This window comes from Phyllostomus discolor, chromosome 1 (assembly GCF_004126475.2).
Source record: "Phyllostomus discolor isolate MPI-MPIP mPhyDis1 chromosome 1, mPhyDis1.pri.v3, whole genome shotgun sequence".
Classification (NCBI taxonomy): Eukaryota; Metazoa; Chordata; class Mammalia; order Chiroptera; family Phyllostomidae; genus Phyllostomus; species Phyllostomus discolor.
The window spans coordinates 78100507-78172595 of record NC_040903.2 but is presented as its reverse complement, the minus strand read 5'-3'; the positions used below and the strand labels follow the sequence as shown (position 1 = coordinate 78172595).

The window sequence follows — 72089 nt, the reverse complement described above, 5'->3', positions numbered from 1 at the left end:
AATTGTCTCCCATAAAAACTGGTAATTTGCTTAGTTCCATTGTGGGGCCAGGCAAGGAATGGGGAAGTACTCATAAAGTAATATTTATAGGGTTTTATTAAGAAGATGTTTCATAATCCACAGAAACATTCTGGGGGAGTGGTGCAGTGCTTTGTCAGCTCCCTGGTTTCTGACCACCCAGGAGCCCCTGCTCATCTAACCAGCAGCTCCAGCATGGCCAGGTGTCCCCTCCTTACTCATGTCTCACCTTCCCCAAGCCCTGCCCATGACTTCTCTCACATCACATAACATGTAGTCACACAGCCTAACACAAAACTCCTGGGAGACCAAGTGCCTGAGGAAGGCTATGGGTCTGCACTGGGCTCCTGTGCAGCCATTACACAGGAGTGAAGAATGGGGTATTATGGCCTTTGACAGCTGCCTCTATCTTTGATCTTGACATCAATCTGGAGAAGACAAAATCTGTCTCACCTGAAGTGCCCCCGTTTATTATTTCCAAGAATAGTTTGCCCTGTATACTATTGTCAATAACTCATGTTCCCACACTTGCCTCCAACTCAGCTCTCACTCATTGCTTCCTTTTGGCCAATATCCTTTCATTCCTTACCTTTCATACATGGATCCTGTGCCCCACCCTTGTCATCAATATTATCCAGCTCTCTTCCTTCACTATGTTTATGCATGCTCAGTTTATCCCAAAGTAAAAAATTTAAAAAGTTACATTCCATTGATCCTTTCCCAAACTTCTGTGACCTCTATTCCTTCTCATTTATTGCCTTCTGTGACCCTCTACACTAGCAGTTCAAACTGCTCTATGAAGGAGTCTTAGAGGAGAAATCAGATTCTTATCCAAAGGGAATTCCCAATGGAGAAATCTAATGGAGCACACATAAAAGTAGGTCCTTGTTAGCAGAAATTAAAGGCATTATATAGAAAGGGGGGACTTAGTGACCTAGCCCTGGGTGTTTTTGTGCAAAGTAGTTCCCACAAGATTGAAATGTAGCCGGTATCTCCAGGTCTAATTTCATTTCTATTAGGCACTCAGAGGCTAAATTAAGAACTTTACGGATCCCTAATTTAGATAAACCCTTAACTATTAACCTCCAATAATGTCATCATTTCACTGAGTAGAAGAGAAAACATGTGGGTGAGTTCAATTAGCCAAGGGCGTGGATGAGGAGGCCTCTGCATTCTAATTGTGTCTCACTGACCTTGATGGATGATGTCCGCTGGGAAGAGGGCTCATGGCTCTGATGACTGTTCTGGAAGTGGATGGGGCTTTGCCATTCTGCAAAGAGCTTTCAGTGGAGAACCTGTACTGAGTACACAAGTGAGGAGGGCAAGGGACAAAAGGTTTGTCTCTTCATGGTGAGGAGGGAATTCTTTATGCAAAGGCTTGACTCTCAGTTATAAGCCCATTTTTTTCCCCTGCCCTTAAATGTTGGTGATGAGCCAATACCTGGATGTGGCCCCTAGGGCTCAACATACCGAGGACCCTGGGTGATAGCACAGAACTTGCCTCAGTTGTTCTGCCTGAAAGACCAGGATGTGTGATGGTCGTCTGCCACCCCATCGCTGGTCAAGCACCCCATGGCTGCTGAGTGGGTGGGTTAGGGGTGTTATCCCCCTGTAGTCTCTAGCTGGTCTGTCCTATATGGCCAGATAAAGTTCATGCAGGGTCAAAGACTGTTATAGAAGAGGTTACTGATTGTGTCTCCTATGTGTTCTCACAACACTGTTTGATAAAAATTTGGAAAATGACTATGTTTCCACCTCTTGGAGAATCTTAACATTTTATTATTAAAGGATCTGAGAAGTACTACAGTGAAGAAATAAAGCTAACCTGGTTAACTTTATTTAACTAGTATTTTCTGAAAAGAGTTCATGACAGAACCCTTTAGTTTTTCAGGGAATACCTAGTAATTACATACAGTGCTTCATGAAATGATAAATTAGTGATCCAGGTAAAAATGACCCTATGCTATTTGTGTGAAAGACACAGATGTCATGTCAACTGGACCTAGTAGGAATTTTTGTCCTCAGGAAAGGAGAAAACACCAAGTGTGGCCCTTACTCATCAGGGACACTGCAATCCTGACCATCAGCGCTCACAAGGCCACATGAGGTTCACAATCTGAGCTGAAGTGAAGTGGACTCCTGGGTTCACAGGTAGCTGGAGCCATGATTGCCCCAGGAGCAGGTGTGCCTGATAAGAAGGGCACATGTTTGCACGTGGAAGGGACACATCCACAGCAGGAGGGGACATGCCTGATGAGGAGGGGAGCAGCAGACATGAGTGAAGAGCCCAGTGGGACGTGTGATCATTACAGGGAGACATGCTCTAGAATCAGCACTATTTTTTCTTTCATAGGTGAGAAGGATGGGGAATTTGGGCATTTTGCTTATAGACTTATGGACTGAAATGACTATGGATTTTTTATTTTTCAGCAAGGGTCACAGATGATCTCAGCTGTTTGTTACAAAACAGGTGCATGAAAAAACAGGATGAGATAATAGACCCGGACTCACAGGCAGTGGCAGAGCTGAGGTCCAGGCCCCCTTGCTGAGGGCTGTCCCTGGCTGTTAGAGGCAGGAGCCTGGCCTGCGCCTTCTTCAAAGTCAGAGTCTCTGCCTCTGTCATACAACAAAGTTTGCTTTAATCTGTGATGATAACTTTCCAGCAGCAGAAACTGGGTGGCATGATGACTTAGCAAATCCAGGCAGATAATGGATGTGAAAGTGCCGGCCCGTTGTGACACATCCAATGAACCTGAGTCCATGTCCAGAGAAATCACATTTGTGTCCCATGTTTGAATAAGGGAGGGGAAATAGTCTGGCTTTTTTGCTCTTGCCAGGCTTTCCTAGTTTTCTTTTTCAGCCTAAAGAATTTCCAGGGATTGAAAGTTGATGACAGTGGTTCTCAGAAATAAGCCTGCTTCTGAGTCACCTGGAAGGCTTGCATGTCACCCCCCACCCCTGCCCCAGAGTGTCTGATGCAATAGGTCTGGGATGGACCTTAGAATTGGCATTGCTACAAGTCAGGTGATGCTGGCACTGCTGCTGAGGACCACACTTTGAGAATCACTGGTCTGTACTGTCTTGGCTGTTACCTTGGAGGGTGGATCATGAAGCTGTAGCCCTGTTTTTCCCACAGAAACACCAGGCAAACAGCACTAACTAAAATAGCTGCAGAACCAGTCCAGGCCTATGGCAAATCTCCATTCCAGGAAAGCCACATTTATGGCTATAGGTACAGAATGGTCAAAAAATGGGCAAAGAACTTCAATAGACATTTCTGCTAATAACATAAATAAATGGTCATTAACCCCATAGAAAAATGCTCAGTGTCACTAATCATTTGGAATATGGGGATCAAAACTATGATGTGATACCGCCTACCACCCATTAGGATGGATACTGTCATGAAAGGAAAATAAGAAGTTTTGGAGAGGATGTGGAGAAATTGGAAGGCTTGTGCACTGTTGGTGGGAATGTAAATTGGTACAGCTGAAATAGAAAACAGCATGGAGGTCCCTCAAAAAATGAAACAGAATTACCATATGGTTTAGCAATTCCATTTCTGGTTATATACTCAATAGAACTGAAAGCAAGGACTCTAAGAGATATTTGCATACTCATGTTCATAGCAACATTAAATACAATAGCCAAAAGTTGCAAGCAACTCTCATGTTATATTTATGGATGAATGGATGAACAAAATGTGGCCTATACACAATGAAATCCACTTTATAAAGAAGGAATTTCTGACACATGCTACAATATAGATGAAACTAGAGGACATTATGCTAAGTGAAGTTAGCCAGACACAAAAGAGAAAATACTGCAAGATTCCACTGATATGAGGTGCTTAAGCTAGTCAAAATCATAGGGGCAGAAGACACGACGGTGTCATGAGATGAGGGGAGGAGGAGTGGGGAGTTAATGTTTAATGGGGACAGAGTGTCAGCTTTGTAAGATGCAAGGAGCTCTGTGGATGGATATGGTGATGGTTGTACAACAGTGATTGTACTCAATGCCACTGAACTGTACCTTTAAAGATGGTCAAAATGTAAATTCTATGTTATGTGTATTTTAGCACAATTAAAAAAATAAAGAAAAGAGAGATGACCCTGGTAAGGCCAAGCTTTAAGAGGGATTCCTTCTTGTCTTTTAATATTTACAGGAACTCAGACTGTTCCATGTGGATTTTTTAATAATGGCCAGCTACTGAGGAAGTTCTAAATGAAATCAATCACATTGTAGAAATTTGCTTACAAAATTCAGTACTGGCATCAGATTCCTCAAGGACTTGTTTTTTCCTCCCCGGAAAGAGTGAATACCTTGTTACTGAATGGTGTGATATTCACAGGTACAATTTATTTACTAGCAAACTCCAAGTCCTGCTACATGTACAAGGAGCCCACAGATGTTTGTAGTCAGGGCTGCAGGTGAGAAGAAGACAATTTATTAGGGAGCAGATGCTCCCCTGTTCTTCTGCCAGATGCAAATCAAACACCACCTGGGAGAAGTTTAATCATTTGATATGTATTTAAAATAGTCACTCTCTGAATTTAAAATGTTAATTTATAATGACTATGATGAGCAAAATAATTAGGAAATATAGATTTACTAATGTAGGGTGCCAGGTAATTCAGACTAGGATAATATCGAATTACTTGTGTATCTGTGCATTAAGCAGCTAGATATAAGTAGACAAAAATGAAAAATAAACTTAACAAAAAAGGAAACAGAGCAATGATTGAATCATAATTCACAGATAAAAGCAATTTGACAATTTTTGAAACTTTGGTCAGGACTAACTTTGGGTATTGCCATCTTAAAAGAAGATTTAATGTAATGGGGCCATTTTTAATAGCATCAGAAAAGCTTTCTTATTGGGATTAACATTTAAAAAAATTAATATTCTTAGCACTATTTTTTTAGGGAATTGGGTCATTTATGATGGTCAGTTTTTAAATTTCTTAATGAAAACAAATGTAATTCATCCAATTATAGATTTATTTTCAGGGTGTTAATTTACTAAAAGAAAGCAATATTCACATATGAAAACTAACCACCTTCTCAACCATAATCACACAGACATATTGTATATAAATGAAAATAAAATAACACATGCTTTTAAGCTAAAACAGTTTTTTTTGATATGTGTCATTTAAAGGGATTATGCCAGTTCATATGCTGATCAACTTATTCACGAATGAATAGTGGCAAAGTTTCATTTATAATAGAATACTCAGCATAAATAGTTTGACTAAATACATAATTCCGTGTAAAACTAAATATTTCAAATCAAGGAAACGTACCCTTTATCTAATTTGCCTAGGTAGATAAACAGAGATAGGATCTTAGAGAAGCTGTAACTTATTGACTGGTGTGGACAGAAGCCAATCCACTCCCCAGTCAACAGCACTGGAACCAAGTAAAACCAACGTTGGTCCTTTTTCCAAAAAATACCTGAGCCTGGGAACCAACTAAATAGCCAACTTACCACATCAGAAGCTTGCTCACTGAGACTCAATCCCTGACCATTGCCCAGTGGTACCCATCAATCTACAGTGATATCGTGAGCCCTACCTCCTCCCAACGGTTCCCTGCTTGCAAGGTCTGCATTACAGTCTCCCCTCCCAAGTCCAAACCCTCTCAATAGCCTCCCCCAATTTCCCACTGTGAGACACGACTGAGGCCCTATCAGGGTGGCGCTCTCCCTACTACTAATAAAGTTAGCTTGCCTTTGTCAACAGATCAGCCTGGAGGGTTTTTTGGGGAGCTAATACTTGGCACTATTAATCAGCAAGGTGAACTCAAGACATTTGGGGGTTGGTAAGAAAAGTCACTAGTTGCCCTTTTTCTTTGTCTCTCCCTCCCCGCAACATTACCTATTTAACCTTTTACTTTTTGGGGGGTGAAAAGAGAGACTGAGATTTCTTTAGAAAAAAAATAGGATATTTTGATTGCCTGAGAAGGATCAATTCCTTTTCTTAAAAAAAGATTGCATCTCATGATCTCCTAGGACAGATTTTAACTCTAAATAATACACTTTGCCTGAAAAAAAATAAAACTATTAAAAAACTACAAAAAGATTTTATGAGAATAATTTTCTGGCTACTGAAATAAAAACTAAATTTAGAAAGATGTAAGACCCAGCTTTGCTGTAGAAGATTAATAACCATGAGGGCTGATTAGAGTTGTGGAAATAAACGATTATTAGGAGCACTGCACCCATAAACCCAATTCTGGAGAGATTTGGAGTTAGTTAGGATGAGCAATCATGGCTGACTTCCCATGTCAGGTTCTCTTTATGGTGCTGAGGCCTCTTCCAGCTGGGGACGGAAGACACACTTCATTAACCCACACATATAAAAGCATCTCGTTGCCTCTGTGGGTCTCTGCTATGCCTCTAATATATATACTAATACCTACATATCTGAATCTCACAAGGCTCCATGAAGAACAGTATATGTATATTATGAAATTTCTTGCAAATACTTCTCATCTACAAAGCATGCACTTTGTCTCTAGCCCACAGTTGTCATAAATCTTCTGGCAGCAGTTAAGTTGCTAAGTAAATGGGGAAAAGTCCCCCTGGACAGTAAGCCTTTGGGTCTCACACAGACCTATCTCTTCCCTGATGGAATGATGAATCTAGGAAATTAACTCCTCTATTTTTGTTATTAATTAAGCATATATTTTTAGGACTAATGAAAACAGTGAAGAAAAGAAAGTCAAGAACTCAGTCCCCACACAAAAAGTGATAGTGGCCTTTTGTTATCCAGTGTCCCCAAGAGAAGCTGTTCATCTCAGGGTTGGAGGCCCCCCAAGATGGAGCCCCTCCTTTCTCTGCTCTAAGGCCCATCATTTGTAACCATGGCACCCTCAGCTCTGTGATGCCAACTCCCTCAGCTGTGCTCTGTGTCACCATGTGTGCTGCATTTGTCTTCTGCAGGCTCAGTCATGCCTCTGCTTATGCTCCCTGTACAGCCTGATTTTATTCCGTATTAAAGGATGAATTGTGTCCGCCCAGATTCCTGTGTTGAAGCATAACCCTGGGGCCTCAGAATGTAATTGGAGATGGGGTCTTTAAAGAAGTAATTAAGGTAAAATGAGGTCATTGGGGTGGGCCCTAATCCAATCTGATTGATGTCCTTAAAAGAAGAGGAAATTAAGACACAGGCACACACAGAAGGACAGCCATTCGAGGACACAGTAAGAAGAGGGCTGTTCACAGACCAAGGAGAGAGGCCTTGGAGAAACTAACCTGGCCTGCACCTTGATCTGAGACTTTCAGCCTCCACACTGTGAGACAATAAGTTTCTGTTGTCTAAGATGTCCCATCCGATGGTACTTGTTATAGCAGCTTGAGCCAGCTCAGACACTCCAGGGAGATTTTCTGAATGCATGGTTCTGACCACTCACCACTGTCCTTTACAAACAGCTTTCCATGAGTGATTTTTTTCTGAATGATTCTTCCCCATTCTCCACCCACAGAGGAACTTTCTCTGTGCTCAGGGTATTTGATCTATCAAAAATGACAGCAGCATCTCCTTTTGTCCCTTCCTAAAAAAACCCACCATCCCCTTAGTGGCTCACATCACAGCACCAGAGACACTCTATCTCCATGCTCAGAGCTTCCACTGGCAAACACACCCTCACCACCACACTGTCTGCCTTCTCCTCACTCTTGCAGCTCATAGTCTATAAATACTTAAGTGCCCAGAGTTCCCATATAAAAGAACCTCATGGTTAAAGCTTTTGTATCTAGCAATGCATATAATCACTCTATAGTATATAGTTTTTAAAATTTAATATTAGATACACTTAAAGCGGGATAAATCCAATACTCAGTGAACCAGACATGAAGAAGAGACTCTTATTGAAAGTCTATCTGAGGTCAGGGAATTCACAAACGATCAGTATCTTTAAAGAATCCCTCTTAAAAACATACTTTTTTCTCACCAGGACAAATTTCTTTTAAAATAAGTATGGGCAGGGAAAGAAGTAGATTGATGGCCCTTAAACTTTCTCCATTCTCATTTGGTGAGAAATAAATCGTCCAATGGCATGATAAAAGGACTATGAGTTGATTCTCATTTCCTTACCCTAGGAAGAATTCAAATTACAGTGACCACATTTTTTGAACTATGCACGAGGACAGTCAGCCTGACAAGAACACGTGTACTTATAAAGACAATGGAATGACATATTGGAAATGGAGGATGGCCCATGAAACTAGAGCTCTCCAGAGCAGCTCTGATACCGAAATCACTTGGTTTTGAGGCATTTTTTTGTGATGTCATCACCAGAACATTTCTTCATCAAGGTTTGAAGCATAAAACTATTGCTGAAGTGGTTTCCTCATATTCCAACCACAACATACAGCAGATTCTGATTTCAAAGAAGGAAATTCAGTTGAGTCAAAAATAACCACATTTCTCTGTCTTGGTAAAGATAATCCAAAACAATAGAATATATTATGTTCAAATTATCATGCAAATTTGGCTGGGTGGGAAGTGGGGCCACAGGGGCAGGTGAGAGGCACTGAGTGGGGGTCTAGGTGAGGTCATGAACCTGTGGTGGGAGTCGGGGTGGGTTTGTGAGCCATTGAGAGGATCTTGGTGTTTGCGATGGGTGAGGAGTGGAATTGGGGTGCTGGAGATGACATCTGCTCCTGAGTTGAAGGAATGGGTGGTGGGGGAGCTGCTCTGGGCAGGTCAGGGTGACCATCAAGTTTTGTGTATGCTTTTGTCCAAGCTTTCATCACATGGTCACCTCGTATGTGCTCCTCATTGGAAGTGGACCTGCCTCTGGCTCAGGGCCCGGCAGAGAGGCCATGTCATAAGTATTCAGTGTGTGAATCAGCTAATGGGAAACGTTTTGAGAGGACATGGATGACAGTCCCAGCAGTTTCAATGCCATTGGTTCTCCCACTGAGGGCAGTTAGCCTGGACTTAATACATGTGTGTATTCATACCAATAATGAGTCATGTTTTGTCTAATTAGTAAAATGTCTTCATTGTTTTCTAGTGTAGACAACCAACTGACCTTCTGTTTTATTTTTTATAATAGGCCAGAATGATTGTGTCTGAACTTATGTGGCTGAAAAAAATTTTGACACAGACCCACTTTAGGTGCAACATAAATAAATGGAACTTCATTAAGATTAAGAACTTAGAATTTTTTGATATGTACTTTTAAGAGCATAAAAGACAAGTCACAGACAGGGAGAAAGTATTTGCAAATCACAGATTCAACATAGGACCAGTGCCCAGAATATACAAAAAGTTCTCAAGCTCAATAATAAGAAAATGAATAACTCCATAAAAATACAGAAAGGATGTGAACACTTTGCTAAAGAAGAGACCAGAAGACAAATAAATACAGGAGAAGATCATCAATGTCATAAACCATCAGGGAAATGCAAATTAAAATAAAATGAAAACTCTCCACATCTAGAAGAATAGCTAAGCCATGTCAAACTAACAATAGCAAGTGGCGTTGAGGATGTGGGAACTTTCCAAACCAGCACAGCCCTTTGGCAAAAAGTTCGGTAGCTTTTTGATGAAGTTAAAGCTGGCCCTTTCCATGTGACCCAGCAGTGTCAAGCCTTGGTAATTACCCAAATGGTGTGAAAATGCCCTTTCACACAAGAACCTGTGCATGACTATTTGTGGCAGCTTTGCTCATAATCGTCCCAAATTGGACACCATTCTAATGTGTTTAAATTAGTGAGAATGGATAAATAAATACCTCACATCATGCAATGAGATAAACTCAGTAGTGGAAAGGAAAGGAAAGAGCTGATATTGAGTCTCAGATGCCTTGTGCTCAGGGAAACAATCCAGGCTCTCAGGTCACCTCCAGCGTGATTCCATTTGTAACATTCCAGAAAAGACAACGTTACAGGGACAGGAGACAGGTCAATGGTTTGGGCTGGGGGCAGGATTTGCTTGCAAAGGGCCATGAGGGGATGTTTCAGGGGTGAACAAATTGTTTTATATTTTGATGGTGTTATTAAGACTGTAAGTGCTTGTCAAAACTTGTAAGACTATACACTAATAGGAGTGAATTTCACTGTGTGTTAGCTGTATCTCAATTGATCTGATTTAAAAAATTCAGCTAAGGTGAAAGAAGCAGCCATAGCTTTTCTTTTTCTTTCACTTTTTGGTTTAGAAATATCAAAAAAGGACCTGCAGCCTCCCATTTCCCTTCCTTGCATACTTGAAACAAGAGCTTTCCTGCCTTTCTTGCTAAACATTTTATTTAATGATGGCTTGGTAATCTCCATCTCTACCCTGTAAGCAATAATATGAGTGGAGGCACTTTAAAATGCAGCTGGAGCTGCCATCCCAGAGGAACTGCCTTCCGCATCCCATACCTAAAACAATGGATTATTAAAACAAATCAAAAAACCTTTGTAATGTGGCCCAAAGAACTGTTTGCAAAGTTAGCAAGAAAGCAGATATTATGACCGCTGGACTGATAACCACTGGACTGAAAATTAAAAACATCGTTTAGAATCAGCATCATTGTTATGTTACCTGCACCAATAGCAATGCCTTCCTTCTATGGACGAAGCTGTTCCCCTTCACTTTCTCATAAACACCCCCTGGCCTTCATCTCCTAATCAGACCATTACTGGGGCTTCTGCCTGAATCATAGCTATTCTCACTGCTCTCAAATAAATGCTTGTTGCCTTTCACTTTGAAAGGTCTTTTATTTTCAAGTTAACCACTTTCACAGCACCCCAAGAACTGTGCCCAGTGGTTTAACAGGAAGGCCCAGAGGGAAAAATCCACAAAAATAATGGGTTTATAGACACAGATGGAGAACAGGCAATAGGAAAACACACTCTTATTTTTTTCTGTTAATTTTTAATGATAAGAAAGGAATAACCAGGATGAGCCTTGAAGGTGTTATGCTGAGTCAAAATAAGCCAATCAAGAAGGACAAATACTGTCTAATTCCACTTATACGAGGTCCTTAGAGTAGTCAAGTTCATAGTCCGAAAGTAGGATGGTGGGTGCCAGGGGCTGGGGTAGGGGGCTGGGGGGTTTGTGTTTAATGGGGACAGAGTTTCATTTTGGGAAGATTAAAAGAGTTGTGGATGTAAAGGTGGTGGTAGCTGTTCAACAATGTGAAGGCACTGAATGCCACTGAGCTGTGCACTTAAAAATGGTTAAAGTAGTAAAACTTATGTGTACATGTGTTTAAAATAGATAGAAAGGAGGAATGAAAAAGGAATAAACTGTCACCTCTGATGCAGTACCAGGGGATGGGCTCTCTCATGCATGTTTACTTTCCAGAATGGCCTTTTCAGTGCTGCCTGTGGACCCCAAATAGATGTACGATAACAAACAAGTGTTCTCTGCCTTCTCGAGCGCGCTGAGCTTTTGTCCAGTGTTCGCTCTCTTTGAGCCCATGACAACTGCTCTTCGAGCCCTGGTGCCAGCAGTGGCCCTTCATCAGGAGGCAGCCTGTGCAGTGTTGGAAAGCCAGGCTTGGCCCCCCACGGGGGCCCGGGAAGTGTGGGAACATAGGTAAGCGGTGCACCTGCTTGGTCTGTGTCCCGTCTGTGAAGTGTGAGAGCCACCTGTTAGGAACAAGGCAGGGAGGAAGTGGTGTTGTCCCTGTAAATCACTTCGCAGGACTCCTAGCCCACAGTGAACAGCTAGCAAAGGTGAACACATCTGTGTGTCAGCTAGATGTTCGGTGCCCGGGTGCGTGTAAGTGGTCCTGGCCAGGTGCTACACCAACCTCCATGGCTCTTAGCCAGTAGTGAGAGAGGTGGCTGGATACCCTCCAGGATTCCCTACCTGGGGGGCTCACCCACAAGATAGCTAGTCTACGTGCCCAGCTGCATCCAGTCCTGGTGGAGAACATGCTCTCCCATGGGAGCTTTGGTTTGACCCTAGCTTGAAGGTCACAGGCCTGCATACAACTCATTTTCTGGTTAAAGCATGACTAACTTTGTCTTTTATAATTTTTTAGCTATCCTTTGTGCTGAGGAAGATGTTAAGATCGCAGGCCTGGGACTCAGACCTTGTGCTCCTTAGTGTTGGGATCAGGCTGAATACTGAGAAAGCATGTGGATTAAGTTGAATGCAAATCCCCAGCTCTGTGGGCCCAGGGACAGCAGATGAATAGACAGCATTGAGGAGGGGCTGCTGACCAGACCCAAACCCCTCCCCTCGAGTAAGCAGGGGAGCCACCTGCAACTTCCTGGCTATGGCTGTCCATGCACCTGGTGGGGGTTCCTTACAGTCTGTCTGCTCACTGCACTCCTGGCCCTTCTGTTAGGTTTTATCACCCATGTTGTTTTGTGGATTTCAGAGAGAGCTCAAGTTCATATTCCTTACCGGTAACTGCTGACGATAGCTTTAGATGAAGGAGAAAATAAATTTAAGATGGTTTCCTCCTCTCCCCTCCCTCTGAGGTCTATGTAGGTCAGGAAATTCTGGGTGGCCCAAAGAAACCATGGTCCCAAGCACTTTCATGCTGTTTCATCCAAATGTTTACCAGTGTGTAAGCTCTCTCTATATAGGTCAAAATGTTTTGACAATGCCACATATGCAGGTACATAAGACAACACTCATTTACTTCTCTCAGAATCCCTGGGGTGGCAGCTCTGCCTCAGTGGTTAAGGTGATTTATCCAATGTCATGCTCAGCAGATAGAGTCAGGCCACCCCACTCTTAGCAGAGTCACTGCTCCCAGATAACACAGGGCCTGTGACGGGGAGATTAATCTGCAGGAAAATATTTTCCTCAAGGCTATGCCCCAGTGATAACAGTTCCCATAGTTTGAATTTATTAGGCATTCCTGCTGTCCTGTCCCTGGAGTGTCCAACATAAAATTCAAATCTGTCTCTGAAGGACCAGGACCTCCGACCATGATGGGTCCATTAGCCCAGGTGTCTGAGGCCCCAGGTCTTTGGCACTGGCTAGCTTTTTATATCCTCGCCTGAGGACATTCCTTCATTGCTTTTTGGTAAGAGAGAGGAAGGAAGAGAGAGAAACATTGATGTGAGAGAGAAGCGTCAATCCATTGCCTCCTGTAGGCAGACTTGTCCAGACCAAGGACCAAACCCACAACACAGGCATGTGCCCTAATCAGGAGTTGAACTCAGAACCTTTCTTTTACAGACGACTCTCCAACTAAACTGAGCCACCCCAGCCAGGAAGCACAGATTAGATTTTAATGTAAATTGGAACCCAGGGAAGGACAAATTTAGGAGTAATCCTTAAGTTTGATTGAGCATGGATCCTAAGGAGAGGAAGAAAAATGGGAAATCCTGAAGGCAGGTGTTAGTTTACAACATTTGAAAGCTTGGCTTACGCTTTCCATTTTGGTGTCAGATCTGTTTGCTGCATTTTTCTCTCCCTGTCTCTTCCTCTCCCCTTTCCTGCCGTGCTCTGATCTACTCTCATAAACCAGGACAGCTACTTCATGGTTTATGTCTACCGTATAAAAGTTATAATACTTTCTGTCTGCACACAGCAGCCACTTTGTCTATATCTGTCTTTAACACTTTAAGTGCATATCAATTTAGCTCTTGGCTACTGATTGGAGAGATACACGATTCAGGAGGAACATTTGTGTAAAAAGTCATTACTGGCTTTCATGCTTCTGTCAGTTCTTCCTGATGGAACTGCTTCACCCTGCGCCCCCCGCCCCCACCAAAAAAAAATAACAAAATACAAAAACAGGGTCAAAAGCCCTGTTAGGAACAAATTAAGGACTGAATGGCTTTCTGAGGAATAACTTCCTCCTTTTTGTCTCCTTGTCAGGGCCTTGAAAATTAGACTGAAGTTGGCGAGCACATCCAAAGCTGTTCCAACTGTGTTTTTGTTTTGGGGCTGTGTTGACATATTAGAGCCACATGGCTGCCACTGTTGGCACTAGAGCAGGATGGAGGCTCAGAGAGAGGGTGAGGTGACAACATAAAAGGCACTGGGCCACCTTCCTGTGAGGATTAAACCCACCACGAAAACAGTGCCAGCAGAGCTCGAAACACTGTCTGTTAACTCGTCAGCTCTGGGCCTGGGCGTGGGAACCAAAAATCAGATGAATAACATAAGCATCCCTGATCCAGTTCTGGCACTCCATGCTTTGGGAAAATAAAAATAAATGTTTGTGCTGGAAATTGTAAAATCCCCTACCATGTCCTTTATTCCATCTTGCGCTTTTAAATAGAACACATTAAGCTCGCCAGGGGTAGCTGGCTCTGACATGGCTCTGTGTCCCTCTTCATGAAATGAAAGCAATCTGTCTGACTAGGACACTGAGATCCAGTAATTTGCCACCTTAGCTGTAATTTTAAATGCTCCCCCACTGCATGGATTGAAGCTTTCTTTCCATAATTATAGTGGAATCAAAAGACTAGCACACTAATGTGCTGTGCTGCGATGCCTACCATTTATAAGAGTCACTTCTCAGCCAATGTTTTTAATATGTCACCCAAAAGGTTGCTGGGATCAATCCTGTCCTTTTTGTCTGGGTTTTTCCCTCTAGAACAGTATTATCACTTGAAAATTTAAATAATTGTGAAACTGAAAAGTAAAAGAAAACAACAGCAAACAAAATGTAAAATAAAGGTAAACCCAGCTGCCTCTGTAGTCTGTCCTGAATAACACTTCCAGTGATCCAAGGTGGACTGTTGTTGGCCATCTGAAATTGAAGGGGAAGTCAGTTTCATACTCTGACCCTCTTCTTCCTGGGCTGTGATGAGAACTGCCTTCCTTCTTTGGGTAAATTGCTCCCTGGTAGTGGAGAGTCAACCAGGGCTTGCTGCTTGTAGTCCATAGAACACAGCTTTGTCCACCCCACCTACACAATCAGTCTCTATGATTATCTCATGGCACACAATAACTTTCTAGTATCCAAATACTCTAGTGTGGAAAAGGCAAAAGCAACTAATGGTGCAAAATAGCAGAGACACCTGAAGGTGCCCAAAGGGCAGTTTGGGTGACCAAGACCAGGAGACTTTTCACTTCCACCAGAGTAGCAGCATCATTTGCTCTTGTCCAAGGATAAAAGGAACTCCCTTTTTCTGGCCCACAACATCACTCACATTCCTCTTACAAGTGGAAGTGGCCACCATGTCAGATCAATCTGATGCCAAAAATGAGCTGGGATGATTGTAGGAGCTAGAGGTTCATGCCCAATAGAAACACATCTTATGCTTTCTTGAATTATCGAATATGAAATCTGGAAGATGCCTGCAAGATCAACTCAGCAATCTTGTTATTTTACAGATGAGATGTGATAGCTCAGAAGGTTGAAGCAACTTGCATGGGCTGCCGCACAGCTTGGAGAACTGTCCCCTGAGCAATGCTTCTTGTTACCCAGTCTGGTACCATGGCTTTCTAGGAATTGGTGGTGGCTTCCAGAGGCATCCATTTCTCTTTCTGACAGAGCCTGCTGATTGCAGGTGTGGAAAGAGTTGTTTCCATTAGAGATGGGAATGCAGGCTGATTCTAATTTGGGTGATTTTTAGCAGAACACTCATAGGCAATGGCCTTTTTACTGCTCTTCTTGTATGGAACATCTTCTTAATAGCTTAAAGCTACTGAAGGTTATGACTTTGCTTTCACTGGCAAAATGCAGAGTTTTCAGGTAACATTTAGTCATCACAGCTTCACTTATACCATTTTTATTCCAATGCCTCATTTTGGAATTATTATTATTGTTTTTATTATTTTTAGTATTCTGATCTTACAATTTGCCTTAAAAAAGTGCAAAAACTTTTGATAACCATTAGCTACTTCAGATTTCTTTTAAACTATCTGAAGGTGATTGCCAATCTTCAACACCACACTTTTAACTACTTATACAAGTTAAATTTGGGGGTTTATTGAAAGGCCCCAATTAATGAAACTCTCTAGGACAGATTGATGGAACAAGGGAGGAATAATCTGGTATGATAATAATTAGCTCATGAATTCTGATATCAACCTGTTGAATTAATTGTTTCAATGCTAATTTTCTTAGTTGATAATTTATTCATCCCTACATGTATCATATATTTTTAAAACAACTTTTTAAAAAGATTTAGTTTATTTATTTATTTTTTAGTTTTTTAATTAAATCTATTGGGGTGACATCAGTTAATAAGATTGTATAGATTTCAAGTGTATATTTCTATGATACAAGATCTGTATATTCACTGTGTGCCCACTACCCAAAATCTAACCATCTTCTGTCACCATAATAAGTCCCCTCCACCCCAACCCCTCCCATGCTTTTTCTCTCTGTTCTTTTACAATCTCTTTTAATAATGCTTTATAGTTTTTAGTATATCAGTCTTTCGTTAAGTTTATTTTTTCTCTTTTTAAAATTTAATTTAATTTTTATTTTTATTTATTTTTCATTTTTTATTTTAATCATTGTTTATTTATTTTTAAAGAGAGGGGAAGGGAAGGAGAAAGAGAGGGAGAGAAACATCAATGTGTGGTTGCCTCTTGTGCGCCCCCTATTGGGGACCTGGCCCACAACCCAGGCATGTGCCTTGACTGGGAATCGAACCACTGACCCTTTGGTTTGCAGGCTGGTGCTTAACCCACTGAGCCACACCAGCCAGGGCTAAAACAACTTTATTAAGTTATAATTAATGTACAAAACAGTGGACACATTTAGTGTATAAAATCTGATAAGTTTGCAGATATACATTCACCCATGAAACCATCACCACAATCAATATAATAAACATATTTATCATCTCTCAAAGTTCCCCCCTGCCCTCCTTTTTTTTTGGTGGTAAGAACACTTAGCGTGAGATCCATTCTCTTAATAAGTTGTAAGTTCACACTACAATGTTGTTAGCTATAGGCATCATGTTGAACAGCACATCTGTAGAACTTACCTTGCATAACTGAAGCTTCATACCCATTAAACGACAACTCCCCATTTCCTCTCCCTCCCCAGTTCCTGGTCACCATCATTTTACTCTAATTTTGTGAGTTTGCCTATTTTGGATATGTCATATAAGTGGAACCATTCAGTATATGTCATGTGACTGGCTTATTTTACTTAGTATAATATCCTCCATGTTCATCTATGTAGTCAGATATGGCAGGATTTCTTTCTTTTCTAAGGCTAAATAATATTTCATTGTATATATGTACATATTTGCTTTATCTGTTTATCCATCAGGGACATTTAGGTGGTGCATGTATCTTGGTTAATATGAATAAAGCTGCAGTGAACATCTTAAATTCCTCCAAAAAATTCATGAAGAAGGAACACTTTCTAATAAATTTAAACAAGGCCAACATTACTCTGATAACAAAGCCAGATAGACACTACAAGACAAGAAAACTATAGTCTAGCATTTCTGGTAAAGATAGATGCAAAAATCCTTAATAAAATATTAGCAAAATATTAGCAAACTGAATTCAACAGCATATTAAAATCACAATACACCACAATCAAGTGGAATTTATTCCTGGGATGTGAGGATGGCTCAATATCTGTAAATCAACAAAAGTGATGTACAAATGGCCAACAGGTATGAAAAGATGCTCCACCTCACTAATCATCAGGGAAATGCAAATCCATACCACAATGAGATATCACCTCACACCTGTTAGAATAGCTATTATCAAAAATACAAGATAAAACAAGTGTTAAAGAGGATGTGGAGAAAAGGAAACACTTGTGCACTGTTGGTGGGAATGTAAACTGGTGCAAGCACTATGGAAAACAGTATGGAGGTGCCCCCCAAAATTAAAAATAGAATTACCATATGATTCTGGGTATTTATCTAAAGGAAATGAAATCAGTACCTTGAAGTGATATATGCACTCCCATGCTCATTGCAGCATCATTCACATATTTTTAAATAGCTTACTATCTATAAGTCCCTGAAAGTACTTCGGGGGAAAGAAAGACAGATAAACTAACTGTATTATTTTCAAGGGACCTGTAGTATTGTGGAAGAGACAGTAACTCTTCTAGCTGTAATAATAAATAGGAAGAGATCATGTAGAGAAGAACAGATAAAGTGCTGAGGAAGTTCTAGGAAAGGTTACATCTACTAGAGATATATTAAAAAAGGCTCACTGAGGAGATGAATAAGCATGGATGGATGAGTTACTTTGAAGTTGTGGAATAGATTCAACCAAATGAAAGAAAACAATCAAGTCTTGGAGACAAGAACGAACATGGCTTGTGTAGGAATAAAGAGCAATTCAGTTTGGATGAAGCAAGTGTTTTTCCAGTGGATATGACGTAGGAACTTGAACATGATCCCAAGTAGTCTGGAGTTTTTCAACACAACAGCAGAGAGCTGCAGACACTTAGCACTGGAAGACCTTTCAAATTTGTCTAGCCTGACCTTCTTCCTGACACATAAATTCTTTTTCCAGCAACAGTCCATTTAGGGGGCAGGTACCCTGACACACTGAACAAACCTATGTCTGCTTGTCAGCATGAAAATAAGTCAGCTACAACAACTGCTTCTAATACAAACACATTTGAAGGGCACTATGTGCTTACATGCTTTATCAAAAGGTGTATGGGTTGTTCATAATTGAACTGCAATGCATACAGCTTTCTAAACCCAGCTATTGAAAGTTATAAGCCAAAATATGGTTGATGGAAATATGCATTGCTTTACAACATAGGCCCTGTAGGGTTAACAAATGACTTATAACAAAGATAATGGAAAATGTTAAAGCTAAATTGGTAGAATGTTATATTTCACAGAATGAAAAGCAGCAACTTAAAATCATGCCTAACTCAAAATAACATTAAAGATACATTTCTAACAAGCACTCCTCTCATAGACTATGGGATTTCACTTGTCTGTGTGTGTGTATACCTACAGGAGCTTTGTACCAGCCAGGAGTTTTCATACACACATCATTTCAGCTTTTGTAAACTCATAGGGTGATTTAGGTATAAATAACCTTAGGTGTAAATACAGATAAAAATTTATGGAATCAATTGGATATAAGAGCCAAAGAAAAGAGAACCCCACAGACGCCCTCACATTTCTTAATAGCTGAACACCCTACTGTGAAATGATCCCAAAGGAGTGGTTTTTACAGACTCCAAAGAATGTGTACTCACTATTTCACAAAAGATTTCACTCCACAGCCAGAACTCTCCAGAAAGATTTTCTTTTATTATTATAATCTACCTCCTTGTAAAATCTAACCACTGTCCTCCTTCTGACACTCCATGGGGCTAATAGAACTTTATTTCTTTGTATCTTCAGCTATCAGATGAAAACCAATTGTAATTATTCTGTTTTTCATTCTTTGGGTGGTAGCAGGATGAAACTAAGATTTCATATTGTCTTGTTAAACTTTATGTTGCTTAAGTGCTTACATTATTGCAGCCTGGTGATGTGTCTCTGTACTTCAGTTCTAACACCCACTACATTCCCCATGCTCTCCAGATTTGTGTGCATTCATGAGTTTATGATGTATATTAACATCTAAAAACATTGAATATAGCAGACTCCAGCAGATCAGCCTCCATCTCTCCATCACCAGTCACCTTCCTGCAAGTGTTAGTCTCTAGGTACGGCCTTTGAACAAAGCAATAGTATTTGGTATGGCCATGTAGAGGATTACAGATAGAGTTTACTTATACCATAATTCAGTGCACACTACATCAACTTGCCCTCAAATAAACAGTTCATTCTAAGCATCCAACAAATGAAGTGGGCATGTACTGTGTGCCACCATGACTCCTGAAATGAATAAGATATAGCATGTACACTTGAGACAATACTTTTTTGTTTTTAATTTAAATTATTTTATCATTGTTCAATTACAGTTGTCAGTATCTTCTCCCCATCCCTCCCCTGACCCCCTCCAAACCCACCTCCCTCCTTTGCTTCCACCCTCCCCATTGGTTTTGTCCATGTGCCCTTTATAGTAGTTCCTGAAAACCCTTCTTCCACTGTCCTCTCCCTCTCCCCTCTGGCTATTGTTAGATTGTTCTTAATTTCAATGACTCTGGTTATATTTTGTTTGCTTTTTTAAAAATTACATTTTATTGATTATGCTATTATGGTTGCCCCATTTCCCCCCTTCACTCCCCTCCACCCTGCACACCTTCTCCCACCCACATCCCCCCCTTTAGTTCATGTCCGTGCCATACTTATAAGTTCTTTAGCTTCTACATTTCCCATACTATTCTTGCCCTCCCCCCGTCTATTTTCTACCTACCATCTAAGCTACTTATTCTCTGTGACTTTTCCCTCTCTCTCCTCCTCCCACCCCCCTGTTGCTAACCCTCCATGTGATCTCCATTTCTGTGATTCTGTTTCTGTTCTAGTAGTTCGCTTAGTTTGTTTTTCTTAGGTGTGGTTGTTAATAATTGTGAGTTTGCTGTCACTTTACTGTACATGTTTTTTATCTTCTTTTTCTTAGATAAGTCCCTTTAACATTTCATATAGTAAGGGCTTGGTGATGATGAACTCCTTTAACTTGACCTTATCTGAGAAGCGCTTTATCTGCCCTTACATTCTAAATGAAAGCTTTGCTGGATAGAGCAATCTTGCCTTTCACGACTTGGAATACTTCTTTCCAGCCCCTTCTTACCTGCAAGGTCTCTTTTGAGAAATCAGCTGACAGTCTGATGGGAACTATTTTGTAAGTTACTGTCTCTTTATCTCTTGCTACTTCTAGGATTCTCTCCTTCATTTTTATCTTGGCTAATATAATTATGAAGTGCTTTGGTGTGCTCTTCCTTGGGTCCAACTTCTTTGGGACTCTCTGAGCTTCCTGGACTTCCTGTAAGTCTATCTCCTTTGCCAGATTTGGGAAGTTCTCCTTTATTATTTATTCAAATAACTTTTCTACTTGTTGCTCTTCCTCTTCCCCTTCTGATACCTATCCCTATAATTCAGATGTTGGAATGTTTCAAGATGTCCTGGAGGTTACTAAGTCTCTCCTCATTTTTTTAAATTCTTGCTTCTTTATTCTTTTCTGGTTGATTGTTTTTTTTTTCTTCCTTCTGGTCCACTCCACTGATTTGAGTCTCAGTTTTACTCCCATCACTATTGGTTCGCTGTGCATCTTCCTTCATTTCACTTAGCATAGCTTTCATTTTTTCATGTAATTTGTAACCAAATTCAACCAATTTTGTGAGCATCCTGATCACCAGTGCTTTGAACTGTGGATCTGATAGGTTGGCTATCTCTTAGTCACTTAGTTTTATTTGTTTTGGAGCTTTCATCTGTTCTTCCATTTGAGCCATTTTTTTTTTTTTGTCTTGTCATGCCTGTTACATAGTGAGGGGTGGAGCCTAAAGTGTTCACTGGGGCGGGGCAACCCAGTGCTGGGTTGTGATGCAGTATGTGGGGGAGGGGTCTGAGAGGGAACAAGGGTGCTTACTCCACTCTCTGTTGGCTTTCAGTCCCTTCCACTGCTTCCTCCAAGCAAACTGGGCCTTTGTGGCGCTAATTCCCATGTGGGTCGGCTTGTGCACATTCTAGGACCCTGTGAGTCTCTCCAACGACCTCTCCTGTGAGGCTGGGAGTCTCTCCCTATGCCTCAACTCCCACAGGTATTTTCAATAAGTGCCCTGAGGCTCTATTTCCTGGTGCTGGGATCCTGGGACCACCTGGTCAGCCAGGCGCCTTGCGCGCAGTGCCTTGCTTCACAATTGCCGCTTTGCTGGGTCTGCCTGTTGCCACCCAGGGCCCATGGTCTGCCAGCTGCTGCCTGCGCACCCAGGGTCCGCCTGCTGTGGTCTTGCATGCCCAGGATGCCTTACGTGTTTGGTGCCACTGCTTTTTGTGCCTTGACCCCTCTCTACCCGGCTGCCTGCCTCCTCCCTTCCTACTGGTCTGGATGAACGTGTCTATTTTAACTCCTTGGTTGTCCAACTTCCATACAGTTCAATTTTCTGTCAGTTCTGGTTGTTTCTAAATTGTTTCTGTCCTTATTTTGGTGGTGCAAAGAGGCACAGTATGTCTACCTACCCCTCCATCTTGGCCGGAAGTCTGTCTTTTCATTTTAATGCTGTTTTCTTTAGCCATGCAGAAGCTTTTTAATTTGTTGAGGTCCAATTTGTTTATTCTTTCCTTTATGTCACTTGCTTTAGGGGACATATCTGCGAAGATGTTGCTGTGGAGACACTACTTTTGAGACAGTGGATCAAACAGATCATTTCAAAGAATTATGGTGAGGACAATGGTAGAAAAATGGGGGGCTTTAGAGGATGGAGAAGTAGAATTATTAGATTTGTGGGTTTTTTGTGAAGTAATTACTTACAATATTTATTTACTTATTCTTTTTATTCTTGTTTATTCTGTTACAGTTGTCTCAATCCCCCCCCCACCCGCTTTGACCTCCTCCACCCAGCTCACTCCCTGCTTCCAAAGTCAATCGCCACATTGTAGTCAAAGAACATATATGAATAACCCATGGACATAGATTTTTGTTTTAAATGATCGCTTTGTCACCAGAGTTGTCAAAATCTAGGTAAGAAATAAAGGTATGAATTAAAGTGGTGTTCTGAGAATGGCAAGGAGATAACAGTCAGGAAATGTGAATGTATAGGACCTGTTGACTCAAAGCCTGGGATCCAGGGAGAGGGAGGTTCAGATTGGACAATATGGATAGATCCTAGTGGTATTCACCAGGATGAAAAATGCAAAAATATATGAGCTTGCAGAGTAGGGGAGATGGTAAGGCTGTGATGTGCCTATGGGTCATCCAGGTGGAGCTATCTAGTGGGTCAGTGGGCAACGTATGAGAGCTAGAGAATCTGGGTCCCATGAGGTTGTTGAATCCTGGTGTTCACTTCTACTAATACTTGCTATTCTGTTGACATTGTATTTATACTTATGAGTTAGTCTCAAGCTCACTTTTCCAGTCTGTGTGTTTATCTTTTATTGCATTAGGCCTTTTTCCAATTAATACTGTCTCCACTGATATTTTGCTTTTACATCTTAAACTCTGAGAATCACCATGCACAAGGAGAACACAAGGTATAAACCTGGCTCCTACCTTCTGGGAGGTGACAATCTAGGGTGGGCAGATGTAGATGCTAGCTGACCAGAAGTTGCAACCAAGGTTGTATTCTAGGATGGGGGTCTGTATAGACACCAGCCCAGAAGAGGGTGGCCACCTCTACTTTGGCAGTCAGGTAGGTCTATGGAGACTAAATGACAAATGTCTTCTTCTGGAAGCTGGAGATGGGAGGAAGAGGGAATGGCAGAAACATGAACCTGAATGATGTATTCAGAGAGAGTAGGAGAGCAGGAGGCATGGTGTAAGGCATGGCTGAAAAAATATTAATATGATAAAACTTGGCAGGCTTTGCCCATCAGGACAAAGCATGCTGCTAAGATATCACTCACTCACATGACCCAGGCTCCTAGGAGAATGTCTAGTGCTCAGCAGGCACTCAGGGACTATTCATTGATGATTTTTTGTTCAGGGAGAAAGGTCTGATTTGGAGATGATTCCCTAAGGCCCAGCGTGTAGGTGTGGAAGGAGGTCAGGGGATAGATGAGCTTCCCCAGGTGGGTGGGTTGGAGGTAATGCCTTCAAGGTGATAAAGTGTGTCTAGTTACAAATGTGGATTCAATGTGTGTGCCCCACAATAATGAGCTGGGAAGTCAGAGAGAGGACAGCTTCAGCAAGTTAAGGATGACTGGTAGCATCGGATGTCACAGAGGGCCTGAATGTCAGTGAGGATGAAACATGCTCCCCTGTCCTGGGCAGCACAGAGGCCACCGGTCATCCTGGAGGGAGTGACTCTGCACATTGCTGCACAGTTTAAGGCATGTTTGTTACTGTCTGTGCCCCTCCATGATGGTGAGCAGGGCCCCATTTGCTGACTGTGACATTGCAGTTAGATGCTCTGCCTATTAGATGCTCAGTCAGTATTTGTGGGGTAAATGAATGGACATATGTATTTTAAAGAAAGTAAGACTGGTGGTGGGTGAGACCAAGCCTCAGATCAGCCTGGAGCAGGAGGTTCCCTCTCCTAGATGGCCGAGGCCATTCCTGCTTTCTGTTCTCTAGAGGTTTTTGGGATTAGAATAATCAGTGTGGGGCAAAGAAAACATCCACAGGCTGGTGCTACAGGTTTTTCTGAGCAAATTTCTTTCTTGGGGTTTATTAATTAAATTTTTTTTACATAATTAAGGTAATGTGATGAAAGCCAATCCCCTGCTTTTTACCCCCAAACTATAAATTTCACTAAGCCTCAATTGCCTTACCTGTGAAAGGGGAGAATAACATTATACCTGCCTCACAGGATCTGGCCCTGCAATCTGGGCCACACTCAACAGATTGGCAGTCTTTAAAAGTCCTTTGAAAACACCCCACAGAGTGAGCCATTATTTAAGGGAGGAGGATATGCAGATTTAAAATGGAGACAACAGAGTATGATGCCTTGTTTTATTCACCTGATATGTTCTGACATATTTTTTTGAAGTTTTAATTGTGTGAAAGAGAACTTCTTATGGGAATTCTGAAAATATTTTATGCTTGCTGGATATTTTGCATAAATTTGGAACTGAAGTTGGAGGAGATAGAGCTGGCCAATGAAAAGAAACGATGTGTAATTCAATTAACCTTTTGTATTTGGACTTTATCTTGAGATGTAAAGGCCACTGGAATGAGTTTCAGAAATGCCTCCACAGGTGGCCAAGGAGATAATCGCATGAATTTTCTGGGCACAAGAGAATGATAACCATTTACTCTGAAACACATATTTGTGTTTCTACCCAAATCTGGGTGAAAAATTATTTGTCTTAGAGGCAGTTAAATAGGACTGTGAGAAATTTCTCAGTTTCTTTGAAGACAGTAAAAACACTTTGCATTTCTAAGAAAAGAAATGCATTTTGAAGGCAAGAAATTGGAACCACAGGATTAAAGAGAAAACTCTGAAAGAGTACAGCACCCTTTAGAGGAGAGGTAAAGAAAGAAGAAAAAGAGAGGTAAAAAAATAGGCAAAGAGAGAAGCAAAAAGAGACAGAGAAAGAAACTTAGACTGGACATGAGAGCTCTGGGTGGGGCAGGTGAGTATGAAGTGGGGGAAGGTACAACAGTCAGCAGAAGAGAGACCAGGGAAGTGAGGGGCCGGGAGAGACAGCCTAATGGAAGAGGGCTGGAGGCCCCAGGATGGGAGTTTGGGAGGAAGACCCCAGGCTGGGTTATACTCACCTCAGAGAGGGAAGGAGCCTCAGTCCCTGCCTAGCCACCGGAGGGAGGACTCCACACCTGGGCCCTGGGTGGTTTACAGGGTTCCTCCTTGTGAAGGCCTCATAAAATTTCTAGCTTTTACATTTGGGATGAGTTCAGGGCTCCTGAAAGGAGACCTGAAGCTGTCTGATTGACAGCTTCGGAGACCCAGGTCTCCATAACAAGTACTGTGAGTGGTTATTTTTCCTGCTCCCATGGAAACGCATAAGATTGGGGAAGACAAGGTAAGGGTTTAAAGGCAGGCTTCTTTTTATAACTTCCCATACCGTATCCTCTTCCATCTGCTGGCCGTTCCCATGGCAACGAGATCAGAAAGGCCATCAGCAGCCAGAACTCTTATTTGCACAGTGGATTCACCAAGTGTGAGAGTACTGGGCTCATCCAGGCTGGCAGACAAGGGCCTGACACTTGGCTGATGGAAAGCATTGGAAGGCTCCTGGATGCCATGGCTCTCTGTTTTGTAAATGAAACTTCAAATGCTGCCTCCAATTGGGGATCCATGGGTGTGCTGACCATGTCAAATTCACCAGATGCGGACACACTTGTAGCCCACAGTAATTTCTTTTCTTAACAATCAGAGATAAAAGTACTGGGCTGCCTATGGGCTGAAGACTAGTAATCTTGGGACAAATCATAGTAATTCTTTCTAGAATGTACCCCCAGCACACGAATCAATAGCCTAACCCACCTTCATTGCCACTGGAATACTTGCTGCTTGTTAAGACAGTTCTGTCTCTTTTATTTGCCCATTGCATGAACTTGGGGCAGCCACACTTCCCTAAACCCTGGTTTTCCCCTCTGACCAACAGGGCTAATAATCCTTCTTTATTGGGCAGGACTGTTGTACTGATGTCTCTAAAAACAACAAAAACCAGCACATAACTACACAGGGTTATCGTTTTTTCAATAAACATGTGGATCAGAATAAAATGTCACCTGGAGAATCTCTTCTTAGATGAGAAGTAGGACATTTATTTTTAAAAGAAGTTTTACTTTGCTACAATTATCTTTGGACTTAAATAGAGCCTAGACTCACAGACTAATTTTATGCTGGATTTAAATCTAATTTGGCATTTAAATGGCCACAATGTCTTTGAAAATCTGAAGGCAGGGATGAACCTTCTTCCCAGAAAGTCCACCCTGGTGCATGTGTACTTTCATGCCCTGGGAGGGGCTCACTTTTCTGAAGCCCACTTGAGGGAAGGTCCATCCATTAGAGGATTTTAAAATGGCCCATGGGAAACATTATTATGCCCAGGTAACCTATGTCATCATGTGTCTGTGTTCTTCAGATTGAGAGGCCATTGCAATTCTCAATTGCACTCTCACATGGGCATGAGGGCTTCAATGACCCAGTGGAAGAGAAGTTACTAGAATCTCTCCTTTGCCTGTTCCTTGCTTTCTTAATGTCCATGTTGAAGTGGTTTAAGACCCTAGGTGCACCTGTTAAATCTTCTGGGTGAAAACATCATATCATTGAACACTGACACAGTGGGAAATATTTCAACTTCATTATATGATGAGGAGTATTGCCACCAGCTGGAAGTCCTGACTCCCACAGTGTTGGTTGTGAGACATGCAAGCCATAAATAGGGACCCACAGAGGAGCAGGAGGACTGCAAACAGATGGGTCCCATGCTGAGGGATCCAAGAGTCAGTGGGACTATCCTTGAAGGACAGACAGAAAGTCAAGTTTAGTAAGCAAGGCCTGAAGATCTTGCTGTCTGGGTGGTCACATCTCAACATCTCAACTACAGAACACATTCTCTCTTTCTAGGTAGTCCAGAACTCCAGTTAGTAGCTGGAAGTACAAAGCCAATTTCTTACTATAGGATTTAAAGCAGAGGCTGGAACCCCAATTCAGAGGGACAGGGTTCAGGGCAAGGATCTGGGATACAGATCAGAACTCAGGCCAGCTACCTTCCCTGTGGACAGAGGTGGAATTGGGAAACAATCCTGATGTTTGAGAGGTATGCTAAAATCCCTTCCATGGCAGATGACCCATGACACATGGGATAAAAAAAATAGGGACAACAAATCCTTTCAGATCCTCCTCAAAGTAGATGGAGCTTCTCATACACAGCCAGGCTTGGAGTGTGCTGGCCTAGGGCCTAGGCAACCCAAAGACTTGGAGATGAGGAGCTTGGAGTAGGCAGGGTAGATGGGGTCTCAGCCTTGACTTGGGCAGAAGCCCTGTTCCTGAGAGGGAGTGCAGCTGGAATGCACACTAAATCCAGGTCCACATCTGCCTCCATTGCTCATCACCTGAGACTGGACAAATGACCACCACATTCACCTGTTCTGTAAGTGAGGAGATCAACCCTGAAAGGATAGTGTGGGAATTAAAACAAAAGATTGATGTACGAATATTTTGCATCTAGTGCATATAACTATTTTTTGGGAGTATAGAGTTAAGTCCAGAAAAACTCATTTTAGCATACAAAGTGTTTATTCACTATTCACCCACTTGTCTCTTGTATCAGTATTTTTACACCTAGGTTTTCTCTGCTATCACTTAACAGACCTGTCATGGCTTGTCCTTTGAGGATACAGCATTATGATCCCAAATTCTGAAATTGTCTGCACGCCCACCTGCTGGGGCTGTGGCTTTCACAAGCAGTCAGAGACAAGTGCATGGTTTGGGGCAGTCAATTTTATTTCCTAGTCCCTGGTTTGTACAGCTGGAAAATGGGGTTAAAACAAGTACCTTCCTAATAGTAGAATCCTAGGTCTGACCCCATAGCATATAACCCTCTTTGCAAGTATTTACAGAATAAAATGCTTAGTTCTCTAATGAGCAAATAATTTTTATCAGAATTTGGCTTGAGAAGAAACAAAGGTCTATCTGGAAAACAGATATCTCTTTGTTCTTTCCATCATAAGATCCAGTTTTTCTGATCTCTTTACATGATAATACCCAGAAAGTCAATTTGACTATTACATGGTACTAAAAACAACAACAACAAAATGACCTGCTTTCCCCCATCTCCAAAGTGGAGAAACTAGTGAAAAGAGCAAAGCAAATCACAAGAACAAGGAAAACAAACCTGGAATTGGCTGAGTCTAGTTACTTCTAACTTGTTGATAACTGTTGGTAAACCTTTGGTTGTCATTTGTGACCATGTCTTGGGTGCATCCTCCATGGTCATCTTTGCTCAAGAGACTTTAGCAGTTATGTGTTTAAGGAGGTAGCAAAAACACAGGTTCTGTAACATGATGTCCTTTAGTGGAGTTAGAGCTGAGCTTGTTACAATTGTCTTGACTTTCCCTGTATTTACTAATCAGCAGTGTGGAATTACCCTCGTCTCCACTATGACACGGAAGTAGCTTAGATGAAAACATCTCTTCTTATTCCACTGGGTGTCAGGGGATTTCTCTTTTCCTGAATGAAAGAGTCAGCCTTCATTTATTAACGACACAGATACACATCAAAGCCACTCTTGGATCTGTCTCTCCCCATTTATTCTGCCTTCCCAATCCTGCACCCTATATTTCTTGTTTAACAAATTGTTCTTGAGGTGATGTATTCACAATGAACCCATAAGCACAGCTGAAACACCATTTCCTGCTAGCTCCAGACAAAATGCATTAATCCTCTGGATATTTCCCCAAGACAATATTATCTCTCATGTGCAGACTTTATTTCTCTCATACGGCTGCAAAGGGAACAAATCCTTGAAAATTGGTTTGAAAAGTGACACACAAAAAAGTCAGGGCTAAAATTCCTGGTGTGCACAATTTTCCTTAACACTCTTGTTTTCATGATGCACTAGTCCTTGAACACTCACATGTGAGGGAAATTAAGAATAAGAAGAGTGACCCTATAGCCAAGTCACTGTGCCGATACCTCCATGAAGCAGCCCAAATGAGGACTGGAGGCAGAGGGGCCACATCAGCACCATCCGCTGTCCTGCACTGGGTTCTGCTCTGTCTACTTATAGCTCCAGGAAGACCCAGCACTGGGCTGAAGGGGTAGAAAGCACCCTGTGTGGTTTTTAAATAGACTTGGGCACCTAAACAGTTTATTCTCCTGACTATTCATTTGGGGGGACTTAGGTGAGCATGTTGTGTGTAGGTCAAAACATAAAAATCTGCCTTTATATGTAAGATATGCATATGTGCATGTATGCTTTATGTATGCCTGTATGTGTATATAGGTACACACGGAGGTCCATAGGTATGCATGTAGGGAAGTACACATGCATGTAAATATGCACACACATATGCAGGCACACATGACATACATTCAGATGCACACACATGAATAGGCATTCAGGTACATGTATAGGTAAATATGTAGGTAGATATTTAAACATGTGTGCATGCATGCATGTAAACAAATATGTAAGTATATAGATAGGTATGTAGATATATATGTAGGTGTGTAGTAGATATATACCCACATCTGCAGGTGCAGATGTAGGTGTGCAGCAGGTATGCATACAAACATGTAGATACAGATGTAGGTACTTATCACAGAACCTAACTCTCCAGTCTCTCACGCTGCCTACCTTACTGGAGGAATGAAGACCCCATGCCTTCTGGTCCACAAGGTGCAGCACTTATTTGCTCTTGCAGAGCTGTCGCCTCATCATGACATGTGCCTGATGGCATGGGATAGTGCTGCATCCCACAGTGAAGGCTGGGCTTTCACAACTGTTTGATGTGAGAATAAATGTGGTGACAGATCTCCTTTGCTCATGTGACCACCTTGTCCTTCTTTCATGCACTGGAGCAATAGCCACCTCAGGCCTGGAGCCTTTTTAAATCAAGACTTCCAATGTGATACACAAATGTAATGCTGGCCTTGGCTTGGAGCCTCAAGTTTTGTGCAATGAGAAATACGACTTTCCCTCCCTCTCTGGCTGTATCATCAGATTTCAGCAGTTGGATGTTTGAGGAGGTTCTGGAAGGGAATTAAAATCTGTTTCAGCTGATGAAAGCTCAGAGGTGCTATATTTCTTTGGCACATACAAGGCCTTATTTAAGAGAGAAAAGGCAAAATTCCTGGAGGTGCCACATCTGCTAATAAGTCACTTCAAACTTTGTCACCAGGCCACTGATCTCACACTGTAATTATGAGAGAAACATCAATGCATGCGTGTATATGTGTTCTGCATGGGTGCCAGTGCATGTGTATTAAGCACCAACACACATCTAATTGAAGCTTAAAAAAGATTTTACTTATTTATTTTTAGAGAGAAAGGAAAGGAGGGAGAAAGACAGGGAAAGAAACATCAATGTGTGGTTGCCTCTCATACGTCCCCTGGTGGGGACCTGGCCCACAACCCCGGCATGTGCCCTGACTGGGAATCGAACCGGTGACCCTTTGGTTTGCAGGCCAGCACTCAATCCACTAATACACACCAGTCACAGACAATTGAAGCTTTTTAGCTAACGACTGTGACAGAGATCTTATTTGTTCTTTGGGAGAAGATAAATATACTGTCTGAATATTGCAATATTTTCACTAAATCCCAAAGCATTAATATTCCACATAGGAAACTCTAGATGGACACCTAAGTAAGTCATCTGGTAAATTGTATTATAAATATAGATAAAAATTCTGAAAACTTTGTATCAAGGGATTGAACCCACAAATGTCTGTATGGACTGGTCAGTGCCCACATGGAGTACCCTAGCTTGGTCTATAATACAGATTTGATTTGATTGCATATTAAATAACTAGGACTGCTTTTCTAATGACATTTGACTGCATTTTCCTTGGTCTGTGTTTTGTTGTCTTATTTTGAGAAAGATGGGGTACACAGAATAATTATTGACCTCAAGAAAAAGTAACAGTGCAGAAGTGACGGCAGATAGCACTTAACATTGGGCCTCAGAGTTGGGGGTCACAGGGATTGGTGAGGACACGCCAGAGAATGCCTATTACACATGGGAGTGTGTGTCTGGACTGCTGGGTTTCAATTAGAACCAGAATCTTAGATGTAGCATGAGATTCTCAATTTAAAACACCAAGAAAATAGTTAATACTGTTGGAATACACATACATGTGTATACACACACACACACACACACACACACACATACATATATTAGTTCCAGGGTTGGAAGAAGAAAAAAGAGACAATACATAGAAACTTATTTCTCAGTTTTCAATTTGTGTGGCGTGCCCAGAAAGTGTCCAGCCATGAATGATCAAAAATTGAGACATTTATTGAAGAAGATACATTGTACAAAGGACAATGACACTTCTGTCCCTTTCAAAGTAGGTTCCTGGGGACATCACACAGTTCTTCCAGTGTCTTTCTACATTCAAAACATTCTGCAAAATCCTTTTTTGGAATTGCCATCAGCTGCCCCATTGTATTTTCCTAAATTTCATTGACAATCAAAATCTCTTCCCTTCCAAAGGTGATTTTAGTTTTGGGAAAAGCCAGTAAATTTTGGAATGCCCAGATCAGCTTTTAGTTCTTTCACTGTCAGTCACCAATCTTTGTTGATTGCAGTCTGTACTTGTTCAACATTCTCAGCTGTTCTGCTTATTGCAGGCCTTCCAGAATGTGGATCACTTTCAACAGATTCTCGACCATCTTTGAAGCATTTGTGCCACACTTTTATGGGTGCTGCTCTCATTGCATTGTCCCTCAAAGCCTTCTGAATCCTCTGAATAGTTTCCACAGAGAAATGTTCAAGCTTAATACAATATTTGATGCAGATTCATTGCTCTACTTGCTCGGTCATTTTGAATGTGATGGCCACACAGTGTACATGCTTGCTAAGTGGCATGTACCACCCCCATTGACTAGTACAGTGAAGTCGTCATTGTTCACACATATGCATTCCAGTTCACTCTCCTTGGCTGCCAGGTTACATTGATGCCATGCAAATTACTCTCATTATATTAATGATGGTTGGAGTTATCCCCCACAGACCTTGTAGTTTTTGCTACCTGGAATTTCTGCAGCTCATTTACTTCACAATGTATCAGAATGACTTGGAGGATACATAAACACAGAGTCATGGGCCTGGAAGCCTGGAGATTCCAGTTGAGGGGTAGTGGCTGCATGTAGTGAGGGTGCTCTGCATTTCAGTCCCACTTTCTTGTCCTGGCCCTGGGCACCAAACCTCCAAAATCAAATAGGATAACTGTGTGGGGCTCAGACAAAGGGCTGATTCTGATGCAGAGGAAGAGTTGAGGAAGACTGTAACATTTAAATTGCTTCAGTTCTGATTGCAAATGATTTGGTCAAGCAAAAAACAAACAAAAAGCTCCCCACTAAGTAAACTCCCCACTAAATAAATATTCTTCACATACACTCACACACTCACACATACAGGGCACTTAAAAACTATAACATTATGAGTATTTGGTAAGCTACACACTCTCTGGTGCAAACGCTCAAGGGAAGAGCCGAACTCAGGGGATTTTTCTCATAGCCCATTTATTGAGGGGATGTCAGAAGCTGTGGTCTGGCTATGAGTGGCTCTGACCTCCTCCTGGCTCTGACAAAGACTCTTACTTCACAAGGGAAGGTCATAAAACTCCAGCTGGGACATCTAACTTTCTAAGACGCAGTCAGACTTAAAGGAACAAGGATGCCTATATACTATGACAGGAAAAGTTTAGGAAAGAGCATTAAGAATGTGAAATGTTCAAAAAGATGTTTGTTGTTCAGTTCATATTTTCAGGCTTATGCTAACTAAGTACAGATCCACATTTATGCAGAATCAAGAATGATCAGAAAAATAAAAGTGGTCACAATAGTTCTCCCCCATTGCTTAAGAGAAACTTCCCTGGTGCCAGCAAAGACTTTGCCGTGATTCCAGAGAGAAAGAAGGGAAAACCAACCAATCAACCAACCAACAAATGAAGCAGATGGGAGAAATGAGTTGAGTTTAGAGCAGATTGGAGTCTTGTCATTGTACAAATTTAAATATAAATATAGCAACTCCTCAGTTTTCAAAAATTACAGAAATTATAAGAGAAGGTCATGTTTTAAATTTAATTTTTTAATTGGATTTATTGTGCATGACATTGGTTAATAAAATTATATAGGTTTCAGGTGCACAGTTCTACAACACATCATCTGTATATTATATTGTGTTCACCACCCCAAGTCATGTCTTCTTCCATTACCATTTATTCCCCTGTACCTTCTTCACCACCCTTCCCCTCTGATAATCACAATACTGTTATCTGTACCTATGAATTTTTTATATTTTTGTTTTATCCCTTCACCTTTTTCACCCAGCCCCCACCTACCCCTTTCCTCTGACAGCTGTCAGTCTCTTCTCTGTATCTTATGAATCTGTTTTTATTTCGTTTGTTAGTTTATTTTGTTCATTAGATTTCACATATAAGTGAGAACATATGGTACATGTCTTTGCCTAAGAGGCTTATTTCACTTGGCATACTACCCTCCAGGTCCATCCACACCTATGTTCATTGCAGCACTGTTTACAATAGCTAAGATTTGGAAGCAGCCCAAGTGCCCATCAGTAGATGAGTGGATAAAAAAACAGTGGTACATATACACAATAAAAAACTATTTGGCCGTAAAAAAGAAGGAAATCTTGCCTTTTGTGACAGCATGGAGGAGGTCATATTTTTGTTCCTTTATTTGATTCATGAAACCATTCAATAGATTCATTCTATTATTTATGTATATTAAAATCTCTCTTAAATGTATGACTATTCCATAATTTATAACATGTTATAGACTTTTGAGGCAAATACTTTATTTCAAAGATACGCATTATCTCAGATGTGGTGAAAAAATGGGCATGCGAAAATCCTACAGTTGATGCTGCCTTTTTAATCATATTCAAAAATGATCCACAGCAAAATGAAAATGGTAATATTTGTTCACAGCACATGAGTCAGTCTGAGTGGCCAATGATCTGTGTCTGGGTTGCTACAGTGTGATGTATGGCAGTTCCTACAATTTGCTGCAGGCAGAAATCTTAATTAAAACTTCTCCTAAAGAATGCCTTTCAGGGAATGCATTACCAAATTGGTGTAAAAATAGACGAATGGCCAAATGCCACTAAAGGAAACTGTGGGGTCCCATCAAATATGTATTTGTTTTCCAAGACTGTGTTGTCATTGATATGGTCAGGCTGAGGGACCCATCAGTTATTAGTTAGCTTTATGCTGTAGAGAAGATGACCTTAGTACTGGGGAGAAGTGCAGAGTGTCCCGTCTCACTGCATACCTATTCTGTCTGTGGTTCACAGCCCTAACAGGGCTCTGATTGTGAAAATAAACCTCTTATTTCTCTCCAAGAAATAAGGGGTAGATTATCTGTTTCTGTCTGGTTGGAAAAGTTGTAATATTTCTGGGGTTCTTCAAGATACTGCCTGACAGGCCTGCATTTTAGGAGATGATTTTTTAGCCAGCAAACTGGGATAGGGTGGGCACATTATGCTTGCTCTCCCCTTTGAGAAAAATGGGAGGGTATCATCTTCCGGCTTACAGATGGTTGCTCTGCTTTGTGGCACAAGGACCCCTGCCAGGGGCTTGCCATCCACTATGGCTCACATCGGTCAGCCTCCTCCCTTCCAGATTCCTCAGGGCTGCATGAGGTATTGTGGCCAAATGTTTCCCAATCTGCTTATTCCTTAGCCAGATTTATTCCCTGACATTTTTAACTATAAGGCATTTGCTCAGCCTCTCGTTTACTCATGGACACTCACAGATTCATCTGACCTTGTGTCTTTGGGCTGGAAATGATCATGTATTTCTGGAAGCTTCTGTACATTATGGTACTTAGATGGGGCTACATCACCTAGTGGCACTTCTATGTTAATCCATCTTTCACATCTCTAAGCATCCTCTGATGTAGTATTTTTTCTGATTCTGGAAGAACACATATCTCCACAGCCCCAACTTAATAGTAACAATGAATCCATGAATTTGGATTTTTATAAAAATTTTCTGAATTTGTATTAGCAGAAGGAAAACAACAATGTCAGTCTCAGAGGTTTTAAGCCACAAAGACAACAACATCAATCTCAGAGATTTCTGAATAATATTTTGTGGGGTAAAAACATGACCAGTCTTTAAAGAAGGTAAACCCTAAATTTCACAAACACGCACTTTTCAAATCCTAGAAAGAGAATATTTGGGAAGGAGAGACAACGCAATGTTAGGATGGAAAAAAATACTGGGTGATTCTAGTGTATTAGGACAAAAGGCACAGAGTGCATGACTAACATTCCCTTTTAGCTTTTCTCTATTCAATGTGATACCTTGTGATACTAAATGGGACAGAAAATATTATAGATATTTGAATTAAAATATATATCATACTCATATAGTGATGGCTTATTAATGCAAGCTGCTGCTATGAATGCAAAGGTGGCTCAGACATTATCCTTCCTTAGCCAGCCAACAGTCTAATGGCTGGGAGAACAGAAAGACACACAGGATAGAAGTACATCTGTGAGAAGTGCCATTGCCAAAGAGCTGGTGAGTGAAGAACAAACTGTTTCTGTGGGTCTGGGGGAGGGTAAGAAATCATCAACAAGAAAGAGCAGGCAATAGTATGTTATAGATTACGTGGAAATTATCAAGGAGAGTAAATTAAATGCTAAAATAATCTTGTATCTGCAAGCACTTCATTGTTTACAAGATATGTTCAAATGCACTCATTCAAATGATTTATATGAAAATCCTGCAAGATAGCTATTATTCCTTTTTTATAGCTGGTTAAAATAGATCATCAAAGGTTACATACAAATTGAAATCAGATAATGAAGAGCTGATGCTGGTTCTTCTGTTTCCAAAGCTGATATGTACTCCCATCATGGGGAGTGGGTGCCCAGTAAGTCAGGAAATGGGATACTAAGTTTAAAACCTAAGGGTCTGATGTGATTAAGGAATGGGAGCATGAAGCCTAAATTAATATCTGTTACCAACAGTGAAAAAGCACTTGATGAAGTTAATTGCCTTCTGTGGTCTTTCTTTATAATTTTGCAACTTCTTTCTAAGAATTACTTTGCATTCTCTTTTACAAAATTAAGATATAATTGAAAGTTAATATTGTATAAGTTTAAGGTGTACAACATGCTGACTTGATATATTTGTATATTGCAATATGTTTGCCTTGGTAGCATTAGCTAACACCACTATCATGTCACAATTCAATTAAAAACTGGGCAGATTTATTAAAAACTAGACATTTTCCCAAGGAAGATAGCCAAATGTGCTCAACATCACTAATCATCAGGGAAATGCAAATCAAAACCACAATAAGATATCACCTTGCACTCATTAGGATGGCCTACTCCAAAAAAAAAAAACTATAGAAAATTACAAGTGTTGGTGAGAATGTGGAGAAAAGAGAACCCCTGTGCACTGTTGGTGGGAAGGTAAACAGGTGCAGCCACTGTGGCAAACAGCAGGGAGGGTCCTTAAGAAATTTTAAAAAAGAGAACTGCCATAGGATCCAGCAGTCCCACCTCTGGGGATATGTCCAATAGAAATGAATTCTTCAGATTTAACAGTTGACACCAAGCAGTCTTGCACTGCCCCTTGAATTGTTAAGAAACTACGGGTAGCATGGAAAAAAGAAAAGTCTTCAGTGCTACGTCCTCACAGGAAGCTCACCCTTTGGTCCAGCATCTTGTCTCCTCAGTTGTCATTCTGCCTGACGATTGGCAGAACCAACTAGGAAAAAGTCCCAAACTGAGATGTGCTGTGTTTAGAGAAAAGGAAAACAGGATGGACAGAACCAGACTGAAGGAACAGCATTGCCCTGGGAACAACTGCATGGACATCACTGGACCCTGAGCCAATGGTCTGCATGCATTTATCTTTTCTTATGCACATATGACTCCTCCACAAGACAACAAGCTGCTTTGTAATAAGATTTGAGGGGAAAGGAAAGGAAGGGCTTAGTGGAGTCACAGGACCATCCTCACATTCCATCTCTGCTGCTCACAGCTGAGCCACTCACTTGCCTCCCTGAGTCTCAGCTTTCCTTGTTCTAAAGTGAAGAGCATGCCCCATACAGTCTAATTGGATTGCTGTAAAAACTGCAGGAGGTGAGACACAAGACAACTATTTTTAATTTGCAAAATGCTTCAAAATGAGTTATTGTTATATCTCTGTATATTGTCAATATCATATATGACTGGCCCTTCATGTTGTTAAGTTTTATTTTATGATGAAAGCGTAATTCATTCATTCTCTATTTATGGAATCTCTGCTTTTTGATTTTGGGAACTGGGCAGAGAACAGGACATGAAAGGTTCTTATTTTCATGGAGCTTACAGTTTAATGGCACAAATCAGTAAACAGATAAATAAGAAAGTGGTCAAAGTACACCAGGTGGTAGGAAGTGCTTCACCAAGAAGTAACACAGTATCATGCAATAAAAATGATGGGAGGGTGTATATACAGAGTGAGTGCTCTGGGCTGAATTGTGTCCCTTCGAAAAAAGATATGTCTTAGCCACTAGTACCTCAGAGTATGACCTTAGTTGGAAATAGGTTCCTTGCAGACCCTATTAATTAATGTGGATGAGATCATAGTGGAGTAGGGTGGACACAGACCTGATGTGACTGGTGTCCTTAGGATCAGACTGAGACCCAGGGAGGACACAACATGAGGATGAAGACAGAGACTGGGGTGGTGCCTGCAAGCCCCAGGAGATGGAAGAGTTAGGAAGGATCCACCCTAGGGGCTTTGTAGGGAGTGTGGTCCTGCCAACTCCCTGATTTTGGACTTCTGGCCTTCAGAACTGTGAGAGGATAAATGTCTGTTATTGTACATGCCCTGATTGTGGAACTTTGTTCTGGCAGCTCTGGGAGATGAGTAAGTGGCAGGGAAGGCTTCTCCATAAGTGATGGGGTTCATCTGAGACTGGACTAGGGAAGGAGGTAAGTTTGTGAACAAGGGAAAATTGTTCCCACCACTGGGAACACAAGCTTGGCATGGCAAAAGCTGGAGCACAGGAAGCTGGGGACTGGGATGAGGGAGGGGAGCTCAGAAAGGGAACCAGGGCTTCTGTACAAGCAGGGAAGTGTTTGGGCTTCACGCCAAGAAGAGGCACGGGAGACCGGTAAATGTGATTGTTACTGACACTGAGCTCAGACCTGATGGAAACACTTGACCCGACTTGGTCTCCCCAAACCATACTGTACTACGTGCTTCTAAAACACAGTGTGAAATGGACAGGCCACAAGCATATTTTTATAGTTACGTGACATGACATTTTCTGGTTCTGTTCAGTAGATGAAAAAATGCTTTATCAGAACTTCCAGTGATAAAATTTGCTTCAGATTAAAAAATCAAGATTCAAATTTCTAGCTACCCAGTATCTATCATAGAATTTTTTTCACTATTTGATATGGAAATATTTGAGTTATACTTTGTGAAGCATTAAGTTGTGCAGATAAAAGGTAAAAAGTTAAATTCCTTATTATTATTTTTTGTGAATTCATCTTGTATGGTAGGTCTATTCTATTGCTTGTTGATTTCTTCATGTTTGTTTTTGCATTAAGTCCACATATTCCTGTTCTAAATCATGATAGATTCAGGCCAAAATAAGGAACACAGGAGGATGTAGGGGAAAAACATGCCAAAATGTTCTGTATCTCCATGAGCCACCAGAAAACTAGGTGAGGACTAAAGGGCCCGAGTTCACACTTGTCAGCACTTTTGAGTGATCTGATCATGCTTCTCTCAGTAGCCTGTTGGGACCTATTTCCTCATTAATTAATTAATTTGTTCATTCTTTTCCAAGTGTTTATTAAGCACTTGGTACTGGGCATATAACACTGTAAAATAGGTATGGTCCTGCCCTGGGTCTGCATTTTACTCCATTATTTTTCTCCTATAAACTGAACTCCAAAGCTTAATGGCATCACCATCCATGTCTCCCTCTGATAATCAGCTTTGATGAAATAGTGTCCTGTCTGGATTTCTGCTTGTTTACTTTTAAATAAGGACACATTAGTGTATGCGATAAACTGAAATGGTGTACTTGGTAGTGAACTTCTGTTGGATTACTAAGGCCACAATAATAACACCACCAGCTTTGAATGCTAAGTGAAAACAATCTTTTGTTCTAATTTTTTTAAATCTGTAGACTAAAACAGCACTCATGGGGGCAATAACCCGCACAGTAGATTAAAAGCCTGTTAAATGTTATTTTCAGCTTGGCGGAACACCAACTGCTCAGTTACTCTTTAGCTCCACTTCTTTTGAATATGGCAAGCTTACTGTAGCCAGGTGACAGCACTAATGTGTCATTTTGGAGTGATTAAATAACTATACAAACAAATGAACTTAGGTTTACTCTCCAATTCCTAAATATAAAATGTAGGCTGAACCAAGGGATGAATCAGGAGGCTTTAAACTCCCAAGTGCCCACCATGTGCCTCAAAACACCCTAAATAAACTAATAGTCAAGTAAGAAGTGTGCCTGGTGAGTTGGTTCAACTTCAATACAAACCCCACTGCCCTTACCAAACTATACACCTCCCCTATGTTAAAATTCTAGAGTTACTTCTGGTCAAAAATCTACAAGTTTTGGCATGGTGCCCTGAACTGCCCAGACTAGCAAACAATACAGTCAGGATGGCTAAAGGTGATCCCAAGAAGCCAAAGGGCAAGATGTCTGCTCATGCCTTCTTTGTGCAGACATGCAGAGAGGAACATAAGAGGAAAAACCCCAGAGGTTGCTGTCAGTTTTGCAGACTTTTCCAAGAAGTGCTCTGAGAGGTGGAAGACAATGTCGGGGAAAGAGAAATCTAAATTTGATGGGATGGCAAAGGCAGATAAGTAAACTATGATCGGGAAATGAAGGGTTATGGGGCAGCTAAAAAAGGCAAGAAGAAGAAGGACTCCAATGCCCCCAAAAGGCCACCATCTGGACGCTTCCTATTCTGCTCAGAATTCTGCTCCAATATCAAATCCACAAACTCTGGCATCTCTATTGGAGATGTGGCAAAGAAGCTGTGTGAGATGTGGAATAACTTAAGTGACAGTGAAAAGCAGCCTTACAACAATAAGGCTGCAAAGCTGAAGGAGAGGTATGAGAAGGATGTCTCTGACTGTAAGTCTAAAGAAAATTTTGATGGGGCAAAGGGTCCTGCTAAAGTTGCTCGGAAAAAGGTGGAAGAGGGAGACAAAGAAGATGAGGAGGAAGAGGACGAAGAAGAAAAGGAGGAAGAGGAGGAGGAGGAGGATGAATAAAGAAACTCTTCACCTGTCAAAAAAATCTAAAAGTTTTTATTGGTTTAGTGATTTTTCTAGGATTTCTCTTTTTTCTTATTTTAAATCCTCAATCAAACCACAGTTATAACTTGTACTTTTTTCTGTGTAGGAAAGTTTGGATCATTCACTAATTTTAACTAGTTTGATTCCGGTTAAAATAGTTTTTAGACTACAATTCATATGCTATGGCTGATTTAAAAATTGCCTTTTAGCATAAGTAGTAGAAATTGGCAATTTGAATTGCTTTATGTTTTATTACAAAATCAATGCTGCAAGAATATTTCCTCAGTTGCACATATGGCTTTAAGGGAACTAACCAGTAAGAGCAAGCAGTTGGAAGATCCACACTGAAGGCAATATCAAAGTTGTGTGTCAAGTATGTACAGTTTGTATCAAGAAGTGCACCGTTACATTTATTTATAAAATCCTTCAGAGAACTTCTACCTGGCTACGGACAAAAGGAGAGTTCTTAATTTCTGAATTCAATAGAAGGTGTGACTCAGAGGTTATGCTATCAAGTAAAAATATATTCAATCCCATGCCACTACGCAAGGGGCTTAAACATGTACACGTAGATGACAAATAGGACTCCAGCTCCAATGCTCCATTTGGGCAGAACATAGTATTATGAAAGATTTGGAACAGACTTGAATCATTAAGATGTGTGAGCTTTAGATATGTCACTGAGTTAGAAACAGAGACTAGAACCCGATCATCTTGTTTGGGTCTAAGGAAAAGCACACATCTTCTAGTCATCAACATCAGCAACATCATCGCCATCATAATCATCACCATCATTATCATCATCATCACCATTACCATCATCTTTACCATTATCATTATCACCAACATCATCACCATCATCACAACCACCACAATCAACATCATTATTTTTATCACCACCATGTACTAAACTTCCATTTTATGAAGGGTAATGGATACATTACTTGTGTACTTTGGCTTGTTGGGCTGAGACATGAAGTAGAAACAGTCAAATATTAAGGAGTTCTAGAATAGGTCTTAATAACATCATGACCCAGTGGCAAAGACTTGGAGAATCTTACATCCAGTTCTACCTCCAGAGGTCACTAGCTTTTGAGCAAAGCATGTCCTTTAAGCTCCGTAAGCCCAGTTTGTCTCATGGATGAAATGAGATAATAATAATAATAATAATAATAATAATAATAATAATACTGGCCTTGGAAGTTGTGAATACCACACAATATCCTTTTCAAAAGGCTCACTTTTTCAAGGAGAAAGCCATACTCATTCAAGTTAAGTAACTTATACAAGGAAGCATACCTATCAACTGATTGACTATGGCTCAGGTCTTTGTGATTATAGATTCACGCTCCTAACCATTTGAAATATTGCACATTTATTGCTGTTCTCCACTTTTAAGACTTGCAATCAATTTCTAAGTAAGTTGGCTAAAATATGCAGAAAATTTACTTCTTTGAGATGGATTTTTATATTGAACTCATTTAAAATAAAGGTCGATTTACAAACTGTTTTCTAATCCATCAGTTCCTCTCAGTTCTATTAAGCAGTTATTGTTCATCTTTCTCTTATAATTGATATATAACCACTCATAAATTATATATAATATATAACTATATAACAAAGATATATCATATATGATAAACATATCTACATATATACTATAATGTGCCTATATTATATAATATATTATATAAGTATATTACATGTACATAATTACATAAAGCATACATATGTAACATATTTTATCTATATTATACTACATAATTATATATATACACACATACAGATAATCACTATTTGTGCTCTTTGGACTCTATTTCTTAATCTCTGTTCAACCTGGAATAATCTTTTAAAAGTAACTTGTTCTGGCCCTGGACAGTGAAGTTCTGTTGATTGGAATGTCATCCTATAAACTGAAAGGCTGTAGATTTACTTCCCAATCAGGGCAAATGCCCAGGTTGCCAATTCAGTCCCCGGTTGGGGCACACACAGGAAGCTACCAATTGATGTTTCTTTCCCTCTCTCTCTCCCTCCCTTCCTCTCTCTCTAAAATCAGTAAGCATATCTTTAGGTGAAGATTAAAAAATAAAATGAATAAAGTAATTTGTTCTGTTTAAAATAAAAAATATGCAAATGTTACTTTTGCCTTTCAATAATTTAGGTAAATTAAGGAAATCTCAAATACACACTTGAAGTATGTGGGTAGAAAATCCAAATCTGTACAATTTGAGTAAATGAAAAAGTAATGTTTTAGAATGTAAATTCCATGAAGGGAGAAAGGTAGGGGGTGTTGCTTGATGAGGTGGAGGAGGCTCCCTGGAGGACACGGAAGCTGTGGCATAGAAGAGACTGTGTCTGGGGAGGGTGTCAGAGAACAGCTCATTTCTAGAGGCAGGGAAACATTAACATGATCTGATGGGCAAAGATGAAGAGGTTTCATGAGGTCAAATGACTGTGTGTATGTGGGACAACAGGAACTCTTATTCACTGCTGTGCTGGTATAAATTAGTAGATACTTTGGAAAACTGTTATCATTGTCTAATAAGTCTGAAATTATACATATCCCATGATGCAGTAATTTCATTGTTAAGTGTATGAGCAAGAGGTACTTTGGGACACATAAATACTTTTGTGGGTAAAACTAAAAGTGAAAAACTCCAAGTGCCCTTCTACATTAGAATGGATAACATACTATGTTGGTGTATGTTCAGAATTCAAAATTCCAATTTAATGGACCATGGCATAGTAACAAAAATACATCAGAGATATATGCAACAGCATGTGTAGATTTCATAAATATAATGTCTAATGAAAGAAGTAAAACAATGAAATTTATATATAATTTGAAATAAAGAAAGCCAAATTCATAGTTTAGAAATACACAAGTGATAAAACCACAATTTAAAAAAATGATGGTAAACAAAAAAGTCAAGCTAGGAGGCACCTCTAGGGTAGAGAAGGAAGATTATACTCAGAGAGGGACCCAGGATGTCCTGGGATGCCACTATACTGTCACCTTTAGGCTTGGGTGTTGGTTATAGAAGAGTTCCCTTTATTAACATTAAAAATGTTTAAAATATATTTTATTGATTGTGCTATTACAGTTGTCCCAATTTTTCTCCCCTTTAGTCCCCTCTACCCAATACTCCTCTCGCTCCAACATTTTCCTCCCTTAGTTCATGTCCAAGAGTCATACATATAAGTTATTTGGCTTCTACATTTCCTATACTATCTTACCCTCCCCCTGTCTATTTTGTGCCTAAAAATTATGCTTCTTATTGTTTGTTCATTTTTCTACCATTGTCACCTCTGCCTCCCTACAGATAACCCTCCATGTGATCTCCATTTCTGTGATTCTGTTCCTGTTCTAGTTGTTTGCTTAGTTTGTTTTTGGTTTTGTTTTAGGTTCAGTTGTTGATAGTTGTGAATTTGTTGTCATTTTAGTGTTCATAGTTTTGACCTTCTTTTTCTTAGATAAGTCCCTTTAACATTTCATGTAATAAGGGCTTGATGATGATGGACTCCTTTAACTTGGCCTTATCTGGGAAGCACTTAATCTGCCCTTCCATTCTAAATGAAAGCTTTGCTGGATAGAGTAATCTTGGATGTGGGTCCTCGCCTTTCATGACTTTGAATACTTCTTTCCAGCCCCTCCTATCCTGTGAGGTTTTTGTTGAGAAATCAGCTGATTGTCTTATGGGAACTCCTTCGTAGGTAACTGTTTCCTTTTCCCCTGCTGCTTTTAGGATTCTCTCCTTGTCTTTAATCTTAGGTAATGTAACTATGATGTGCCTTGGTGTGTTTCTCCTTGGGTCCAACTTCTTTGGGACTCTGAGCTTCCTGGACTTCCAGGAAGTCTATTTTCTTTGGCATATTGGGGAAGTTTTCCTTCATTGTTTGTTCAAATGAGTTTTTGATTTCTTGCCATTCCTCTTCTCCTTCTGGGACCCCTACTATTTGGATGTTGGACCATTTAAAGTTGTCCCAGAGGTTCCTAGGCCTCTCTTCATGTTTTTGAATTCTTGTTTCTTCATTCTGTTCCAGTTGAATGTTAATTTCTCTTTTCTGCTCCAAATCGTTGATTTCAGTCCTGGTGTCCTTCCTTTCACTGTTGGTTTCCTGTATGTTTTTCTTTACCTCACTTTGAATGGTCTTCACTCTTTCCTCTATTTTGTGACTATACTCAACTATTTCTGTGAGCATCCTGATGACCAGTGTTTTGAACTCCGCATCTGATAGGTTGGTTATCACCTTGTTGCTTAGTTCTTTTTCTGGAGCTTTGCTCTGTTCTTCCATTTGGGTCATATTTCTTTGTCTTGGCATACCTGTTATGTTGTAAGGGGTGGAGCCTTAGTTAATTGCCAGGGTGGGATCTCCCACATCATTGCATTGTGGCACTGTGTGTGGGGGAGGGATCAAAGAGGGAACAATGTACTTGCTTGGCTCTTGCCCTGTGTTCAGTCACTTCTCTTGCTTTTCACAAATGGAATGTGCCCTTTCAGGTTCTGATTCCCAGATGATTGGGCTAGTATATGTTCTAGGACCCCATGGGTCCTTCCAACAGAGTCCCCTGTGAGAAGGGGAGTTTCTCTTGCTGCCACAACCCCAACAGGTGTTTATAGACAGAGATTTTGAGGTTTCTGTTTCCCATGTTAGAATATCTTATACACATCTACCTAAGTGTGTTATATTTCATAAATTTAAAAAAATCACATGGAAAATCCTTAAAAAGGAGAAAATTCATTAGCATGCGCTTGACTAGGAGAATATAAATAGTATATTTAGTGGTTGTGACTTAGGTGGCAGTTTCATAATGAGGAGGATGAGGGCACATGTTCGGAAAGTTACAGTGGGGCTAAATGGAGACAGAAACACCTTGTGTAAGAATTTTAAAAACTCAATTAATAGAAGCTTCTATTATGGAAGCTTCTAAATATTGTCATTTCCCATTAATATGTCAGTTAATGTATGTTGATAAATTTAGTAGAATATATGATTATAGATAAATAATTACTTTCCATATACAATTGCATATTCATATGTGGAGATAGTGGAAACAAGAAAATTGCTTTGAAAATGTTGATAGACCTTAGGAATATTTTTTCCTTCTTTTTCTCTTACTCTCATCTCCTCCTTACTGCCTTCCTCTTCCAGCCTAAACACACAATTGCATATCAGAAATGCCTTTAGACAAGATGGACGTATAGATAGATACACTTTGCCCCCTCATACAACCAGAAGAAGGACAACAACAAATTTAAAATAAAAACAACCAGATTTGCCAGAAAATCAAACCATATGGAAGTCTGACAACCAAGGAGTTAAAGTAGAAACATTCATCCAGACTGGTAGGAAGAGCAGAGATGGGCAGCCAGGTCAGAGAGGATGAGAGGCAAGGTGGTGGCTAAAGGACTGGGCAGGCAAGATGGTGGTCAGTGGTCCCACATTTGCATGTGAATAAACTGGGAGGAACAACCAGGGCGTGAGAAAGACAGCACAACCCAGGGTTCCAGTGAGGGAAAAGAAAGCCTCAAAACCTCTAGCTGTAAAAACCTGTGAAGGTTGTGGCAGCAGTAGAGACTCTCAGCCTCAAAGGAAAGATCATTGTAGAGACTCACAGGGTCCTGGAATGTACACAAATCCACCCACCTGTGATTCAGCACCACAAGGGCCCAATTTGCTTTTGGGTAGCAGGGGAAGTGACTGAAAGCTGGCTGAAAGTTAAGCAGGCAGCATTGTTCTCTCTCTGACCCCTCCCCCACACACAGTGCCACAATGCAATGATGTGGGAGATCCCACCCTGGCAATTAACTAAGGCTCCACCCCTTACAACATAACAGGTATGCCAAGACAAAGAAATATGACCCAAATGGAAGAACAGAGCAAAGCTCCAGAAAAAGAACTAAGCAACAAGGTGATAACCAACCTATCAGATGCGGAGTTCAAAACACTGGTCATCAGGATGCTCACAGAAATAGTTGAGTATAGTCACAAAATAGAGGAAAGAGTGAAGACCATTCAAAGTGAGGTAAAGAAAAACATACAGGGAACCAACAGTGAAAGGAAGGACACCAGGACTGAAATCAACGATTTGGAGCAGAAAAGAGAAATTAACATTCAACTGGAACAGAATGAAGAAACAAGAATTCAAAAACATGAAGAGAGGCCTAGGAACCTCTGGGACAACTTTAAATGGTCCAACATCCAAATAGTAGGGGTCCCAGAAGGAGAAGAGGAATGGCAAGAAATCAAAAACTCATTTGAACAAACAATGAAGGAAAACTTCCCCAATATGCCAAAGAAAATAGACTTCCTGGAAGTCCAGGAAGCTCAGAGTCCCAAAGAAGTTGGACCCAAGGAGAAACACACCAAGGCACATCATAGTTACATTACCTAAGATTAAAGACAAGGAGAGAATCCTAAAAGCAGCAGGGGAAAAGGAAACAGTTACCTACGAAGGAGTTCCCATAAGACAATCAGCTGATTTCTCAACAAAAACCTCACAGGATAGGAGGGGCTGGAAAGAAGTATTCAAAGTCATGAAAGGCGAGGACCCACATCCAAGATTACTCTATCCAGCAAAGCTTTCATTTAGAATGGAAGGGCAGATTAAGTGCTTCCCAGATAAGGCCAAGTTAAAGGAGTCCATCATCATCAAGCCCTTATTACATGAAATGTTAAAGGGACTTATCTAAGAAAAAGAAGGTCAAAACTATGAACACTAAAATGACAACAAATTCACAACTATCAACAACTGAACCTAAAACAAAACCAAAAACAAACTAAGCAAACAACTAGAACAGGAACAGAATCACAGAAATGGAGATCATATATAGGGTTAGCAGTGAGGAGCGGGTGGGGGAAATGGGGGAAAAGGTACAGGGAATAAGAAGATTAATTGGTATGTACAAAATAGATAAATGGAGACTAAGAATAGTATAAGAAATGGAGAAGCCAGTGAAGTTATATGTATGACCCATGAATATGAACTAAGGGGTGGATGGTGGTGGGAGGGGAGTACAGGGCAGAGGGGAATACTGGGGAGAAAATAATGGGACAATTGTAAAAGCATAATCAATAAAATACTTAAAAAGAAGAAATGCCTTTAGATAAGTTACAAATCTAGTTTTCTGTCTGTGAAAATGGCTTACATCTTTAATTAGGTTTTATGCAAAACACACCCTTTCCCATTGGTCTGCAGATAAGAGTCTCCTCAGTCACTACCACTTATTCAGGATCTTCTGTGGGAGTAGACATGCTGTCTGTCGCAAAGTGTCCACACTGGAGCCTCCAATTTGGATTCCGTCACTCTGATTGTCATCTCCTCTAAGATAATTAATTTTTAGTTATGTTGTTACTAAAATTAAAAATGTCTTCTCTGGGAATGAGAAGACTCAGTTCTGTCTTCATCTATTAGGTACCCCAGCAGCATGCTGAAAAGAGCAAATATGTATCAACCATAACCAATCCAGCTTGTGAGCAGGTGTAAAACTGTCTCCCAATACCAGGTCTTAATAAAGCTCAACTTTAAGCTACCAACACATGAAAAACAACTTATATATAATCAAAGGGAAGATTGTAGAGTAGGGCCAGAAAAAGTCTGACTTGAACTTTTCGACAAGTGTCAAGATGTTAGACACTTAGAAGAAATCACTGAGAATGAGTATGAAAAACTCTAGCCCTAATTTCAAGAGAATACTTTAAATAGAAGATAATGAATCCTATCTATTACTATCAATGATAAAAAATAAAATTATCCTTCATAGTTTTCAAAATATCCCTTAACAAGTTTCCCACAGAACCCACAAATACCACCATAAAAACTAATGAGTTCCTACCCTGTGAGTCTTCCAGAATTTACTAATGTATAAGTTTGATTATTTAGACTTGCGTTCTTCATAAAATCACAGGGTTATTACCCCATCTAAACCAAAATAGACACATTAATGTAAAATTAACTCAGGAAATCACTTAACACCTGTATTTCAATATCCAAAAAATAAACTACTATTATTCTGTGGGAAAGGCCCACTCATCTCTCATCACTGTCTCATAATTCAATACCTATTTCTCCTCACTCATCACACAACTGTAATCACTCATCAGTCATTACACATCTCTCATCAGTTATCACTTGTCACTCCTCTCTCATCTCTTATCTCTCATCTCTCAGTTCTCATCACTCACCAATCACCACTCAATGCACATATCTCCTCACTCACTCATCACCTATAACCCATCCCCCATCATGCATCATCCATCACTCATATCTTATATCTTATCACTCATTTCTAATGACTTCTTTCTTGTCTCTCCTATCTCATTACTATCACTCATGACTCATCATCTTTTCACATCACCCATCACTCATCTCCCAACACCATTACTCCTCACCCAAAACTCATCACTTTTCATTCAATGCCTTATCCAATCAACCAATACCATTGCTCATCCTTTGATACCCTTCTCTCTTTACCCAACACCATTTCACATCATCCATCACACATCATCCAACACCATTTCTCATCACCCAGCACCATCTCTCATCACCCAGCACCATCTCTCTTCACCCAACACCATCACTCATCACCCAGTGCCATCTCTCATCACCCAGCACCATCTCTCATCACCCAGCACCATCTCTCTTCACCCAACACCATCTCTCATCACCCAGCACCATCTCTCATCACCCAACACCATCATTCATCACCCAGAACCATCACTCATTACCCAGAACCATCACTCATTACTCAACACCCATCTGTCATCCTCACCTCTCTTTACCCATCTGTCATTTCTCACCGCTCATGTCTCATCCCTCTTCTCCCATCAATCAGTCACCAATACTTTCCTGTCCACATGAAGTGACTTCTGTATTCCTTACTCAATAGATATTTAAAATGGCAACCCACAGGGTACATGTAGTCCACACTACATATTTCATTTTGCATTATCATATAGTCTATTTGGATTTTCCTAAAAAGGCTAGATATTTGTCTGTTTTATAAACTGGAGTTATTTCAAACCTCTGTCTCTACTTCTTAAGTGGCTACGCATGAGTCAGCTCTGAGAATCAATTTTCCACAACGACTCCCACCTTTGTATCCACACCCCCCCACCACTCTCTATCTAGTTATCTGGTGCTTCTTGTTATTTTGTTTATCTGTCGGTGTTGAAAGAGCTTTTAACTTAACTGTGTGTTACATAAATCAAAGTCCTGTGTGCATGTGTCTATTTAGGAAGTAGAGAGACTGGAACTAGCATTGCTGCACAGTAATGATTTCAGTCAAAATTCTACCTCTGTAGCTCTCACCAAGGATTGCATAACACAAACAACCTAAGCACAAACTAAACCCAGTCTTGATTCTTCTGGATTGGTCTAAATGTTAACTGAATTGCTGATTCAGAATAATAATATAATTAATTATGCAATATCTTTCCTCATTTAGAAATGCAACACCAAAGGATAAAAACAATAAGGGAGTGAATTGTAGCAAAGAAAATTTTGATTAGGCCAATAAATGGGAGTAAAATAATCATACTGCAATAGTATTGTAATTCTGCCCAGCTGTTAGAGGTGGGCTGCACCTTTAGATACCTTGGTGATGACCAAGGCAAAGGAATTATGATTTTTGACAAAATTCACAATAATCATGAAATAAAAACAAACCACTTGTTTTGGAAAAGCCCAGGGTTTTGCTGGCCCTGACAGCTGGAGGCAGATTCTCTAACATGGCTCTTTAAAGAGGTGATGAGAACTGTGCTTGAAAAGCTTAAACAGTTCTGTAATTTGATTCAGAAACACAAGAATTTGTAATTTGATATCTGTACCAAACCTTTTGATGTTCTTGGAACTGTGCACAGAATTTGGTGAGCAATTTAAGCATGCATAGTTTTCTTCAGGTTCTCAAAGGCAATCTCCAAAATGCATTCAACAGACCACTTGCATCAGAATCACCTAGGTAGCTTCATAAAACACAGGGTCCTGGGTCCACCAAAAAGAGAATCACTGAAGATTAAACCCAGGAATCTGAATTTTAATAAATGGCTCATGAAACTAGTCTTCCCGACAGTAGAATGACTTTTTCTCTACATACACATACACACAATCTTTAGTTCAATTAAAAACAAGCAAACAAAATAATGGTGAACAACAACTTACAAAGAAGCAATTCCCCAGAAGGCTCCCATCAAGACAGCTCAAATATATCATTCTCCAGGAGTCTGTTTTGATCCAAGGGTAAAATGTAAAGTAACCAGGGGAATTTATGGACTTCTGTCCTTCAGACAGCCCTTCATAAATGTTATTTCTCCCCACAGGGCATTCAGGAGGATTGGGGAACAGAATTCAAGGTTTTCTTTCTTGACAAGGACCCGGAGTTTGGAAATTCAGTGTCTTAACTGAGGACAAAACCATTTGATTTGTTCATCAACTGGGCAGAGTGAAGGTTAAGATTTTATTCTGTTCTTTCTAGGAACTCTACTGGACTGAATAGTCAGCACTGTCCCCAATCCCAGAACAGGCCAATGATAAACGCCGCATTTTGGGAATATCCTGATGAGATCTGAAATGAAAACCATGGAAATGAGGCAGTTCCAGAGCACAGGAGCTCAGGCCTGGCACTTGGTCAACTGGCAGGAAAGCATGCCCATGGAATCTACTTGTGAGTCATTGAGCACCAACCCAGTACCGATTGTTCTCACAAAGGCAGAATACTGTGCATTTGCTAACTGCAATCAGGGGTGGCTGGTGGTCCTTGTGGAATGTCTGCCCCCAGGTTGGGTCCTTTGATGCTCCCTTATCCACAACTGCTGGCCAGTTGTGCTAATGACTCATGACTTCCTGAAACATTTAACACCGTGTCTTTTATTTTCTATTTCATGCGTCCACACCAGGAAAGAAGATTTAATTCTATACTATGGAGAAATATATGGATGTGCACAGGTGGACCCTTAGTCTCTCTCTCCAAAGAGAAAATGTGGTTTTGCAAACCATGTGCCTCCTTCAAAATGCTGAAGTTCTCTCTGAGCTTTCTCTCACCCCTCCTGACTCTGAAAATCAGACCTAGGATGGGAGAAATGAATGTACTTTATTTGTCTCTGAAAGGAAATTAAGATACCACAAGCTGTGAGCCCTGCACCCGCTTGCCGGGCCTCCTGCCCTGCTTCCCGGGGGCACCGCCAGGCCTGCCCATACACACTGAGTCTGAACTAGCTTCACTTCAGTGAGCTTGACCTAGGGGGGCCACGACAGGTTTGCTGCTTTAAGTCATCCATTTCCCAACCTGTATAAATGTAATGTTCATTTTCCCCCCTTACAACCCCTGTCAGTTAGCAAAAGAAATGGGATCACGGTGTCTGATTATTGTGTAAAAATAATCTTTATGCACGCAAGAAGAAATTATTTCTCAATGAATTTTGTTAAGATGTCTGTATTTCTCATAGGTCTTAGTAATAGCATAACCATATGGTGTCACTTTTTTCCTCCCACCATTTTACTCATATCCCTATTTTTTTGCTGCAATCTAGTGCATTATCTTAATTATGTTATCTTTATTTAAAAAATTTAATATAGTTATTTATTAAAAGTATTGGGGTGACATTGGTTAATAAAATTATGTAGGTTTCAGGTGTACAATATAACGTATCATCTGTATATTGTATTGTGTGTTCACTACCCCATTTAATTGTTTTAAATAGCTTTCGGAGAAATATTAAGAAGTGGCTGTGAGTTGAAGCTTAAAAGCATATATGAATGTGCATATTCTACAACCAAATTTATAAGAAGAAACTAAAAGAATACAGTTTCTACCTCCACTATCTAGAACTTCATTAATTGCATTACCTCTCCTCAGTAATATGTAATTGTTAAGAAAAATACATTCATTTTGCAACATTAAGCTTTCACATGGATTCATTAAAGAATAAAATAAAATGTTTCCTGCCACCTCACTGAGTAACTACTTCTCATTCTTATTTCCTACATGTAATCTTATGACTATACCATGAGAATTTGTATTTTTATATGGTGATTCTTTATATCTGGAAATTATTAGGCAGCAGTAGCTTTCCAAGTCAAAAACTATGTAAATATATTCTTTATATTTATGTTAACTCTTTTTAGGGACCCAGGATGATGTGGCTGCATCAGGTCGTGGCACATGTGGCTGTACAGCTCAGAGGGTTGACCCTAGAGGGGAAGGTGGCTAGAACCCCTAAGGCAGGAATTTTGGCTTTGCCCTGACACAGACAACACTTGCTTGAACTATGACTGCACCCTGCCATGCCACCCTGCCTTGCACATTTTGGGAGCCCTCCTAAACCTGGACTGGCCACTGTCTTCCTCATGCCCTCCACCCATTCTGTCCCAGTGTCTAGTCTGCCTCATAAACCAACGTGGTTGACCATGCCATCCGTGCTCTCGGGCTCCTTCTCCCCTCCCTGCAGGCAAGACTCCGCCTGACAGTCACGACACAGCTGCTCAGAAAGCCTCACCTCTCTCCCCTCCTCCACCTTTCATTCAGGCCCTCCTTTGGGCAAGTGCTCTCTGAAATGACCCACTTGGACACCCCTGCCAATGAACCCCCTGTGTCATAGTGGGGGACTGCACTGTAGATGAACTTTCAACAACTACTAAATGTCATGTGTAAATCATTACATTTCCTTTTTCTAGCACATTTTAGATCTGTTGGTAAACATTTTCTGTCAAGGGCCAGAGAGTTGGCATTTTTGGCTACGCAGTCTCTGTTGCAACTGTCCAACTCTGCTGTCCCTGGCACATGGGCAGTGAGGGGAGCGGCCTTGTTCAGTGAAACTTGAATTCGGCCTCTTGGATCACTTCCTTCCCTTCTGTACGCAGAGTCCTAGATCTGCACTGAGTTGCTCATAGCCAAGTCCTCTCAAGTCCCTCGAAAGTCAGTCAGTTAACTGCTTTGGTCAGAGTATCTCCTTTCGGATTCTCAAAGAAGAGTCCCACCCTTACATCTCTCTCTCCTCACTTTCCAGGAGACAGTAATTGCTATTTGCTTTAAGAATTACAGTGGTACTGAAACCTGGCATCTGAAAGCTGCTCCCCCTCATGGCATGTGGATGGTACCTCTCTACCCTGCACCCCTTCTTAGTACCCCACATGCCGACCCTATTAGTTTCTTCTCTCAACTTGAGCCCTTCATTTCTCCAAGCTCAGTTCAGCTCTTACTTTCTCCTCTGTTTAAAGGACAATAGCCCAGCTGGCTGTAATACTCCTGACACTATCCTAGTGCACATCTCTTTGCAAATGTGTGCTGTTGTGGACATCCCCAGCCAGGAAGAGTCTGCTTTGGGATGAGCCTCCCTGACACACCATGGGGTGGGCAGACTGTGCACTGATGCACCTGCCCAGTGTCTGTGTGATGTTCACAGTCCAGCTCTGCTCCAACCCTGAATTGTCACATGAAGTGCTGCTGAAGATCCCAGCCTGCGGGCTGGGGGCAGTTGGTGACACAGTTCTCATCAGTCCATGACCAAAGGAGAACAACAAGGACACTGAAGTGAGGTTTTTGTAAAGCTACATGTTTCAAAATCTAAAAAATTCTTAAAATATTTCCACTATTTCTTTTTGCTACTCAGAAGATAGTAGCCCTTCACAGTCTCATGATGTGTCCAACTTTTTTTTTTGAACTTGTGCTGGACTGTGCAGTCCCCAAATCTGGGACCTATGTTCTGCAAATGTACACATGGCACAACACACGTGTCAGATTCACCATGTGCATTGTGTTACCCATCTGTTCTACTCGAACTCATGTTCCATATATCAGACAGTCTGTACACAAGGATGAAGCCATGAAGGACCACAGCCACAAATGGAAGGCAGATAAAAGTAATATGAAAGTCAGTCTTTCTTTCTTTTGGGGTAGTAACAAATAAGTCAGATGCTTTCCTTTTCAGAGAAGTTTCTGGTTGGGTAGCTGAGTCGCAGGGAGTTAAGTGATCTCCCTATGGCATCTTCTGACACACACACCTTCCCACTGAAAAGCTTGTTCTGCTTGAGTTAGAACCCAAGCACCTTCCAGCCCTGAGTCATTTGCTCTAAGTACTAAGGCAGAGCGTCCCGCTGGTGGGGACAGCCGGCTACATGGCACCCCACAGCTCTGTGGTCTCCTTGCTTGCCATCTGTTTTTCAACAGACATCTTCTTTTATTAAGCAGACCCCCAAACCCTCATCCTTTTTCTCTCTCTCTCTCTGCCATGTTAAAAAAGATAATAAATACTTTTTCTTCTTATCTTAAATATTTTTATTTTTTCAATGACTTTTCTCATCCTTGATATTAAAATCAGGACACAGCCTGACAATTATCTAATTATTACCAGTTATTTCTTTTACTATCAATATACACTGACTCTCAATATGATAATCTATGTTACTGCATCTTTGGGTAAAAGAATGTGCATCCAAACTACTAGATGTGTTCATTGCTTGCTGTGGGAATTCTTTACAATATTTTTCACATAAAGATGAATAATATGGAGTTATTGGTCAGGAAGAAATTTGTCGATCTGTAAAAAATTTGTATGAAAGTTTGAATTTGGTCATGCAGCTCATTTCAAGTTTACCTGGGGCAGTTCTTCTGAAAGAGAAGAATTCTGTCTACAATATTTCTGAATCCAGGGGAAATGCCCCAGGGAAGCTCGCCAAAGAGTCAAGTCTCAGGTCTAGGAGATAATGACAGGTCATCAGTATGAACATCGGTGAAGGCATCTCTGTATCTAAGAGACCATTGCGTACAGAACTTTCTAGGTTCTTCCTGGGCCCTCTGTTTCAATAGGAGTCTGTTTAGACATGCTGTTCCAGAAAAACACAGAACAGTGCTAATAACGACAGCAATGCTAATCCTAATACATCTACTGAGTGCCTCTGAGTCCCATCACGTCCTCCTGTGGTTCACCCATCTCTGGACTGGAACTTGTCATTGTGTCCATTTTGCAAAAGAGGACAGTCAAACTGAGATAATGTGCTACAGAGTATCTGGGACAGAAATGTTTCTGACCTGCTAGGGCTGAAGCACCATTTCCTCAGGCTTTAAATTGCTGAGCAACTACCTGAAATTTGGGGCAGGAGACAAATGATAAAAAGTAACCATAATAAATAAACTAGCTTGTAGGATACTGGAATGGGAAGCCTGCTGGTGAGCAGGGAGGAGGTGCAGAGAAGTTCCCATCTTAGAGGAGAAGCCAAGCCAAGCCCTTGCAGTTAGGAGGGAGAAAGACTAGACCAGCCGGGGAGAGAGATGGGTAATCAAGGTAGCACGAGGCAGGGATGCAGACAGCCAACCTCTCTCAGGGCTTCCCAGGCAGACATTGTGCTCTGTTTTTTTTTTTTTTTTCCCAGTCCCACCCCTTCCCTCTGGTGTTCTGAACACAGACCAAATGCTCAGCTCCTTTATTCACAATGCTAATCCACAACTGCATTATGTGGAGTGTGGATTTCTCCCAGCAACGTTCACACTTGATCAGGGTGACAGTTTTCAACAACTGGAATTAAAATCAGTAGGTTACATTTCAGGCATCATCTTGGGCAGGGAAGGGAAACTGAAGATGAGTGACTGTCTTCCCAGGCCATAGTGTGCGCTAGCCTGAGCACAGGTGAGGACATAGGGTCTTCTCTGCAGGAGTGTGTCTGCCTTGATGTGAGTTACTGTGCCAGGCATGTGGCATGCAGTGAAAGGCAGCAAGTGGTGTGGTCACTGGTATGCATGTGGATCTCCTGGCACAGATGTGTGGAGAACTGGTGAGAAGAAACGCTGGAAGCACCATCCCTCCAGTATCTATTTCCAACTACAGCACTTCCTGTCATTGTCGCTATGGCTGGGCAGGTGGTAACAGCATAGTTTTTCATTAGCTCCTTGATACCAGTAATGTGCTCAGAGCTTTTCTCTAATTTTGGGGGCATTTACTAATTGTGTGACCTTAAGCAAGAGATGGAATGTCTCTTAACATGGCAGTTCTGAACTACACAGTGGAGATACAGACAAATACACAAGTTACATGTTCATGCAAGTTCAATGAGATTGCTTGTACATATATGAATTACCAGTCCCAGCACAAACCAGTGAGTCCTTGAGAATGTAGACTTTTTTTTAATCCTCACCCAAAGACATGCTTATTGATTTTAGAGAGCAAGGAAGGGAGGTAGAGAGGGATAGAAACATCGATTGGTTTCCAAACATTGTTGCATGTGTCCTGACCAAAGACCGAACCTGCAACCTAGGCATGTGCCCTGACCAGGAATTGAACCCATAGCCTTTCAGTTTACAGGACAATGTTCCAACCAACTGAGCCACACTGGGCAGAGCTTGACTTTGGATTAATAGATACATTTGAGGGAAACAGAAGTGGATGGTGAGCCATTACTGGTGATATGAACTCCTTCCACCTCTAAGACCAGCATTCTGCTCAACCAGCATCTCCTTTGATGATGGGGCATGCGGTCTGGGTCCTAGACTGCATGAGTCTTAGCTTGAATAAGTCGCTGGTGAACATCAGTTGCCTCATCTATAAGATGAGAAGAATCGAGTGGGCCTCCCTCAGATGTTTATTCTGAGACTCACATGAAACTTTTCATGGCCATCTGCACAGTACAGACTGACAGTGTCTCCCAAGAGGCCAAACTTAGGCAAAGAGGTCAGGCTCTAAGAAATCAATCTGGATTTTAGTGGACATCAGAAGCCTCCAGAGTTCCTGCAAGGCCTCCCCTAAACCCAAGCTCAGCTGAGGGTTGGGCACTCTCCTGGGCTTTCAGGTGAGAAAGCCTCTGATCCCATCACTTCAGACGCTGTGAGGAGCATTCCATAAAGTGAGTACATTTCAGAGCATCCCTTGGGGAGCTGGGTCCATAAAGACACCAATAATTGTGCTGGTTTTCTGCTTCTATTGCGTGCAATGCATGAGATGATTAGTGTGTTTTTTGGGCTAACAGCAACCATATGTTGAACTAAAATGCCATTCCTGGATAAAACGATCAATCTCTTTGACTTCTCTGGTAAACACATCCCATTGGGGGGTGCTGATATGCTTTTATGGCCTCCCTGTCAGAGAGGGCCCCATCACCATACTTGATAAAACATTCTTTGGGGGCTTCCTTTTAATTTTATTTTTTATGCCAACAGGGGAGACCATAACCCATAAATTTAGCCTGATGTGTCCTCACTATTAACTAATACTGCAGCAGCTCTCTGGGGCCTGCCAGGCACAAACCCTTCAAAGAATTTGTGCAGGATATTGGAAATGATATTCGCTGTGGGATGGAGGGTTAAGGACTGAGCTGAGACTGTTTTCTTTGCCATTAGAGTTACAACTTGGCTAAATGTCATTTAGTCAAAAGGCTGGATTCTGCAGGATTTGCAGATGGGACTGACTATTTGTCTTTAATAAATTCATTGACTCGCAGAAGAGGTATTAGATTGTTTGTTTGAGGAAAGGATGTGTAAGTGGTACCAGACTGCTGATGCGCAGTTTCTCATTAGGTTGGTGCAGGCTCAGAAGTGCTCAAATCCAAATTAAGCTCCAGAGTCTTCTTGGAAAACATTGTAACAGCTGTGGAATGGGAAAGGGAATTTAAACTGACTGTGACCAGAGACCTTTAAAGGGGTATCAGCTTAAGCCCTTTCCATGATATGGAACCATAGGCACGCCTATTTTATTTTTTCTTTAAGTCAAGGCAAGGCCTTTTAAAAAATTGTGTGTTAATCTTTGAATTGCTTCTGAAGTTCCCCCGTCTTTAAATCCCATTTGCAGAGGCTGCTTCTTACTATGTTTTCAACCACTGCGGACACTTCTTGGCATACGATTATTTTCAAACTAAAACTCCAACAGAGACATCAGGCTAATTGTGAGAATAGTTCCTCTTCTGAATTTCATACTAATAAACCAATTGGGAGACCTTCAGAGATGAAAGAATTGATCCCATATGATTCTATATGATTTTATAATCATTATTGCTAACCTTGGACCAATACTCCGCCTGTTGGAATCACTTCTTCATAAGAATTAACCTAAACCTGAACACTAAAGCCTTTACCATAAACCAGTAATAATTAAATATGAGTTAGAAGGAACTCTCGAGTCCAAGGTATTTTTTCCTTTGCTTGTTTTGTTCTGTTTGCTTGTGGGTATTGCCTTAGGGTAGGGTGGCAGTTTTTAGGTGCATTTAAAATATTGGTGCACACTAAGCTAAGTACCTAATTTCAGCACATAGACTTTATAAGAACAGCTTTTATTAATTCAACAAAATTTACTGAGCACCCGCCATGTGGTGGGTTTCATTCTCATGCTCAGGAAAAGCAGTGAACAAAATACTTGGAATTTTTTTCTCACAGTTTTCATTCTAGTTAGAGGAGGCAGACTATATGTGTGCATGCTTGTGTGTGCATGTGCATGCATGTGTTTGCACATATGATCACACATGCAGGTATGTGTGCATGCATGTTTGTGCAATAAGTCCTTTGGAGAACAAGAAAGCAAAGCCAACAAGACAGGGAGTGCTGGAGCTGGAGTGGAGCACAGAAGCTTGTGAGCAGAGGCCTGAAAGAAGTGAGAGACAAACATGAAGATGAACTGACAGCCCACTGAGAAGAGAAGGAAATGCCCTCCACACCCCAGGGGCAGACCAAGTGCCTGACATTAGCCAACTTATCCTCAGATCAGCTGAGTGAGGGTGGTGTCATCATGTTCATTTTGTAGATGAAAAATCTGAAGTCTTAAGACCAGATGCTGTTTCTGGAGAAATTAAGGTCCTGTGACATGAAGTAGAAGGGTTGGATTGAAAGTCACGAGTGTATGATTCAAAAGCACATTGTTTGTCCTCCAAATTTCTACCCTTACTGGCTGATGACAAACCTCTGCCACAAACTACAGACAGGTGACAGTTGGAACAGTCTGTTGTTTTGTGAGACATGGCACAGGAGCCCTCCTTTTTTTTTTGTATTTTCAGTGAGATGGAGTAGGATGAGAGCTGATCTCACCACGCTGGAGACACACTCGTTGTCTGTGTCCCATTCACCTTTGTATCCATCACAGAGCCTTCACACAGTGGCCACTCAGCAAAAATCCACCACACAGGAGACAATCTGCTGAGCTGATTCCTATGAAATTTACCTGACAGTTTATTTGAATGTTTACCTGTTCCAAGAAACCTGTTTTAACCCTGGCTGGCATGGTTCAGTGGATTGAGTGCAGGCTGTGAACCAGGCATTGCAGATTTGATTCCCAGTCAGGGCACATGCCTGGGTTGCAGGCCATGGCCCCCAGCAACCACACATTGATGTTTCTCTCTCTCTTAAAAAAAAAAGAAACCTGTTTTAGTCTACAGCTTCAAGAAACCCATGGATTAATGACTCTTAGAACTCAAAATGCTCTTAAATATGTTCAGTGATAAGGTTTCCTATAATGTGACTTTGCATGGATTCTGGATGAAAAAAAAAATTAAGCATGTTCCTGTATATAATATCACTGTGTAGATCATGTAGTATTAGAGTGCTTATCAGGCAAACCTGGCTTCTCCACCTTAATGTAGGGGCTTCTTTTCCCTTGGGTGAGCCTGAGACTTTGGTTGGTTCTGTTGCTCCAGGTATGGTCTCTAAGTAAGTGGAGTGCTAGCTTCAACAGCACATATGCAAACCCACACATATATGGAAAACTAGTATTTGACACAGAGGCCAAGAATTTACAATGGGTCAAGGAAAGTCTCTTCAATAAATGGTATTGGGGCAACTAGACAGCCAAGTGCAAAAGACTAAAAGTAGACTGCTGTCTGACACCATACACAAAAATGAGCTTAAATGGATCAAGGACTTAAATAGAAGACTTGAAACAATAAAATACATAGCAGAAATCATAGGCACTAAACTTATGGACCTTGGGTTCAGAAAAGATTTTTTGTGAACTTGACCCCAAAGGCAAGGAAAGTAAAAGAAAAATAAATAAATGAATGGGACTACATCAAACTAAAAAGCTTCTGTTCAGCAAAAGAAACTTTCAACAAAACAAAAAGGCAACCTACTGAATGGGAGAAGATATTTGCAAATGATACCTCAAATTAGGGACTAATATCCAAAATATATAAAGAAGTAACACAAGTGTAAGTAAGTGAGGGTCTTCCATTACGAAGCACCCACTTGGGTGCAGCATGGTGATTTGGGGGCAGCCCTGTCCTGAGGAGTGCGCTGGTTGTACAACATCTTCAGTGTCTGTATTCAGGAAGCTCAGTGATGATTTGGGGAGATTCAGTGGCAAAGCGGCTGATGGGTTCACTAGACGGGAAAGAGCTGTGGGATGCTATAGTTTTATCACTTTAACACAGAAATTGTAGCTCATCAACTTTCCTCTCTCTTTTTATTGCTGAGAAACTTTGTGTTTGTATTTAAAATCCTTTAACTCATGAGCACATTTTAGTGTTTTGCCAACTCTCTCTGGCTTCCTTTTATTGTTCTGCCCTCAATTATACCCTTTTTTTTCTGTTATGACTAGTTGAATTAACCATTCAAAAAGTTTTTGAATAAGGTGGCACATAAACAAACTAGGAAAAATACATACATGTATAAGACTATGTTTGATTTGCTGATACAGAGCACTATTGAAAATGCATGAGAAGAGAATGGACTTCACATTTTGGGATAATAGTCTGGAAATTAGTCTAAGGTACATCTCCATTTCAGTGTAACAACCATTAATTTCTACATTGCTTTCCAATCATTTAAATAAGAAATGACTTTGGCATTTTCAGGTCTCTCAATGACCATGTGATACTAGATGTTTTTTTAAAATGCCCATTATCTGGAAAATATTTTCCATCTAATGTTCATGCTTCAGTAAGATATTCTTTCAATCTAGACAAGAGTTACTAATTGACCTTTCTGCAAAAATGGAACTTTCTGTGTCCGGGCCATCCAGTGTGAAAGCCACACACAATATGTGGCTATCAGGCACTTGAAATGTGGCTTGGGACACTGAGAAACTAAAATAAAAATTTTTTAAATTTAAGAACAGCATAGGGAATATAGCCAATAATTGTGTGAATAACAATGTATGGTGTTACATGGGTATTGGACTTACTAGGGTTATCACTTTGTAAGTTATATCAATGTTTAATCACTATGCTATACATTTGAAACTAATATAATACCGCATGTCAACTGCAATTGAAACATAAAGTAATTATGTTTAAACATTGTTATTTAATTTTCATTAGGTTTGAGTAGCCACATGAGCCTAATAACTATTGCCATCACACAGGTCTTCTGAGTGATTCCAGTGCACTCATACGTCTGATGGATTTTATGGTGTGAGATTAAGAAGTCCTTTACAAAGCGGTATTTACACCTTGCCAAGTACATGGAAAATTAGGAACTTGGGCCGTGTTGCAGGAAATGGTGGAGCTTGTATGCTCACGCCAAAGGCAGAAGTAAAGTACAGGGCTTTAGTGCTTATCCTTGAGAAACAGGCAACTCACATCTCAAGGCAGAGGATGACCGTCAGGTCTCAGCAGCAGAAGAAAACAGAAAAGAGGCAAGAGAGAATAAGATGGAAAGGTCAGAGTGTGTGCAAGTACCGATAGCTGACAAGAATTGAAAGCCTTTGTTTTGTACCTGAAAACGAATCTACCTGCCACGGTCAAATTAAATTTTAGCTGGAGGCTTTTCAGAGGAATGGCAGTGATAATCCAGCATCGCAAAAAAGAAGAAAATGGGAGGGGATCAGTGCAATGGCAGGAAGCATCCAGAATCATCTCAGGGAGTGTGAGGGAGTCTGGATGCACCACTGATCTTCCTGGGAGCCTGGAGGCCCTGGCGCTAATCACCCAGCTACCAAGGTGCAGTCCATTTGATAGGTGTCCTGGCCCCCAACCCATGGAGCCAGTGGCCAGGTGAGCACAAGCTCAAGGGAACACAGTGCTGTGTGATTTCAGGAGGAGACCTTGACTGTCTGGCTGCCACCAGGACCATTTCTATTCTCATTCACACCTGCTCCTCATTTCTGGCTGGTCCTCTGGGGAGAATTCCTGTGATGCAAAAGTAAGGACATCCTCCCAAGGTCACCATAGAGACAAGACACAAGTGGATGCTGACCTGGCTGCCCAGAGAGCTTAAGGAAGTGAGATGACTGTCTAGCTTTTGTCTTTTCCACAGTAGAAGGACAATTTCTCCTAACTGCCCTGGCTGCTACTGCGTGCCCGCTAGCCCCTGCAGCAATGTCACTCAGGGACCCAAAGAAAAAGTGACTTGAGATCCAAAAACACCTTATCCAAGCCCCTCAAAATCAAGGAGCTGCCAAGGACTCACTGGCCAGTTGGTACTTGTAGAAATAATCCAATTCTTACCTGGTGGTTTTGTAAGCAACATTCTCCCTTATAAGATTCAAGGAAAGCCTATGTTATAGTGCACTTGTGTTTCATCCCTACTTTTGCTCTCTGCCTAGCACTGTATATATAATCTCTTGACTTTCTCCATGCCCTGGTTCTATGTTTTTGGGTAGGAAATCTGAGCCAGCCTCAGATTTATGGGCAAAACCCAAATCAAACTCAAGCCGAGCATCCCTGTTGAGGCAGATGCTGCCAGTGCTCTGATCACAACTCTCCCCAACATCCACGGAAAAGGTGAGCTTCTATGTGTACCTATGTTTCTTTGCTTGAGGTTCTGCTACTGGGCTGTGGTCCACATGCCATGTCAGGGCTCCCCAGGAGTGCAAAGTGGCCCTGGGCTGGAGCTGAGGGCAGTCTGTGCATGAATACCTGGCTCCCCTGAGGAGGGTTCTGAGGCTTATCCTACACCAAACCCAGCAGTCTCCCCAGAAAGATCAACTACAGTGTTCTCCAGGTTATCTGAAGGGAGGATGTACCCCTGGCTGCCCTTCCTTCTTTGTGTCATTCCCCCTCATCACAAATGAACCACCTCACTCCAGTCCTTGGTTGAGTCTGTCTTTACCTCCTGGAGATGAGGGCAACCTAGAAAGTTCTTTAATCAACAACTCTATGTAATGACTGACTCAGCAGAGGCAACTTCTCTCTTTTCTTTCTCCCTTTTCATGAACTGGAGCCCTGCTTCGGATATGTCCAGCCAGCTTACTACTCAGGCTTACCTCCTCAACACAATCCCTTCACACAGAACCTCTGCTTACTTAACCATGTTGGCTGTAGAAAAGGAAGATTGGCTTCATTTCCTGTGACACCGTCATCCTGTTTCACACCATAAGGACCAGAAAAGAAGCACTTGTTTTAATGGGGTGGTGCACAAGCATCGTCTGAAGTTCAGCCCTTCACACATGACCCCCTGCACACTTCTGAGATGCATCAGAAATAGGGAAAAATGAGTTAAGATATCATCATCATCATCATTCATGGAATGATTAACAAAAGGTTGCAAATAGCTGCATGGAGACATCTGGATTTTAAAGATCGCAGTGATGATACCAAGTGGGACACATGCCGGGTAGTTCATTTTAAGCCTGTTTGTTTGTGATTCAGCCTTACACATGCTCAATTTCAGGAGTCATTATTTGTGTCAAGAAGCAGGAAAGAACAGGCATGTCCCCACTTGGGTCACTGCTTGTCCCAGTTCTCATCTTGCCTTGCTATGAGGAGAGATGCTTGATGCTGGTGATCCCGGCCCTTGCCTCCTGAAGGGAAGGTTTCCATTAGGAAATTTCAAATTCAGAGTTGGAGGCAGCTGCACCTCATGAGAGAGAGATAACGTCACTCAGATGCTGGCCCTGGAAGTCACCTGTACTTTCTGCCGTCCTTTATTGGAAAATGGCAGTATTTGCTCAATGGTGAATGGGACAGGAAATGATTCCCATTTATTTTTCTCCTTCAGCTCATTTAAGCAAATTCATATCAAAAAGTGAATTTTACTTTTCCTTCTTTATAACTCTCATTACAAGCTAAGTGAGGCAGAGAAATCCTGGAATGCTCTAATTTTCTCTGGAGAAAAGCCATTATGGAAGCTGGTATGATCAGCAAGTATTAAGTGTATAATTCCAGTTGTTTTGGTGAATCTATTGTACTCTTGATATGACTAGGAAAAGATAGGGACCCACCTACTTTTTCATATATTGGGATTTAAGATTTTTTTGTCTTTATTTTTTTTGCTTATTCTGGCCAGCTTGCCTTTTGAATTTGCTAACACCATACACTCCTTGGGCTGCTAATTAGCAATTTTGTCAGGATGCCTGTGCACAACCTTCTGGAGACCTTTTCCCAGGAGAATGTGGATCCTGGGAAGCCAGCCCACTGGCACACGGAACCATGTAAAAGCCCTGAGAATTACAAGATTGCTTCCAGCTCTGTTCTAAGCTAGCCAGGAAACTACTTAATTTTATTAGATCTCTGTTTCCTCATCTGAAGAACCAGATATGAGCTCTAGGGAGATGGAGGTTTCCCCACAATTGTATACAGTTCTAGTGTGGAGGGCAGAGCCTATGCTATAGCAGGGGCTCATTAAATATTTCTTGAGTGAATGAAGGACAGCATAATTCATATCTCTTTCAGTCACCAGGAAATAGACTTTCTTAGTGGGAAGCAAAAATCAATTCAGGGGTAAGACAATAGATGAAGCATAGCAGGCGATATTTAGCTTGTGTGTAGAGGACCAACCCATAAAAAATTTTCAGTGATGAAAGCTTTGGATACAGGAGTCTCCCAGTCAAATCAGAAAACATCATGTTGACTAAGTAATTTTGGCTGCTCCATTCCTCTTAAGTAGAAGCAGTGGTTCAAAAAGATGAACTTAAAAAGCTGGATATTTAGTCATTGCTTCATTTTACCACCATTCTTACTCCCCAACTCCCCTGCACCCCAAAACCCCCAAACCTTAGATGATTTGTTCAATTCCAAGACAAGTGATGACTTTTAAAGTTATTTAATGATTGTTCTAAATTTTATTTTTAAATCTGTATCCATTGATATGTCCTATGCCAGGGCACACATATAACATCTCTGAAAACATACATTTGTTTAATGGTTTAGCATGTATCCTAGTAAAACCATGTCTTGCACATCAAGCCTTATGGAGAGAAATACCTATTCCTGAATCTCTCCTAAGATGTGTTGGATGAAACGAGACCTTGCATCTATGTATCTGAATGCCCCATGGAGGAGCCACCTAGGTTGAGCCAGAGACAGGTACCAAGTCTCCGTGTCCTTCTAAGATCTAGAACAATGTCAGATGGTACACACAGACCCTCCACTAGCCCGTTGTTATTCCTCTGGGCTCCACTGACTTCCCAGGTGCTCTGATATGGTCATTATATTATTAGACCATAAAGTCATAGCCTCCAGCATTTGGTTCCCTAGCATGTTACCAAAACCAAAGCCCAACTATGTTTCCATCTTACATACATTTTATAACTCTTTTTTTCCCTTTGCTCTATTGAAAAATTATAGGGCACTCAGATGATTGCCCCATAGGTTACATTCTACCAACTGGAAATGTCTTTGCTGAAGTTTAAATGCCCTGGACAGAGTATGTCACTTAGTGTCAGTGCCTGTGCTGTCCTTGACCCAGGATTATACTTTGGAATTTATCCTAAAATGAATTGACATTGGCATATGTGTAAGAGTTTTCATGCCAGTATTTCTCACAAGACCAAAAAGTACACGCAGTATAAATACCCAGTAAAAACTATTGTATCCATACAAAGGAGCACGTGTAACTTTTTACCTTGATAACATATTCACTTAAGAAATTTTATATAATATATTGTTAGGCTAAAAATTCAATCACCTAGTGGCATGCATTGTATGATCTTATTTTTATAATAGCTTTGCATGTATGTGTATGCATAAAAATATATCCAAAAAGACATGAACCAAAATGATAAAAACAGATATCTGGGTGGTGAGATTGTGAGTTAGTGTTCATTTTCATTTTTAATATCTGGATTAATTGTCTAAATTTTTACCATGGGTATACATTATATTTTTATTTTTTAATTTCTTTTTTATCATCACCAGAGGACATTTTTTTCGTTGCTTTTTAGACAGAGAGGAAGGAGGGGATGGGAGGGAGGTAGAGAGGGGAGGGGGAGAGAGAGAGAGAGAGAGAGAGAGAGAGAGAAATATCAGTGTGAGAGAAAGACTGATTGGTTGCCTTCCATATTCTCCCCAACCAGGGATGGAACCCACAACTTAGGTATGTATCCTGACCAGAAGTCGAACCCACAACCTTTCGGTGTACAGGCCAGTGCTCCAACCAACTGAGCCACACTGGCCAGGGCCATTATATTTTTTAAAACAGGGAGTCAAAAAGCTAAGTTTAGAACAATGGGGCCTACTCTTCTTTCCAACACATGATAACAAGGGAATCATCCAGGCTGAAAGATGGATTCAGAGAGCGCTCACTGGTCACCCAATTCTGTCTGGCCACATTTTGACATTCCCAACATGGAATGGCAAGAACTAGCTGTTTAGTGTGCCTGTTGTTTGGTTGAGTAGTGAGACTTTAAAACCAAGCTAGTGTCACTCTATATTAATTTTTGCTTGTATAGGTCACTTTCTGCAGGAAGAAAATTTTAAGGGAACATTATTTCACACTTTTCCAGGATGATGGGTGTTTAGGGTTTCTCAGAGAAGGAACCATTTTCTACATGAAGGTGATATCAAATGATACTTAAGTATTTACTAAATATATGACACTAAGATACAAACTTTTCAGATGGTTCTTTATTTTGTCATTCCTGAGCATAAGGCAACACCATGATTTAAACTGAAATGCTTTATCTGACAGAAAGAACACCTTTCAGAAAGGTCAAGAGTGTTCACCTAGGTTAAGCTCTGCTGTCTTCCCAAGTTTTGATTCTGATTGTTCAAAACCTGTCACAATAGATACTGTGATCCACCTGAGGGGACTTTCAAATATGCTCAACAAGTAAAGACAGAGGGTCACAGAGGCTGAGTCACATGATTGTATAAACTACATGTTAGTCATAGAAATTATTTACAGAAATCATGTATGTTTTGGCAGTAAAATGCACAGGTTAACAACAAGGTTTTGAAGTGCAAGAGACCCAACTACAATTCCTGACTCAGCTACTTGGGTACTTAAAAAAAATCTCTGTAATTTTCAGGGTCTTCATACATAATCCTTAGTTAAAAATGCCTGCCCCACATGCTTGCTGAGAAAAATCAAAGGGATTTCCAACCACCACACAGTTGTCTGGAGCCACTACAAGTGGTCGTTCTCATGGTCACTATCAGTGTGGAGCGAGCTGCTGTGTGATTGTCAGAGTGGTGTGCTGAGGACACGGTGCTTCCCGTTTCTCAGTCTCGGGTTTGAAGTAGCCGAGAACAACAAGTTTCACTTTCACACAGCCCGGTTGACAATTAATCTACATCCTCCAAATGCCAAGAACTGAGAGATAGTCACAGGGCTCCTCCCCTAGGAAGAGAGCTTTCAATGGGCAAGGACACTAGATGTGGGACCTCTGACACCTGAGGGCTGTCCCAGTAACATAAAGGTTGTGGAGGCCTTTCACTGGACCTGTGTCTGAGAACAGTTGGTTGAGGACAAACATTCTGCTCACCCAGTGTCAGGACAATTCAGTTCCCATAAAGTTTCAAGGTCAAAGCTCCTTCTCTTCCTTACGACACATGCAGCTTTTCCATTGTGTGTTCTCTTTGGCTTCTTTCTCTTTCTGTCATGGTGCGTGTCCTTGTAGAATGGGGATTCTTACTCTTGAAGATACTACAGCAATTTCCTCTTTTTGGCAATCATATTTTTCTTCTTCCTTCAAACTTTTCTACCTTAGCTATTAAGCTACTATATTTTAAACCTGGTTTTCTGTAGACCTATAGAGTGTTTCAGTTCTACATTTTAGAATAACCTGATATGTTTGGTGAGGAGTGTGCACCTGAAGCATATGATGAGGTTCCTTTCTGACAGCTGTAAACTCATCTACTCTTAACTATATGCCTCATTTGTGCCTTTTTGCTTCCCCACAGTGTTAACAACAACTCATTCTTACTAGAGTGAGGATTACAATGTTATTGGTTATAAAGCCTTTAAGCTCTCTTTTCAGGTATGCTTTGAGTCTTGATCTCCCTATACTAACTCAGACCGCCTGCTCTGCCGGAGGAGACAGATGGAGTAGGAAGAATGATGTGCTTATCAGCACCACCTTCTCCTCTCAGCAGGTAGTGTTCAACCCCCCTCATTAATAAGAGCCCCAGTCCACATTTCTATTGGCAAATCAATAATGTTATTACTCACTGTTTTATATTTGTGTTCTTCACAAGGGAAAGTATGGCAGTTATGTATGAACCTCTGTTTAATCATATAACAAACTAGTTAACAATAATAACAAATGATTATCCACTTAGATACCTGATTTAGAAGTTGAAATAATATTTTATCACATGAACTTTTAAACAGAACCATAAATTTCAGGTATGTAAGCAAAAAGGTAATGCAGTCTTAACAGCCTATGTTACATATCTGAAAGTGAACTGCTGGCATGATTCATCAAAGTTAGGTCTCACAGCTTTGTGTGAGTGCGTGCATGGGGAGGGTGTCTGAACTTTCTGAGCTGTACCACCTCCATCTGAGCTGTGTCACCTCTTTCAAGGACGTGCTTTAGGCTTTGTCTGGTGCATTGATGTCCGTTATAACAATCCAGTTCCAATACACAGAGAAGTTTTCAGTCATCTGTTCTTCATTAACATAATAACTCTACTCCAATTTTTTATTTCCTGAATTGCCAGTGGCTCCTTCTTTTTTGAAAACAGCCATTGAGCCCTGGCTGGCATAGCTCAGTGGATTGAGTGCAGGCTGTGAACCAGGCATCGCAGGTTCGATTCCCAGTCAGGGCACATGCCTGGGTTGCAGGCCATGACCCCCAGCAACTGCACATTGATGTTTCTCTCCCTCTCTCTGTCTGTCTCTCTCTCTAAAAATAAATAAATAAAATCTTGAAAAAAAACCCCAGCCACTGATTTAATGACCACAGGAATAAGGTCACAAGTCTTCACTCTGGGGTTTAATCCCCTCTCAAACCCAGTGAGACCCTCCATGTCCTGGTCTCACCACCATGTCAGCCTAAGTCCTGAATATTTTCACTTCTAGTCAGTTGCTTCTTTATTCTGCTATTCTGTGTTGTTCCAGTCAATCTTGTTTATTTTTTTACTCATCATCCATTCACTCATTTACTAATTAATTTTTATTAAGCTTTTCATTAATTTATTCAGTACTTACTATGCTTCAGACATTCTCCAAGGAATATGGAGATAGGTAGACAGATAGATGATAGATAAATAAATGATAGATGATAGTTTATAGATAGATAGCAATAATGTATTATGATCATCAAACTTGCTAAAATAGGAGATCTTAATTACTCCCATTATAAAAAAGAAATGATAATTATGTGATGTGATAGAGTTGTTAACTGCTGCTACAGTGGCAATCATATTACAATATACAAATGTAACAAATCAACATGTTGTATATCTTAAATTTACACAATGTTACATGCCAAATATGTTTCAAAAATAAAAAACTTTATAAGAACTTTGTTATAAGATAGTTGATAGATAAATGATAGATAAAAGATAGATGGGTAGGTAGATAGATAAATAAATGGTAGATGATATATAACTCATGGTCATTATTTTTATGATACACAAAATTTTGTAGGAGAGTCTAGAGGTAACAAACTGAACACAATAGATGTATTTGGTCTAATAGAACAAAAACAAGACCTGGGCTTTATGATTATTATGCAACTCAAGTCTGGCTGATGTTTTTATCCTAGGAACCACTGAACAGAAGTCCACAAAGGTACCAGCCATTCATTCCTAAAATTCACTAGCAAAGACATAAAATAATAAATATTATTAGGGTTTTAAAAAAATATTTTATTGATTATGCTATTATAGTTGTCCCAAATTTTTCCCCTTTGCCTGCCTCCACCTGGTACCTTCTTCCCTCTAGAAATCCCCCCTTAGTTCATGTCCATGGGTCATGCATATAAGTTCTTTGGCTTCTCCATTTCCTATACTATGCTTAACACCCCCTTGTTTGTTTTGTACCTATCTGTTATGCTTCTTAATCCCTGCATTTTTTCCTCCTTTCTCCCCCTTCTCCCTCCCAGCTGATAACTCTCCAAATGATCTCTATATTTACAATTCTGTTTCTGTTCTGGTTGTTTGTTTAGGATTTTATGTATGTATGTATTTATTTATTTATATTTTTTGTTTGCTTAGGTTTTTAAAAATTTTAATTTAGATTTAGTTATTAATAATTGTGAGTTTGTTGTTATTTTAATGTTCATTGTTTTGATCTTCTTTTTCTTAGATAAGTTCCTTTAACATTTCACATAATAATGGCTTGGTAATGATAAACTCCTTTAGCTTTACCTTACCTGGGAAGCACTTTATGTGCCCTTCCATTTTAAATGATAGTTTTGCTGGGTAGAATAATCTTGGTCTTTGCTTTTCATCACTTTGAATACTTCTTACAGTCTTTTCTTGTCTGCAAAGTTTCTTTTGAGAAATCAGCCGATAGTCTTAAGGGAACTCCTTTGTAAGTAATGCTCTGCTTTTCTCTTGTTCCTTTTAAGATTCTCTCTTTATCTTTAACCTTTGGCATTTTAATTATGATGAGTCTCTGTATGGTCCTCTTTGGGTCCAACTTGTTTGGGACTCTGTGCTTCCTGGACTTTTATGTATATTTTGTTCACCAAATGGGGGAAGTTTTCTTTCATTATTTCTTCAAATAAGTTTTCAATTTCTTTCTCTTCCTCTTCTCTTTCTGGCATCCCTATGATTCAGATGTTGGATCTTTTGTAGATGTCCCCGAGTCTTCTTATACTATACTAATTTTTTTGAATTCTTGTTTTTTCTTGCTATTCTGGTTGAATGTTTATTTCTTCTTTATGTCCCAAATTGTTGATTTGAATCCCGACTTCTTTTCCTTCACTGTTGGTTCCCTGTGGATTTTTCTTTATTTCATTTAGTGTAACCTTTATTTCTGCCTTTATGTTGTTGCTGTACTCAATGAATTCTTTGAGCATCCTGATCGCCAGTGTTTTGAACTCTGCATCTGATAGGTCGGCTACCTCCATTTTGTGTGGTGATTTTTTTCTGGAGTTGTGCTCTGTTCTTTCATATGGACTGTATTTCTTTGTCTCCTCAATTTGGCAGCCTCCATGTGTTTGTTTCTGTGTAGTAAGTAGAGCTTCTTTGACTCCCTATCTTAGCACACCTGTTACATTGTGTGGGGTGGAGCCTTAAGTAATTGCCAGGGAGGGGCAACCCACTTACTTGCTTTGTGGTTCCATATGGGGGCAGGTCTCAGAGAGGGGACAACACCACTGCTTGGCTTCTGGAGGCTTGCCTGGCACTCACCCTGTTTCCAGTCACTTCACCCACTTCCTGTATGCAGCTGGTGCCTTTCTAGCTCTTGCTCTTGTTCTGAATGCCAGAGTAGGTAGGTTTGTGTACGTTCTAAGTCTGTGTGGGTCCTTTGAATGGACTTTTGTGGGAAGTTTCTTCCACTGTCCCAACCCTTACTAGTTTTTAGAGCCAGAAGTTATGGGGGTTTATCTTCCTGGCACTGGAACCCTGGGCTGTGTGGTTTGGCCTGTGGCTGGGATTGCTTGCTCACAAGGTATCACTCCCAATTTTTATCTACCACATGTGAATGTGGGACCTCTCTTTCTACTGCTGCCACCATCTC

General features: G+C 40.8%; 1 pseudogene; it reads left to right on the top strand.

Annotated features, from left to right (window-relative positions):
- Positions 1-39714: 39714 nt before the first annotated feature.
- Positions 39715-40365, top strand: LOC114492539 (annotated as a pseudogene).
- Positions 40366-72089: the final 31724 nt, after the last annotated feature.